General features: G+C 40.0%; 2 protein-coding genes across 21 annotated transcripts; one reads left to right on the forward strand and one right to left on the reverse strand.

The window, feature by feature from the left end:
* Positions 1-14,822: 14,822 nt before the first annotated feature.
* Positions 14,823-29,885, forward strand: Ttc14 (tetratricopeptide repeat domain 14). Of its 11 annotated transcripts, none has more exons than XM_006535524.3 (13): positions 15,041-15,461; positions 15,607-15,699; positions 15,981-16,105; positions 16,216-16,415; positions 17,884-17,968; positions 18,100-18,229; positions 18,475-18,630; positions 19,025-19,096; positions 19,446-19,565; positions 19,665-19,787; positions 21,841-21,958; positions 22,864-22,973; positions 23,711-25,179. In XM_006535524.3, the coding sequence occupies exons 1-13, from the start codon at positions 15,304-15,306 to the stop codon at positions 24,612-24,614; spliced, it is 2,394 nt and encodes a 797-aa protein (XP_006535587.1). In that variant the 5' UTR covers positions 15,041-15,303; the 3' UTR covers positions 24,615-25,179. The 11 variants fall into 11 exon arrangements, 9 of the variants coding, with proteins under 9 accessions (XP_006535587.1, NP_081895.2, NP_001277429.1 ...); XR_880651.3 differs by having other exon boundaries at positions 15,243-15,461; positions 22,881-22,973; positions 23,711-25,056; XR_003954371.1 differs by lacking the exon at positions 15,607-15,699 and having other exon boundaries at positions 14,823-15,461; positions 22,881-22,973; positions 23,711-25,056.
* Positions 25,782-59,350, reverse strand: Ccdc39 (coiled-coil domain containing 39). 10 transcript variants are annotated; one of them, XR_003954358.1, is made up of 21 exons: positions 59,130-59,349; positions 56,094-56,213; positions 54,103-54,249; positions 52,831-52,989; positions 51,965-52,057; positions 51,741-51,869; positions 47,553-47,744; positions 45,682-45,785; positions 45,050-45,182; positions 41,480-41,674; positions 40,416-40,580; positions 36,303-36,539; positions 34,833-35,041; positions 33,760-33,822; positions 31,853-31,976; positions 30,937-31,096; positions 30,437-30,543; positions 29,680-29,820; positions 29,378-29,554; positions 29,215-29,291; positions 28,093-28,225 (listed from the first exon to the last, which is right to left on the reverse strand). XR_003954358.1 is itself a non-coding variant. In NM_026222.2 (20 exons), the coding sequence occupies exons 1-20, from the start codon at positions 59,217-59,219 to the stop codon at positions 28,072-28,074; spliced, it is 2,814 nt and encodes a 937-aa protein (NP_080498.1). In that variant the 5' UTR covers positions 59,220-59,335; the 3' UTR covers positions 27,386-28,071. The 10 variants fall into 10 exon arrangements, 6 of the variants coding, with proteins under 6 accessions (XP_006535561.1, XP_006535562.1, XP_011247988.1 ...); XR_001783715.1 differs by lacking the exon at positions 33,760-33,822 and having other exon boundaries at positions 25,782-28,225; positions 36,380-36,539; NM_026222.2 differs by lacking the exon at positions 33,760-33,822 and having other exon boundaries at positions 27,386-28,225; positions 36,402-36,539; positions 59,130-59,335.
* Positions 59,351-72,089: the final 12,739 nt, after the last annotated feature.

A 72,089-nucleotide genomic window follows, 5' to 3' on the forward strand; every position in this document is an offset into this window, starting at 1 on the left:
CTGAGTGAGGTAACACATTCACAAAGGAACTCACACAATATGTACTCACTGATAAGTGGATATTAGCCCCAAACCTAGGATACCCAAGATATAAGATACAATTCGCTAAACACAAGAAACTCAAGAAGAATGAAGACTGAAGTGTGGACACTATGCCCCTCCTTAGAATTGGGAACAAAACACCCATGGAAGGAGTTACAGAGACAAACTTTGGATCTGAGATGAAAGGATGGACCATGTAGAGACTGCCATATCCAGGGATCCACCCCATAATCAGCATCCAAACGCTGACACCATTGCATACACTAGCAAGATTTTATCGAAAGGACCCAGATGTAGCTGTCTCTTGTGAGACTATACCGGGGCCTAGCAAACACAGAAGTGGATGCTCACAGTCAGCTAATGGAAGGATCACAGGGCTCCCAATGGAGGAGCTAGAGAAAGTACCCAAGGAGCTAAAGGGATCTGCAACCCTATAGGTGGAACAACATTATGAACTAACCAGTACCCCGGAGCTCTTGACTCTAGCTGCATATGTATCAAAAGATGGCCTAGTCGGCCATCACTGGAAAGAGAGGCCCATTGGACAAGCAAACTTTATATGCCCCAGTACAGGGGAACGCCAGGGCCAAATAGGGGGAGTGGGTGGGTAGGGGAGTGGGGGTGGGTGGGTATGGGGGACTTTTGGTATAGCATTAGAAATGTAAATGAGCTAAATACCTAATAAAAAATGGGAAAAAATGTGGTCACAGATGGGAATGAAATAGTTAACATCAAAACTGTAGGCTAACCCAAACAGGAGTGATGGTAGTGATGCTGGCAAGTTCACCAAACCAAGTTTGGAGTCAATATATACATAATGGGGATTATTCAACATGGGATGGCTTTTCAGAAAATATCATGAAAAATAAGGAATGTTCTTTAATTCCAGATCTTGAAAGAATCAATATAAAAGCATTAAAAACTTAGATATTTTGTTGATATGATTTTCAAATATGCTTAATGCAATTTTAGAACAAAAGTCTAAAACCTTACAATATTGCAATTCTGTTATAAGTTAGAAGGTGTGTGATTCTACACATGATATTGAGTATGGACAAGGGTGGCCCCCAGTAGACTGAATACAGCAGAAGTTCTAGCCAATTCCTCTTTCCTCAGACATTCTTCATACAGCATAGTCTTCAGGCATTTTAGCAGCATAAGGCACACAGCTTTGGGCAAACTCTGAACTAGAACACACATGGCACAGCTGCCACAGGGTCCACACAGGTGATCAACTACTCTGGATACTTCTGTGAGGGTGTTTTCAGACAAGATTAACATTAAACAGTGGGTTTTGAGAAAAGCAGATTTCCTTCCACAGTGTGTGTTGGCCTCATCTAGTCAGTTGAAGGCCAGAACATAATACAAAACCAACTTTCTAAACAGGAGGGAAATTCTTCCAGCAGGTCTAGAGTACAGCATACATCTTCATTGGTCTAGCCTGCCACCCACCTTAACTGTTTTGTCTTTAAAGTCTTTACACTCACAGTAGCAAATTCCTTCAGATAACCTTATAACTGTGCATGTATACATTCTCCTGGTTCTGTTCCTCTGATGGACCTCAACACAGCAAATATGCAGCTATCTGTCCTATCAGCTTATAGTAACTACGTAGACTCACATATACAATGACCTCAAAAATTCTTAAAACAAGATAAAAGTACAGAAACCAAATATAAAATCAGAAATAGGATATCTTATATCCTAGGTAGAATATAAGAGTAAAAGGCAGATGTTGCAGATGCTTTTATATTGTTCAAAATAACTGAGCTTAGTTGAACAGAATAAAATTCTTTAAAAATAAGTTTAAAAAACAAATCAAACTGCATGGCTCTGGAACTCCCAGTCACCACACTCCCTATGCCGACTTAAAAAGCACTTTTAATCCACCTATAATATAGACCACTTCCACAGAACAATGCCTTTCTGTTTATTAATTTCCGATTGGGACCCTTTGCTTGCCAAACTTCTTTTCAAACAAAGAGATGATACTACTGCCCAGAATAGTTTATTTTTAGGTCTCTGTCATTGAACCTGTTAACTGGGCCTTGCTCAGTCATATTAAGAACAACAAATATCCCTTTCTTTACTATAAATATAACATATACATGTGAATATTACACATATTCATTCAAGCATTTATTTCACACATGATATGTACCAGATATGCACTAAGCTAATTATTGAGTACAAAATCATGAACAGGACACAGGGAATTGCCATTTTAGTAGGGAGAACAGATAATTCACATGGGTATTATGATGGAAATAAATGGAGTGTTAAGAAAAAAGGGAGTATTTTTTTATGCTCAGGTGCAGAGACAAAAAGAAAATACAGTTAAATAGTGAAAGAGCATTTTGGAAAATATACCAACAATAGCTATGCAATACAAAAAACACAGAGCATTTAAAGTTGATAGGAAACCCATGTGACTGCATCTGGATAGTGAGTGAGAGCACCAAGAGTTAAGACAGACAGACAGACAGACTATAAGGGGCTTCATGATTGAACTTGGAAACAATATTGCCTTCTAAGGAAGTGAGGCTAGGCAAGATCAAAGCGTAATGAACAAGAATTACAATTTATAAGGGCGAATGAACACAGAACGGCATTTTCTGTGTGGCTAGTGTTCCTGTAATGTATAATTCCAGCATGACCGAAGGGCAGACAGAGAATGGTCAGCATATGATTGTAACTTACACTGAGACATAATCAATAACACAGAAGCCAGCCTGAAGAAATCATCTGTTAACAAGACAAAGGAGTTCCCTAAAGCTCATAAACCTCTCCAGCTACCACTCAAAGTACAGAAGGCCAGGGAAGAAAAAAAAATAAAGGGGTGTTACTGAGTTGAACTCTCAATTTTCTTCCCATCAGTGTGATTCAGCTAGGGCAGTTATGTTTACATCTGTTTTGTATTCTGGGCTTCCATTCTCGAGAAATTCTAAAATACTAAAAACTACCTTGGAAAGAAGGTTTTAAATATGCACATCACCAGTTATATACATATGCTATATAAAGAGTGTGTGTGTATGTGTGTGTGTGTGTGTGTGTGTGTGTGCTATATACATGGAGACAGAGTAAGCAGAGCATTTGATCGCCTTAGCAGGAATACTCACATAGAGGAAATGGATACATATATAACATTGAACTGGTGCAGGTTTTCATTATCATACCATGACAGATAGCATTTGCTTTTGCTTTTCTTTTTCCAGTTGCATTCATTCCTTTGTTTTTGCAGCAAACTTCTAAGGTTGTCTTTCCATGAGAGAATATATTGAAATTAAAAATTGTTTTTTGACAGTAATCATATGACTACATTAGTGTGTGCTATCTAGACTGGTGATCAGTCAGTTTGGTTAGTCTGTATCAAGTATGTATAAACTATTGGCCAAAACTTAATTCAATTTTATGCTGAGGATGTATAAAATTACGTGAATTTAAAACTAAGGATCTGGGCCCTAATGTGTATTATAGAACTGCCACATTAAGACTTCCTTACAGTAACTAGCCAATCTTCCCTGTAATTTCTGAGGCTTGTGTAATTTCTGAAACTACACCTAAAGAAACCAGAAAATCTCACACACTTGAAACCAGCCACAGTGGGAACCCATTTGCTAGTACTATAATACAGTAGAAAAATAGTTTTATAAGATTTCATAGAAAAAAGTACAGCACCTTAAAGAGAGAGGTAGGGTATTATGTAAGACTTGCAAGGTCCATTTCTTAATAGAGTACAGAATTTTAGGTTTAAACATCAACGTTCATCATATACAGCACTGTCTTAGTCAGGGTTTCTATTCCTGCACAAACATCATGACCAAGAAGCAGTTGCGGGGGGAAGGGTTTATTCGGCTTACACTTCCATACTGCTGTTCATCACCAAGGAAGTCAGGACTGGAACTCAAGCAGGTCAGAAAGCAGGAGCTGATGCAGAGGCCATGGAGGGATGTTCCTTACTGGCTTGCTTCCCCTAGCTTGCTCAGCCTGCTCTCTTATAGAACCCAAGACTACCAGCCCAGAGATGGTCCCACCCACAAGGGGCCTTTCCCCCTTGATCACTAACTGAGAAAATGCCTTACAGCTGGATCACATGGAGGCATCTCCCCAACTGATGCTCTTTCTCTGTGATAACTCCAGCTTGTGTCAAGTTGACACACAAAACCAGCCAGTACAAGCACCTTGGAGTTTGAGTGACAAGAGAAGCATGCGTAACTGTGATTTGCTCAAAACATAGCTAGGACTCCTAGGCTAAAGTTATTCCCATTGTGATAAGTATCTAGTTCATCGTAAAAATCTTTCAAACTCTTAAATATTTTGGAAACATTTAAATGCCATATTCTCATTTTTTATAATAGCATAAACTTTAAAGTTTTATTTCTTTATAAATAAGATATATTTACACTCCTATAGAATTTTTCCAGCTCTTATGAACAAGTAGGCAATTCCAGCCCAAATCTTTTTATAACAAAAGTCATTATGACTATCTGCTTAATATCTTAAGGTTACTCCAACCACTAACAGTGATAGTCACATTTGCATAGTGACCTACAAAACTCTACACCCTACTGTTCCTACCATACCTTATCCCTCCATTCCTCATGTGTATCAAATGCTTCTTCTTATTCTAGTTCCTCTGTCCTGGTGTTTCTTCTGCATTTTCCCTTAGGTAAAATGGATGACTAATGCCTCATCTCCTGTATGGCCTTGACTTGAATATCATCTCAATGAGACCTTCTATAATTCTCCTATTGAGATGACTACACCAGTCCTTCTGCACTTTCAACACTTTTGCCCTTGATTTAGTTAATTTGCTATAGGATGTATCACCAATATACTACATAATTTGCTTATATTTGTTGCTTATTATGTCTCCCTCAAGAATATAAGCTGCATGAAGGCAGGAATATTGATGAGTCTTTTTCATTATTATGTCATTAACATTTCAAATAGTACCTAATGCCAAACAAATATTTGCTGAATGAATAGACTGATGCAGTTCACAGTTTGAAACTGTGTCTACAGAAAATCAAAGGTCATATCTAAAGGAGTGTTAATCCTCTCCCTGTTTTTCTGGCTCTTTCAGTGGGTTCCATTGAAAATAGCAATATATAAAACAACTAGTGTATTTTTAATTCCTGACATTTTCTTTTGGTGCTTCCAACAATAAAATTCAAAAATTACTATTTGGTAACTAAAAGATGATCAATTATTCTGATTCTAGAGACATGTATAATTTGAATTTAAAATGCTCACCAAAGCAATCTAGAATGTCCTGACAACGAACTCTATTTATCATCTTACTATTCATGTCTCTTATTAAAAGCATCGCATGTTCCCTGTTATAGTATTCTAAAACACTGCCACAAAATATAAACATAAGAATCTACTATGTGGGAATTTATATGTGTGTATATGTTTATGAACAATCACACTCAAGTTTATTTTAAAAAGTACACTAACCTAACCTAATTCATATCAATAGTGAACATATCTTTCAACTTCTCTCAACAATTATGGTAGAGGTATTTTGAGGTACTTTCATTTTTTTCTAATCCTTTGTATAAACAAATAAAAACATGGAAGAGATACTGGCTGAGCCTGAAACTTTAGGTGGTCACTTCATACAGTCAAGTACTGTACATCTCCAAGAGTACCATAAATATCATACAAGGATTATGTTGTAAAAGGCTACAGAGAGTCACTTCATATGGCCAAGCACTGTACATCTTCAGAAATGCTGTACACTGTGCCTCTCCAGGAGTGTTATATATATTATCTATAAGTCATGATATAAATATTCCAATGTAATGACCCCTTTCCTTGAAGCTATGCATATTCTGGATCTGTTCAGAGTTATTTAGCCTTGATTAAAACAAAATTCAGTGAATATTACTATAGGGAAAAACAAAAACGAAAAAATGTCCCTAAAATTTCAAAAATCCCAAGGTAACCAATGATTGACAAAAGATCAATAGATTATGAACTTATTTTCATGAAAATAATATCTTCAAAATGTTTGCCACTCACTAGAAGATAGAGACAATGTTAAAGACAGTTGTCTTGAAATAAGTCATAGATCCCTACCACTGAATATAGACTTTGTTGCTGTGTGAGGTGATTTTGGACATGAACACAGTTTGATACTATAGTGATCTTATAGCACCCTCAAGTGGATTAAACTAACAAAATTTCCTTTCCTGAAACTGTTAGAATCCATTCAAAAGGACTGTTGGGATGAAGCTGTGTCAACCTTTTCTCATGGCTTATAGTTGGAGGTACTCTGCTAATAGTGGCAATAAGTGTTTGAGGCTGATAATGAACAAAGTGACTAAATAATTTTTTTTCCTTAGTATTTCTCACTCTTCCTTGAGTCACTCCAGGGTAACTTTGAATTGAGTGTCAGATACTACACAACAACCTATATGGCAGCAAACAAAACTCTCAACTCTTGTACCCTATTCTTGACAATGAAGTCAAATGACCCACTATTGGGAGAAAGATTCAGACATATCTTTGAACATTTACATATAATGAAGCAGGGAAACAGAATAAGATACACACACTTATTCATATATACTATATAAAATGAAGAACTGCCTCACATGATAAACAACTATGACAGGTTAAAGGGATTGAACAACCTATAATATGAAATCTACAAGCTCTAGACCCAGGAAAGCTAGTCAGAGTCCACAGGCTAGAGAATATGCAGTCATTGATTTAAATTCTACTCTGAGGGGAGAAGAAGATAAAATTAGATGTCCCAGTTCAAGCATTGAAGCAAGGAAAAACACAAATTCCTTTTTTCTCTGCCTTGTTTCCTTTTCAAGCTCTCAAAAGATTAGATGACACCATCATAGTAGCCTATGGGACAATTTCATTGCCCTTAAAAATATATATATATTCTATAGTTTGTCTATTCTTCCTTCCACAGAAGTCCTGATAACCAAAGAACTTTACTGTCTCTGTAGTTTTTCTTTTTTGAGATTAACATCAGTTGGGATAATTCAGTATGTAGCCTTTTCAAATTTGCTTCTTTCACTCCTTCATACGTATTTAAGTTTCCTCAGGTTGTTTTTATCATTTGGTTATTAATTTCTCCTTAATGCCGGTGGAACAGTAATAGCCCAGGGTTACAAAGGAAAGGCCAAGTAAGCTTCAACCCTCAGATACCTCAAATATGAGGAAAGCAGGATTTGGCTATCTCACCCTCCCAACCTAGCACCATAAAGCCAGCTCCCCCAGTATCAACCCTAGTAAGAATTTATTACCCTGACAGTTATCAGGCCTCATTCCTTGTTTGACCTTGTGCATGGGCGCACATGCACACACACACATACACACACACACACACACACACACACACACACACACACCCTACAGTCCCTCAGTATGTAGATGAAGCATCTTCCAACAGCCCTGCCATAGTCAATGATACACAGTTCACACAAATCTTACCCCAAAGACCCTGGTCACCTCCCTGGAAGCATAAATACCCTACCCACAATAAACCCAACTCAGTGTCATTGCCAACACACTCATAGCCTGCCAAGATCCTGTGCTGCATTCAAAAACACCCAGCTAAGCTTCCCTCCCTCCAGTCCAGCTTGGTGAACAACAGGCCTGGCTACCAAGAGTGAGAAGCAGACACAGGGCAGCAAATTCTGAATAATAAATATCCTATTGTCTGATGATACCATAGTTTACCCATCTACCCATGGAAAGACATCTTAGTTTCTAATTTTTGAAAAGTATGATTAAAACTTGTATATATCCATGTGTAAGGCTTTGTGTGTGAGTAGATTTTCAGCAACCAAGGTAAGCTGAATGTAGTCACTGGGTTTTATGATGATAATGTTTTGGGATTTGTGAAAGCACTACAACTTTCCTCAAGTGGCTGCACCATTTAGCATTCAAACCAACACGGGAAGAATTCTGTTGCTTCATATTATCACTTATTGCCAGTGTTCTGGAGTATGGTCTAGTAAGCTTCAGTGGTGTCTCATTGTAGTTGTAATTTGAATTTCCCTGATGCAATATGATGTAGCACAGGTTTTCATATGTGTATTTTTCATCTTTACCTGTAGAATACTGTCTTGATTATTATATTTTTATACTAAATCTGAAGTTCTCAGGTTATCCTTTTCATTTTTTTCCTAAAATAAAAAACTTATTGTTGTTTTCTCCCAACATACATAAGTTGATGTTTTGGAATTAAAGAATCCTTTTTCTTTTGTTTTATTTGAGATATGTCTTCCTGTGTAGTCCAGGCTAGTCTTGAGCCAGCATTCCTGTTGCCTTGGCTTCAAGTTCTGGGATTTTAGGTGTGAACCAACCACCACCATGCCTGGCTTGAAACTAAGGGTTGATTAATACCATTTATTAGTCTCTGTCTTTTCTTCTGCCATTTGAAAAATGAAGAGGTATGAAAAGGTTAATAAATGTTTAAGTCAAAATACTAACTTTAGAATTTGCATTATCTAAGTGTGTGTGTGTGTGTGTGTGTGTCAGCATTTTACCATTCTGTGCAATTCAGAGGGTTAGCTGAAACCACATTCTTTCCAGATTACTTTAAAAACATGAATGTAGGCATAATGTTTTTGTGCACTGTGTAAAGGTTATCTTTGTGTTATTCAAATGCTGATTTCTCTGCCCTCATAGCAGACTTGGCATTCAGTCCAGACATGCCATTGTAATGCTTAGGTCAAGAATCTCCTGTTCCAAGTTTATGTAAACAATTCTCACCATTCATTCTCTGCCTTGTTAATAAATTTGGATCACCCAGTGGCTGGGCAGAAGAGAGAATAAGGTGGAGCATCTACCAACCAGGGTTAGGTATGGGGGTTAGGAGGAGCAGTTTCAGATTGCCACAAGGTGGAGAGGGTCCAGGGAAGACACCATGAGAAAAAAATCTAAAGCCCAAAGAGCCAGATCAATAATAATAAGCAAGTATCATGGGATGGGATGGGAGGTAGCCAGATTCACATAGGTGTTACTATAAATCATTTAACTGCCCAGTATTGAGGTGCAGCTCGAAATAAATCTTGGTTTCTGTGTGGTTATCAGGGACTAGCAAAGGTAAAGGAACACAGCTACTAGGATAATTCACTGTTTACATTTACATTAAAATAATTCATTTTACACATGAATAAACATGTTATTATCAGTTTGACTATATTAATGAATATCCAAATTGATGACTAAATATTTCTCTGTGTGTCTATGAGAATATTTTCGGATGAAAGTGCTATTTTAAATGGACTTAAATTAGTAAAGGACACTACCTTCCCTAATGTAGAGAAACCCTGTCTCAGAAAAAAAATAATAAAAAGGAATATGTATTGTTCAGCATTAAGAAATTATTTACCAAGCTGGGCAGTGATGGCTTACTCCTTTAATCCCAACACTTGGGAGGCAGAGGCAGGCATATTTCTGAGTTCAAGGCCAGCCTGGTCTACAAAGTGAGTTCCAGGACAGCCAGGGCTACACAGAGAAACCCTATCTCAAAAAAAAAAAAAAAAAAAAAAAAAATCTAAGAAATTATTTACCAACTCACAAAAAGAAACTAAGGATGTGTGTGTGTGTGTGTGTGTGTGTGTGTGTGTGTGTGTGTGTGTGTGTGTGTGTGAAAGAACCAAATTTGAAAAGGCTACATATAGAAGTAGTCTAACTAATGATAATCTTGAAAAGGAAAAATTTTAGAGACAGTAAAGAGTTGTTTGTTGGGACTGGAGGGATGGCTCAGCGGTTAAGAGCATTGACTGCTCTTCCAAAGGTCCTGAGTTCAATTCCCACCAACCACATGGTTGCTCACAGCCATCTGTAATGTGATCTGATGCCCTCTTCTGGTGTGCCTGAAGACAGCTACAGTGTACTCATATCAATAAATTAAATAAATCTTTTTTTTTAAAGACTTTTTTTTTTAAAGAAAAAAAAGTTGTTTGTTTATCAGGACTTCTGGGAAGGGAAGAATACAAAATCCATAAAATATTTTTTTTCTTTTTAAGGTAGTAAAACTGCTCTGTAGGCTACTATGATGTGGAACATATATATATATATATATATATATATATATATATATATATATATATATATATATATATATTTGTCTATATCATGACATATGATTTCTTTGGTAAACCATGGAGTATGTGTGATGTTTCATGTCAATGTAGTTCAATAGCTGCAACCATGTCCTATTCTGATGGAGATTTTGATGAGGAAGGCTATGCATATGTACTACTAGGGAAATGTCTATTTCCTCTACTCACATTTGCTGTGAGCCTAAAATTACTTTAAAACAAATTGTCTTTTTTATTTGAAATTGTTTTCTCTAATGCAAAACATTTTGTAAACTATGTTGGTAGGTATTTCTATGCAGTCAAATGCTGATTTCTTCCTCTTTGGCTTCAGTGTGTTTCTGATATTCCTGTATCTTTCTTTGTCTGTGTGGGATCTGACAGCATTGGCCATCCACTGCCTTGGCTGCCAGGGCTATAGGTTGTTTCTCATTTCCCACAGCTAGTGCCCACTCTCTGTGATGGGCTTCCCCTCCCAGATCCTTTCTTCTTTGTTTTCTCTTCTCACTATCTAGAGCATTTCCTACTATGTAAGTGGACTGCATGGAGGTGCTGTTAGTAAATGTGTAACCAGTGCTAATGAATGTCACTGCTTCCTAAGTGGTGTCCTGTGGCCTCACATTTCTGAAAGCTTCTCCTCTGGCTGATCTTCCCACATCTCGAACTCATCACCACTGTGTTCAGAATACAACTGATCACAGAGTTCCTATTAGTAAGGTCGTCATCACAGAATAACAGTATTGCTATAAACAGAAACACTAAAAACACACACAAAAAAAAAAGAATGGTAACACACATGTAAGCGTGTCTGGTGTACATGTTTCTACTGATTCAGTATCAATTCTCTGAGTGTGAGTGTGTAACTCGGCTGTCAGAGCACTTGCTGGCATGCACAAAGCCATAATGTTCATACCCAGCACTGCAGAAACTGTGCATGGTGGCTGACACCTCTAATCCCACTCAGGAGGTGCAAACAGGAGGATCTAAGGTCAGAAAGTCACACCCAATATAATTCAGGGCTAGCCTGAACTACATGAGACTCAGGCTCAGAGAACCAAAACAAATATATAAATGAGTAATGTCTACTTTTGGAGGGGGTCAATCATAAAAAAGAAGTGGAAAATGAAAACAGAAAGTATTCTTTGGTGCCTCCCTTCCTCACATGGGAATGAGGCCTGCTGACAGTTTACAGTAGGATCAAGAACCAGAACCTGTCTACATACATGTATCTCATGAAGTAAAAACTTACTTGTGCATCCTTTGGAAATGATAACACAGAAACTGTACATGTTATTTTGGGAAATTTAAAAAAACTATATTAAGATACACTTCTGTTACTGTTCAGTGTGGCTGCCTTATTTCAACTACATTTGTGATATTGCTAAATAAATCATGAAGTTAATATGTTTCTCTTTTCCCGTTTTTCCTTCCTTCCTTACTTCCCTTTCTTTCTCTGCAACCCTCTGAAACAGTGTGTTTATATAATGAGAATGCCTGTTAGTGGAAATAGCCCTACCTTTTTAATTTCACATTGTGGTCTCCAGAACACATCTGACTTTTCACATTTTCCTGCCCCATGTGTAGAGCCCACTTACCTAACTGCTCATTTCCTAACTCCCCCAGCGACTCTACTACCCTCGGCCTAAAGATCTGAGGCCACATTTTTTTTTTATCCATTCCTCTATTGAGGGGCATCTGGGTTCTTTCCAGCTTCTGGCTATTATAAATAAGGCTGCTATGAACATAGTGGAGCATGTTTCTTTCTTACTAGTTGGAACGTCTTCTGGATATATGCCCAGGAGAGGTATTGCGGGAGCCTCAGGTAGTACCATGTCCAATTTTCTAAGGAACCGCCAGACTGATTTCCAGAGTGGTTGTACAAGCTTGCACTCCCACCAACAATGGAGGACTGTTCCTCTTTCTCCACATCCTCGCCAGCATCTGCTGTCACCTGAATTTTTGATCTTAGTCATTCTGACTGGTGTGAGGTGGAATCTCAGGGTTGTTTTGATTTGCATTTCCCTGATGATTAAGGATGCTGAACATTTTTTCAGGTGCTTCTCAGACATTCAGTATTCCTCAGATGAGAATTCTTTGTTTAGCTCTGAGCCCCATTTTTTAATTGGGGTTATTTGATTTTCTGGAGTCCACCTTCTTGAGTTCTTTATATATATTGGATATTAGTCCTCTATCTGATTTAGGATAGGTAAAGATCCTTTCCCAATCTATTGGTGTCCTTTTTGTCTTATTGACGGTGTCTTTTGCCTTACAGAAGCTTTGCAGTTTCATGAGGTCCCATTTGTCAATTCTCGATCTTAAAGCACAAGCCATTGCTGTTCTATTCAGGAATTTTTCCTCTGTGCCAATATCTTCGAGGCTTTTCCCCACTTTCTCCTCTATAAGTTTCAGTGTCTCTGGTTTTATGTGGAGCTCCTTGATCCACTTAGATTTGACCTTAATACAAGGAGATAGGAATGGATCAATTCGCATTCTTCTACATGATAACCACCAGTTGTGCCAGCACCATTTGTTGAAAATGCTGTCTTTTTTCCATTGGATGGTTTTAGCTCCCTTGTGGAAGATCAAGTGACCATAGGTGTGTGGGTTCATTTCTGGGTCTTCAATTCTATTCCATTGGTCTACTTTTCTGTCACTATACCAGTACCATGCAGTTTTTATCACAATTGCTCTGTAGTAAAGCTTTAGGTCAGGCATGGTGATTCCACCAGAGGTTCTTTTATCCTTGAGAAGAGTTTTTGCTATCCTAGGTTTTTTGTTATAATGGAGTACTACTCGGCTATTAAAAAGAATGAATTTATGAAATTCCTAGGCAAATGGTTGGACCTCGAGGGCATCATCCTGAGTGAGGTAACCCAATCACAAAAGAACTCACATGATATGTACTCAAAGATAAGTGGATATTAGCCCAGAAACTTAGAATACCCAAGATATAAGATACAATTTGCTAAACACATGAAACTCAAGAAGAACGAAGACCAAAGTGTGGATACTTTGCCCCTTCTTAAAATTGGGAACAAAACACCCATGGAAGGAGTTACAGAGACAAAGTTTGGAGCTGAGAAGAAAGGATGGACCATCTAGAGACTGCCCTATTCGGGGATCCATCCCATAATCAGCCTCCAAATGCTGACACCATTGCATACACTAGCAAGATTTTGCTAAAAGGACCCTGATATAGCTGTCTCTTGTGAGACTATGCTGGGGCCTAGCAAACACAGAAGGGATGATCTCAGTCAGCTATTGGATGGATCACAGGGCCCCCAATGGAGGAGCTAGAGAAAGTAGCCAAGGAGCTAAAGGGATCTGCAACCCTATAGGTGGAACAACAATATGAACTAACCAGTACCCCGGAGCTCTTGACTCTAGCTGCATATGTATCAAAAGATGGCCTAGTTGGCCATCACTGGAAAGAGAGGCCCATTGGACTTGCAAACTTTATATGCCCCAGTACAAGGGAACGCCAGAGCCAAAAAGGGGGAGTGGGGGGGAGGGGAGTGGGGGGGGAGGGTATGAGGGACTTTTGGGATAGCATTGGAAATGTAAATGAGGAAAATACCTAATTTAGAAAAAAAAAAGATCTGAGGCCACACCTTAGGTAGCCACATTAACCTTCAGTGTTATAGCTTTATGCCTTTATTCTTATCTGTCTTCCACAAACAAACAGAGTCACTCCGAGCCAGGGCGTATTTTCATCTTTAGAGTCTAGTGTTTGTTACAGGATATACATATGTGTTTACTATTTTTTGTTTGTTTTTTGGTTTTTGTTTGTTTGTTTGGTTGGTTGGTTGGTTTTTCGAGACAGGGTTTCTCCGTGTAGCCCTGGCTATCCTGGAACTCACTCTGTAGACCAGGCTGGCCTGGAACTCAGAAATCCACCTGCCTCTGCCTCCCAAGTGCTGGGATTAAAGGCGTGCACCACCACGCCCGGCTTATGTGTTTACTTTTAAGATGAAATTTGAAATCACAGTAAAAGTAGGGTTAGAAACCAAGCAGTGAAAATCTGTTTGGAATATTCTGCTTTCTTCATTTCCTTCACCATTTTCGTACCCTGTACCACCCCCTCCCAACAGTTCATTAAACTATTCATATTTCTTTAAAGTTTCTTGGAGAGTTTTTAAGTTAAAAAAAATGTAGGTGGGGTTGTAGCTCAGTGGTAGAGAGAATCCTTGGCTAGCATGCTGAAAACCCAAGCACTAACCAACTCCCTCACTTTCCATTGTACCCCCTCTGGTCTGGTCAACTATCCAGTGTCCTGTCCCTTTCAAAAATCACGTATTTGTCACGAAAGAAAATGAATTCGAAACCCCTGTAACTGGAAAACAAACAAACAAACAAAACAAACAAAAAAACAAACAAAAAACAAACAAACAAACAAAAGCCCTGATGGTATGGGTGTGGTGCCCAGGTGTAGAACAAAGTTGTGTGGGGTTATGGGTTACACTCGGTGTAGAGCTAGCACTGAAGTGTAGCCAGCAAACGCTGGCCAGTTTTAAGTAAGCCACCTAAAGCACTCGGTACCAGTGTGTACCAGGCAGCCCACAGATATCACCCTAGTAGTAGGCAGCTTATCCTAAAACTCCTACAAAGCCACGCCAGAACAGAGCATGCGCGCTGCGCTTTAAAGCTCTCCGGGCTGGTGACAGCCACATCCCTCTAAAAGGCAGCGAGAAACAAGGTGGACACGCCTCCAGCCGCCGCCAAGTCAACTGTAGGTCCTTGTCTGTCTGCCCCACGTCGGTCTAGCAGGCAGCTTTCCTGCGACCGCCACCTTGAGGCAATCCTGAGGGGACGCGGGCGCCGCCCCGGGCAGACAGGACTGAGGAAACTTCCTCCGCGGCCGCCCAGCCACCCTTGCACCGCTGAACTCGGCAGCACCCGGTGAAAAAGAGACCGGAGCTCTGGCCTTGGCGACCTAGGAACCACACAGCCCGACGTACGTGCTAAGCTCAGGCGTCCCCACACGTCACACCTCCAGCCTTACTCCGCCCTCGGCGCCAGACCCGCTTCGCGCTTCCTGCGGGTTCCCGTAGTCCCGCCAGGTCTCGCGAGACTGAGGCAGCTCGCCGCCGCGAGCGCTTCCGGGAGGTTAGCGCGTCCGGGCAGCTTCCCTCGGCTTGCGGGAGCGCGGGCTCGGACGCCGGAGCCTGGCGGGCTCGCCATGGACCGCGACTTGCTGCGGCAGTCGCTGGGCTGCCACGGCCCGGCCCTGCTGTCGCTGCTGCGGAGTGAACAGCAGGACAACCCGCACTTCCGGAGCCTGCTGGGCACGGCGGCCGAGCCAGCCCGCGGCGCGGCGCCTCCTCCGGGAGCCGGCAGGTATCGGGGCCGTGACCCGGGCCGGGGCGCGGGGCGGACAGGAGGGACCGAGCCCCGGGGTGTGTGACCAGGCACTGGCTCCGGGCTGAATGGCCGGGATGCGCCTTCCGAGCCGCCGCCAAAGCTTCCCTGCTCCCGTTTCCAGAGAGAACGGGCTTAAAACTTCTTCCGGAACTCAGTGGGTAAAGTCACTTTCCATCGAGCGGCCTGACCTGACCGATTCCCAGGCTTCGCAAGGGTAGGCGAGAACCAATCCCAGCCTTGTCCTATGATCCCCCAGTTGCACACGGTGGCACATGGACGCCACATCACAGCACTAAATAAATGCATACTGAAAAGCTAAAATAAATAAAACTTCCCCTGGAGACACTAAGCAGGGTTGGGTGATGAAAACTGCCGTACACGAGTTTGGATGTATGAGAGCGTGGATCAGTGAAAAAAAAAAAAAAAAATATATATATATATATATATATATATATATATATATATGTACATGTATATAGTCACCTTTCTTTTAAGGAAAGAGAAGAGAGTTGACAACATTGAAATACAAAAATTCATCTCTAAAAAAGCGGATCTGCTTTTTGCACTGTCTTGGAAATCAGACGCATCTCCACCCTCTGAAGTGCATGACGACAATGACAGTAAGTTTAGTCTGAGAAGCTTTTCAAGATTTACTGGTTAGTTTAAAGCATTTTATCAAAGGAGAAGGAAGTCAGAATGATCGTGGTGATTTGGTTTTATTTTATTCCAGATCTTTATGCGGTCATGCCACCCTTAGAGCAGTTCATGGAGATGCCAAGCATGGACCGGAGAGAGCTCTTCTTCCGAGATATTGAACGTGGTGATATAGTGATTGGAAGAATTAGCTCTATTCGGGAGTTTGGTTTTTTCATGGTGTTGATCTGTTTAGGAAGTGGCATCGTGAGAGATATTTCGCACTTAGAAATCACAGTAAGTCACTCTACACTCATCCCATGCAAAAATTATGTGCTTATCCAAGTCTGTTTACATTTACCTGGTAGGATATTGGGGGGGGAGGGTTAAAGATAAGCTGAAAAAAAAAAAAAAAAACAGTAGTTGTTCTTACCAAAAGCCTTAGAGAGCTGGACATTGACAGTACATGCCTTTAACCCTAGTTCTCAGGAGGCAGAGGTGGGCTGAACAGAGGTGGGTTCAAGGCCAGCCTGATCTCTATAGTGAATCCCTATCAAAAAAAAACAAGTACTAGAGTGTTACGTTTCCTCCATTGTGGGTGTTTCAAGGTTTGGAGAACTCTGTTTGCAGGTCAGTCTCCTTTTTGACATCATAGAGATTAGTGGTTGTGATGATGTTCATTGGTATTCTGAACAGATATCTTGTGGTTAAACATATGCTTAATAATTGCACATTAGATGTTCGTATGTAAGTAATCTAGCAAGTCCTTCCTATCATATTAAACATATAACATTCTCTCTCTCTCTCTCGCTGTAATAACGTGCTTGCCTCCGTTTGGAGTGCTTCACCCCAACACTGTTCATGTCGGCTCTCTGTCTCACCATGTGAAGAGAAGACATATACAACAGGAGGGTGCACACCTCATTTAAAATGCTAATAGCTTTTGTGTCTTGGTTTTTGGGTTTTTTTTGTTGTTGTTGTTGTTGGTTTGGTTTTGGTTTTTTGGGGTTTTGTTTGTTTGTTTGGTTTTGGTTTTTTGAGACAGGGTTTCTCTGTGTAGCCCTGGCTGTCCTGGAACTCAGAAATCCGCCTGCCTCTGCCTCCCGAGTGCTGGGATTAAAGGAGTGTGCCACCACTGTATCTTGGTTCTTAAAGCTAAAAAACAAGTTTTATTGTGGTTGGACACAAAATGTAACAAAAAAAAATTCTTAAATTTAAGTCACTGACATGTCTGTTAACAGTTGTTTAAAGCCATCAAAAAGAATGAAAGTATGCTGGATGGCCTGAAAGACCCTGTCTCTGATGAAATAAGGCAAACACAGAAAGACAGATATCACATGTTCACATTGTGAATACTGAAAAAGACAGTAGACTAGAGTGGCCAGAGTCAGAAAAGGGGGAGAGGACTGAAGGAAAGTAGGTAACTGCAGCTGGATTAGGATGAGGTGTTCTGGAGCACAGGAGGGTGGCTAGTCTATGACCAGAAAAGAATCTGAAGACTAAACCCAAAGAAATGGTATCTGTCTATTACTAATTATACCAATAGGATAATGGTATATGTGTATTGATTTGCTACCCTGTAAACACTATATAATTGTACCCTGTAAATATGTATAATTATGGATTCTTAAAAAGGAAATAGTGTTAGACTTAGACTTATCATTGTTAATGTGCAGTATTACCATTCATAATGAATAACTAAGATACGAGATACTGTTCTTGCCAGAGTCAAATGTGTGGTGTTTTCAAATACTTCTCCTTGCAGGCTCTTTGTCCCTTAAGAGATGTGCCTTCTCACAGTAACCATGGAGATCCTTTATCATATTATCAAACTGGTGACATAATTCGAGGTGATCAACTTCAACATACTAATTAAAATTTTCAAATTAATGTTGAAAATGTAGTTTAATAGAGGTAGGGTTTGAAAAGTTTATTTTTGTTTTCACTTTTTTATTGTTTGTTCCTTTTTTCTTCTTCAAAGCTGGAATCAAGGATATTGACAGATACCATGAAAAGCTTGCAGTATCTCTGTATAGCTCATCTCTTCCTCCACACATGGCTGGCATTAAACTAGGTGTGATCACTTCTGAAGAGCTTCCTTTGTACTACAGGTATTTATCTTTTATCTATTTCTAACAAATTACAACTGGAATTGCATTTTATAGCCTGTAAATTACTTTAAGCTTGGTAGACAGTTATAGCATAATAGTGCCTGTCTTTTGTGTACAAAAGTGGCATTAGTGTTTAACCCTCCTAGAGTCACATTTCTAGTAAAGTCGGGTGTGCTCCTTACTGTTTGTGTTTCTGATTTTTTTCTTTTTCTTTTTTTTTTCCTTTTTTTTTTTATTTTACAAAGGAGGAGTGTTGAACTAAATAGTAATTCTTTGGAGTCCTATGAAAATATCATGCAGAGTTCTCTGGGATTTGTTAATCCAGGAGTAGTTGAATTCCTTCTAGAGAAACTAGGAATAGATGAATCTCATCCACCGTCTTTAATGAGAGGCCTACAAAGGTAAAAGTAGATCTGCATTCTCTTAGCTGATAAAGGTGGTGAGGGGTGTGGATTAGCTCAGAGGCTACATAGCTGAAGAACACGTTGACCGTAGCAATAGGAATATACTGAAGGTTGAGTGAAGTGAGCCTATCTCCTCCTGGTCTGGATGCTAAGCAATGCTAGGAATATGCCATTTGACCCAAGTAGAGGAGGAAACAGAAAAGTTCATATATATGCTTAAGACTAACATTTAACAGTAATATTCACATTTGACAATTTAAAAGGACTTGGCTGTATAGATGTAATACGAATTTCCTGCTTGAAATTCACCATTTCACTGTTGTATCTACCAGAGACAGAATGAAGTGTACTTCTAAAGTATTTACATTTTTGACTCTCATTTTCTTTATAGCAAAAATTTCTCTGAAGATGATTTTGCTTCAGCATTAAGAAAGAAGCAGTCAGCATCTTGGGCTTTAAAATGGTATGGAGATTGTTCTGTTTAACAATGGCAGTTATCTAGTATGTAACTTAGACACGAATTCTCTCAGCATCAGTAAGACTAGAATGTGTTTACAAGTGAATGACATTCATAAAGGTCTTACATTAGAATCTTAGTAGACAAATTTTGTTCAGAATTGTTTTCCAGAAAGAATTAGTGTCTTAATATTTGAATATCTGTAAAAGCAGAGGTGCTTTTTAAACACTGAGAGTAATTTAAAAACTAAATATTTGTCCAATTTAAATGCTTCTTAATTTAGTAATGATTTATACTAACATTTTATTTAGATACTTAGTAAAATATTTGTGATGTTTCACAAATGTGTTTTCAGTGTGAAGATTGGAGTCGATTATTTTAAGGTGGGGCGACATGTGGATGCTATGAACGAATACAATAAAGCTCTGGAAATAGACAAACAAAATGTGGAGGCTTTGGTAGCGCGAGGAGCATTGTAAGTGAATTGTGGACTTTAAGGAGATGTTTTGAAGAATGAAAAATGTGTAAAGGAGTCACAAGATTAAAATTTCCTACTTTTGTTTAATGTCTCTAGATATGCAACAAAAGGAAGTCTAAACAAAGCAATAGAAGATTTTGAGCTCGCATTAGAAAACTGCCCAACTCATAGGAATGCAAGGAAATATCTCTGCCAGACACTTGTAGAAAGGGGAGGGCAGTAAGTATGGGGTTTCATTTCATAGTAAACGTCTGATGCGCAGCCGGTTCCTGGGATACCCTGAGGCTTTGGTACAAAAGTAGCTTCTTACCATATGCAATTTCAGAGCACTCTTTCAGTTTTGGGTGGCAGGGTTTTGTCCCTTATTCTTGGCTTATTACTGAACGCACACACATGTGTGCACATGTATGCCTGTGTCTTTGTAACTGGAGATGCTTCAGTCTCGGGATCAGTTGCTCAGAGTGCATATTTTAGTTATATAGAAATTAGATAAAGTGCAGTAGAATCAGTTACATGTTCTGTTTCAGAGCACATATCACAAGGTCTGGCTCTAGTAAAGCATTTAATTTTTAAATCATTTTACTGTAATTTATATAATCTAAATATGAATTGAGTGATTTCTAGTAAATTATGATTTAAGATTCTGCTGGTATATTCAGCTTATAGCTCTATTCTGTCTGGTAAATCCCACAAATTCAGATTAAATGTTGGAGTTAAACATATTTACAGTGTTGTTGCTCTAGTTGGCAGCATAAAAGTGAGAGAGTGGAGCCTAAAAATGAGGTGGACTAAAGTCTCGTACAGTAGCCAACTTTATTCAGAGCATCAGACTGTTCCGAGGCTATTCTGAGAGGTAGGCAGGGTCATATGAGTTCAGGCCATATACAATCACAAGGGCAACCTGAGCTTGGTAACATTTTTGAACAACAGAAGTAAGCACAGTGTGTGATCTGAAGCAAACCCACTCCTGTTTACGACACCTGGGAGGGGCATGAAAGCCATGTTAGGTAGAAACAGAGGCTACAAAACTCTTATTTACTTGCAGTTTCTTACAAGCTCTCAGCAATCTCAGGAGTTGTCCCTCATGGACCATGTCCTGACATGCAGGAATCAGTTTTGATAACTAAAAGCCACTTATGACAGTAACATCATTATGCTGTTTCTCTTTCCTTTTTGCAGTACTGGGAATGGAACCCAGATTCCAACCCAGTTGGTATCTCAAACATGCCAGGCAAGTGCTCTGCAAATGAGCTACATCCCTAGTCCTCGCTCTACTATTATTGAAGAAAGATTGACCTCTTCTGTGTCGTAGATCTTCCTGGCCATTCTTGCTTGGATGAGCATTATACCTAAGCATTTGTGGGATGAAAATGCCCACAAATTACTAATTAGTGAAATTTTAATTAGTGACTGGAGAAGCTTTTTGATTGTTAGCAAGTAAATAACTAGTGCCACTGACTGAAGTGAGCTCGTCCTATTGCTGGTGTATTGGTATCTTTTAACTGAGAGGGTGCGACATTAACCAGTTATCTAACCACAAGTATTGGGAATGAATTTATTTGTCCCTTGGCTCCCTACATCCAGTCTACTAACACAAAAGTAATCCCATTTGTTTTGCAGTAGTAATTTCTTCCTTCGGTTAACTAGAAGTACTTGGTAAAGTCCTTTGATTGTTCTCCACCCAAACTTCCTTTCTCTACGTAGCTCTGGCTTGCCTGGAACTTATTATTTAGACCACATTCCCTACAATCATAGTAGCTTTCTCTTCCTTTGCCTCCCAAGTGCTGGGATAGTAGATGTATGCCACCACACCCACCCAAACATTGTAATTTTGATTTTTCACAGTTTACACTTATAGATTATATGATAAGAGTGATTGTAGGTTATAACACAACTATGTGTATATGTGTTTTAATATTTCCAAAGAATTTTAATAGATTTACAGTGGAAATTTTTCCATAGAAAACTTAACAAACTACCTTTAAAGAGCAACTTTATGTAACTAGTTTAATGACAAATATCATACTAAATTTTCAGACAGCAGATTATATGTATTTTCCTTTATTTCTAAGGAAGAGTACCAGTACTATTTAGGTGCTAGTAATGGGTTTTCATTTAAGTGGGCTTTTCACTAAGTAAATGTGAATAGGTAACTAGAAAATAATTTGCTAAGCATTACTTGCCTCTAATAAGTTCTGTCAAATGTCTGATGATTCCTCTTATGTATTTGGATACATTTGTTTTTACAAAATGCTTAATCTTCCTAACTAAGGTTAGAAGAAGAAGAAAAGTTTCTAAATGCTGAAAGTTACTATAAGAAAGCTCTGACTTTGGATGAGACTTTTAAAGATGCAGAGGATGCTTTGCAGAAACTTCATAAATATATGCAGGTGATTCTTTATTTCCTCTTTGAAATTTGATGGTATTTAAAATTAAATATCGTTTTCTTTTAGGGAAAAACTAGGTAACCTAGGTGAAGTATTATGAAAATGAATAGCTTGTCCTAATTAGGTTTGCATAGCATTATAGTACCACTGCTTTTTTATTTATTCAGAAGTAAAAAATAGCCACGTAAGAAAATGCCTGTGCCTAAAGTCAGTATGTGATGTTGATTGTTGTCCTTTGTGGAGAGCTTACTTCCCTGGTGGTTATAAGATTGAGAATTGCTGGTGTGACTGAGCTAATTATGCAGACCTTTGTAGACGTTGTTTCCTTGTCCTTTCCTGTAATACTGATGATGATGTTTTCTCATGCATTTTCTTCTGAATTGGACCATTGCTGCTGTGTCTGTGACATCTGGTGCTGCTCATCCCCATCCACAAACTGGAAAATGATTTCTTATGTAATCATGCATCCAACTGGGCTGTGCTATTTTTAAAATGGTTTGTATTTGAACATGGTGATTTTCCCCTCAATTCACCTCTGTGGAATGTCCTTACTTAAATTTAATTTGTAAAAATTGTGTCCTGTTTACATTTTCCAATTTTTAAAAATAATTTTCATCTCTTTTGAACTCTTACTTGCATTCTGGGTCACTGGTACTACTGCAATGGCTTCCCTGTTTTTCTTGGGATACCAACTGCAATATGGTCCTCAATATTGTTCTGGTCATTCAAATGATTAATACCAATTTTTTTATTTGGAAAAATATAACTTGTTTAATCCTGGCTCTCTGGTGATTCGGTTATCCTAAACTGGGTTTCTGCTTGGGGGTGGTTTTTAAATACTGGTTTTTGCATATTCTGCTATTTTTATTTTTAACGTGTGGTTTTTTCCGATATCTGGGTTCTAAAAGAAATCTTTGGAATTAAGAGAAAAACAAGCTGAAAAGGAAGAAAAGCAGAAAACAAAGAAAATAGAAACAAGTGCAGAAAAGTTGCGTAAGCTCTTAAAAGAGGAGAAAAGGTAAACTATAATATTCACTATTTTTTTTAAAAACTTAAAAGCAACAGAGTTGAACCCAAAGTGCCATATGGAGGTAAAGTAAGTAAAAAAAAAAAATGTATCTCAAGTGATAATTCTTAGCAAGCATAGTTCCACGTGTTAGGAAATTAAGCAAAGTAAAACCTAAGGCTACAATTCTTTTTAAAAATTATATTAAAGTATAGAATAAGTTCTTTTTACTTTCTGGGAGATGGGCATTTAGAAGAGGACCTATGGTTCTTAGATACTGGTGGTTTTGCTGTATGCTTACTGTTAGCTGTGGAATGTGTAGAGGACATAGGATCCTTTGTGTCAACATCCTACAGTGCACAAGACAGTCTACTCTTAACTTCACTAAAGAACTTTTTGGCCCCGAAATGTTCATAATGCTGAAGGGGAACATAAAGAATCTAGGGATAGGAAGGTAGAAAACCCAGGCTGCTGCTTAACATGTTCAGGTAGGCATAAACAATGCCAGAAAGGCTACTGCATCTTTCACAAGTACTGCATTTGCTTATAATGACACCTTTCTTCATAGGTGTTCTCAAAAACCATGCTTCATAGTAAAACTTGATGAAGTAATTGAGACTGTTATTATGTCTGAATGATAGCTTATTTACAACATCTTCAAGTGATACAAACTAGGGTAAAAACTTGAGGAATATTTGACTAATGTTTTTATACTTAACGTGTCTGATGAGCCAACTAATTTTTTTAAGGCTAAAGAAGAAAAGAAGAAAATCATCTTCCTCTTCAAGTGTTTCTTCTGCTGATGAATCCGTCTCTTCCTCCTCCTCTTCTTCCTCTTCTAGCCACAAACGGCATAAGAAAAGTAAGAGGAATCGTTCAGAGTCTTCTCGAAGTTCAAAGAGGCACTGGTCTAGGCCATCTTCAGGCCACACAGATCAAAGTAGGAAAGATGATTGCTACCCAGTTCCAACTAATACCTCAGCATCTTTCCTTAATCAAAAGCAAGAAGTGGAGAAGCTGCTGGAAAAGCAGGATAGGTTACAGTGTCCAAATGCACAGGTAAAAGAGAAAGAGAGGGGCCTTCTCACATCTTCAGGTGAAGTACCAGATGATTTGGGAGGTAGGTCAGATTTTTACAATAGCTATAAAACCCAGGCAGGTAGTAGCAAAACCGAAAAGCCATATAAATCAGAAAGACATTTCTCCAGGAGAAATTCCTCAGATTCCTTCTCTAGAAATTCAGAGGACAAGATGAAAGCATCTAGTTACCGAAGATTTGAAAAGGACACAGAGGGAAGAAAAGATCACTCTAGGAGGTGGGAGCCAAGTTCTGTGAAGTACTCTACTTCACCAGCAAGTTCAGACTACTCTTGGAAATCACTTGAAAAACAAAAAAAATATACATACTCTGGATCGCGGGATGTCAGTAAACATGAGCAAAGATACCAGTTAAATACAAACCAGGGAGAGCGTGTGTATGAAAAGGAGGACAGTTGTGGGGAGGGTAATAGAAACGAGGCTCCAGAAGAGATGCTAAATAGCAAAGAGCAGCCAGACAGCAGAGTTAAGAAAAATTTACCTCAAAATTTACTCAATATATTTAATCAGATAGCTGAATTTGAGAAAGAAAAAGGGAACAAGCCAAAAAAATGATCTGCTAAGGAAATTTTAATTTCCAGAAGTTTGGGGATTCTTTAGCCCTAACAAATAGTTCTAAGTCTAAACTTATTTGTAACAGATCACAAAAGGCTGTTTTGTTTTCATTATCAGCCCCTTTGTCAGTGTTGTGGGTATATGTGGATACAACTTTTAACTAACAGTTCAGACTTTTTCACCTAAAGATAGTTTCTGAGTACTTTGTTTCTTCACTATAATATGGTTTGTGAGACTCCTTCCTTGGGTCCATCTTATTTCACTGTTAGAGAAAACTATGTTTGCATTGAACAGTTGAATTGTTTTATCAAAAGAAACTTTATTCTGTTTTTTTGTTAAAAGCCCTCAGCCTTTGGGGGTGGGGTAGAATATATGGTTGAATATTTCTTTGATATTATTTTCAATCATTTGTTTTCAGTATTAAAAATTTTGCACCATTTCATTTTTAAGTGATAAATTATGACTTAATGTCTAAGGCTTGATGCAGATGGTTTGTGAACACTTGTTTTCTTCCCAGCTTAACAAAATACCTTAAGAATAAGACTATGAAAGTTGGTTAATCAGAGCCTGTTTTATTTCTCCAATATTATTTTTATTTAATGGTTATCGTCATAAAATCTTTAATTCTAAACATTGACCTAACCCTTTGAGAATTTTGTATCAAACTAGATGAGAATAGAAAATAACTATTAGGAAAAAATAGCAGCAGAGAAGATTTCTTATCTGTCGCTTTCCTCTATTGATGCCCCTTACTGAATCCTAGTGGATAACCAACCCAGAGTCAATCCCAGGCCTCTAAGGGGGCTCAGTAGGTAGAAGTACCAGCCATGCCTGAGAACCTGACTCCAATCCCAAGAGCCCATGGTGTAGGGAGAGAACTAGCTCCCAAAGCTAGTCTTCCAACACACACACAGTGCCATGTGTGGACAGCTAAGGAAGAAATTATACTCAACTTTCAAAGAACCTCTCTGAATTACTAGAAATTGAATAGTAGACTCTTGGCAGTATTAGTAAGTTGTCATAGCTATTACATTTCTGATGCTCTTAAATTAGGATTCTAGAAAGTACAAATAGCAATAAGCTTTTAATCTCTTACTGGTCATTGGATGGGATCCACCCTCAAACATGCATGAGGGAGTGGCAGAAATAAAAGAGACTCGTTGCATGTGTGTTTCTACCAGTAAAATGCTTTAATACTGATACATAGTATTTGTACCAAATTACAGTGATGGAAAACTACTGTAAAATATAACAGTTATTTTACAGTACAATACAGAAAAGAAACCTTGATTAAGAACAATAAATAATGGCAGCAGAAATTTCATAATCACTTCAACATTTGTTTTTTACACCAAGGAAATCATCATCATCATCATGGGGGCTGGGGTAAGGATGATGAGCGTATGTGGACTTTGGGGGACAACTTGAAGGAATTTTTTCCACCTTACGGGTCCCAGGAATGAATCTTGGCTCATTGGGCTTGACAGCAAGTACCTCTATCCACTGGGCCATTTTGCTAGCCCAGCACCAAGGAACTCTTAAGAGTATTCTATGTCTCACTAGTTCCAGACTTACTCCTACATAGCTAGGGTTTGTTGTTGTTATGTGAAAACCACCTCTATGCACACCCCTTGATCTTTGAGAATCCCTAGTACACCTTGTAATCTTACACATACCATGTTACTTAACCCTTAGGATAGTGCCTTGTAGGGAAGGCTATCAGACTTTGAAAATTACATCTTTCCTAGTAGGACATTCTAAGTTAAGCAGACTACACTGAGCATCTAGTTCCATGGAATATTTGAGGAGTCGTCACAGAAAAAAATTATTGAGAATTTAAATTGATTCTCAGTTCTGTCATCATTAGTTTCTTTTACATTAATATGTCCATAGTTTGCATGTTCCCTGGACAGCTTTGTCTTAATTTCCATGAGTAGAACTGTGACTTCTGGATGTTAAGATATTCCAGATCTGAAAACAGGATTCATCCTTTGTCCTCCCATTTAACATGACTACATGCAGTTAGTATAGTGGTTAAATGTAAACTTGGATGCTGGCCATTCCAGAGTAGGATCTAGTAGTGATTCCATAGGTAGAAGCTAACTACTTACTATGCAGTTAACCCTGTTTTAGTGCCAGTGTATTTTGCTTATATGTTCCTTTAATAAACCTGTGATAGTTAATTATCTCTAGATTACGAAAAGAAAAGGCTTAGAAAAGTAATCTCCCTAGGAACAAAACCTCTGCCTTTGTAGGACACAAAGTTTATGTTTTAAGTTCTAAGTAACTTACAAACTAAAACATAACTGAGAATCACAACATTGATAAACAAAATGATGGGATTAATCAGTTTTAGATCCTAAACATGTTGTGAATTTAATTTAAGCAGTGTTTGAACCAAAAAGTGCCCAGAGTTTTCTTAGCCTTTTTACTTATTAGACTTAACTATGTTTCTAAATTTAAAATGATCATTAGTAGAAACAGATTTCCTACCAGTGCTGCGTTTCCAGAAGTAACTGAGTTCTAAGACAATCACTGCTGTAATGACGATTTTCCCAAAGGTTTAAAGGAGATGCTGATTTATATACCTGAATGGTAATGTATTTGAAATCTAGCTTTATAGTATTATTTCATATGCTATCCCAAAAAGGTCAAAGTGCTGGAAATAAAGTATTAGCTGGAAAAAAAATTTTAAATATAGTATGCAATATCTACCTCCAGTGTAAATTTAATATGTTCAGTTCTTTCATGGTCAGAGAAGAAACATTCTTAACAGCTTAGGTTTCACTTTATTTGTGCACATATAGAGACAAATGCATATGTACATATACATAAACAGTGTCTTTCTTACTAAACTTTTTCCTGAGGGAGTGGGAATGATGCTGTGTTTTGGTTACACATTATAAACAGTACAAATAAACAAAAGATGGTCTTTCCCAAGCTCCTCCCTCATGTTAACCCCCTTAAAAACATCTGAAGAATACAGTTGTTCGCTTATTTTTTATTTTAAAAGGTAGTTTGGTGATCTAGAGTAAATGAAAACTTCATTATTGAGAGATAGAATAAATCTTTAGAAGTGTATTAGTGAAAGAATCTTATAAATGTGTTACTTCATAAAACATCTAACACTGTAGACATGTTCTAGTAAAAAAAAAAAAAACCTGCTTATTTCCCTCTGCTTTGTCACATGTGGCTTGGCTAAGGTTCTGCAGTTTTCCTTCTCTATAAATAAAACAGTAGGAAAAAAACAAACACAAAACTCCCTTTGTTCTTTTCTCAGACAGCTCTTATAGCCACTGTACAGAACTTTTGTCTGCTCTGTACTTTTGGTAGTATTTTAGTAAGCCTGCATCATTAATAAATGAAGCCCCAGAAAAAGAGAGAGACTTAACTATTAATAAGATTTTCATTTGTGTTCTAAATGTATAAAAAGATTTTTTTTTAAAAAAAAGCATGTTCATTTGCTGAGCTTTTTTTCTTTAGGAATGTTGGAATTACTGCCACTACTAGCTGACCTAGAACTGTCATTTGTTGCTGGAGGAGGCTCTGGGAATCTGAGCTGTATCACTTTAGCTGTGGGGGGAGACTGGAGAGTTACATCCTCGAGCGACCTGGAACAAGAAAGGATTTTCTGTAAACTCAGTGCAAAATGTACTTCAAAAAGACCTTTCTATTGGCAAAAAGAATTATTTTTTTAATTCCATAAGTAATTAAATAACTAGGAAACCTATTAGTGTTAATAAAATTTAAAAATATGACCAATTCTTTCAAAAACAGAAGTGAACATAGTTTAAATTGTTAATTGTTTCTGTGAGAAAAATATATTTTCAAGTGTAATGAGTTTCATATAATTGGAAGTAATAGTTTGTAAGGTAGAAACAAAAGAATGGATGGGTGCTTGGTAGAGTGATCAAAAGGATAGTTTAAGGGCATGCTGAAAAGGAGAGGGGTTGGCAGGAAAGATGGTGAGATTGTTTGCAAAATAGCCATTTGCTTCTGAAATGATAAGTTTTATTAAAAATACAGAAAATTTTAATATATAATAAACATTGAGTAGTTTGATATATTTATGTAGAAAAGAGGTTTTTAGTTTTTAAGCTTAAAACGCTGTCTTTGGGCATCTCTTTTTTTTAACTGTGAAACAGTTACACAGACTAATAAAAACTAGTACATAACTCTAAACAGTAGAAGTCTTAAAATCGGGTTTATTAATAATAAACCTGTCAACAAAGACATAATGTCCATGACTTAGTCCTCCTCCTGGTACATTTTGGTTCGCATTAAGCTAAGTAAGATATGGTAAATAAACATCTATAATTAGAAAATTCATTGTCTCTGCCTCTAACTTACTCTTTACAGTTTGAAAAGATTTAAATTTTTCCAGTTAGAGTTCACCCAAAGTGTTTGTTCTATCACCCCAATTCTCACCCAACCTTGTTCCCTAAAATCACTTGCTAGTTACAGTAAATGTGTCATAATAGAAATATTGGCAGCTGCAGGCGGCTTGCTGTAGTGTGTGTCCTGGAGTGAGGTTGCTGAGGGTGAGTGACGTGGGTGGCAGCAGCATCGGTGAGGGTCAGGACCCGCTTCCCCTCCTTACCTGAATGATGAAAGGGAGGAAGACTGGGAAGAAGATCTCGAGCTCGGGCCTCTTGCTGTAGGTAGTTCTAACCCGTTCTGAAAGAATATTTCAGTCATCAGTCCTACACAGTTTACAAGAAAGTTAATTAGATACACAGACTTACTATATTATACTCTGTTACCTGCTCAAAATATGTTTTAAAGATGGCATGAATTTCTGCATTTTCCATGGCATTAACTAACATTTGGTCAATGTCCTTGTGAAACTGTATGATCTCACGGAGCTGAATGTCCTGTTCTTCTAGAGTTTCATTATCTGTTTGTTTCAAAATGCGGATTTCTCTTCTGAGTCTTCCACACTGTTAATAAATAAGTCAGGTATTACATAAAACTACTTTCCATGAGGTAAGGAAAGCGGGGTCTGAGTCTGTTTGGTACTTCAGAGATGTGAGGATTAGGGTCAGCTTTAAGAGGTCGTCAGCACCTGCTTAGTTATTCGCTGCAATTTCGGCTTCTGCTCCTCAGTCTCCTTACGAAGTTGAAATGCAAGTGTTTGTTTCTCTGTTAATTTCTCTTTGGCATTATTTGCTAAGTGTCCTATAACTTCAAAAGTATTTTCCATGCTCTGTAGAAAATAAAGTGTCAACATATTCATGGTCAGAATAAAAAAAGAAGACTTATTGCTTGCCATTTGCCAGCTGTTCCCTCAATTTGAATTTTTTGTCGTCTTATTTATGTGCTCTATTTACTGTATTGGTGGATAAGGAATACAGTGGTCCTGTGAATTAGTTTTGAATATTACTCTCCTGGGAACTTTACAAACAATACTTGAAATTATCCATTTTTCAAAGACTAATAGTTTGTGTTGAGTTGGTTCACTTAGCTAGGCCCTACGTGCCAAAGCACATCCCTCTGCCCTTCACTGGTTTGCTTTAGTGGCTACTGTCACTAGATTCTTTGTTTTAAACTTTGTTTAAAAATTGAATGTGCTCTTTGAGGAATTCCGTGAGATCACTGAGTGATGGTGAGTGGATGAGTCGGGATTGCCTAGCTGTGGTTGATAACTAATACAGTTATTGCCTCTCAGCCATAGAATTGTAACTGATTGCCTTGATATTTTTCTCTGCTTGTTTGTGTTTCTCATGGCCTTCTCTAACAATGCTCTTTGTACAGGATTAAGTAGTGATAGTGGTGGTTGACCTTTATTTAGGGCTCAGTACTAAAAAGTCTGTAGAAGCCACCTGGATATCTTCTTGAAGTTCTCTGATCTGCCTTTGTTTGCATCTGTATCTCTCATCTGCAGTTCTTTTTTGTTCTTCTAGTTGAATTTTTAATGCATACTCATCACCTACAAGAGAATTTTAATTTCCAATGTAATACGTGCAAAGCTACCTTAAAGTAATAACAAGTAAACCTCTGACTTTAAATGAAAGGTTACACATCTTAGATCCCCATGAAAAACACAGTATAGACATGTAGTAGCCATTTCTTAGTTAGTATATAGCACCAGTATATTTTCCATATTCAAAACGAATTCCCTAAAGAGATATACCATAGTCAAATAAAACTAATAATGTAAATAACACCTCATACTTATTAAAACAAAGAGGGAGGAACATAATATGATTCCTTTTTTTAGGCTCAATCATAGCACACTTTTATTCTCCAAGAATCATAATGTTCCTTCTCTACATTTATTTAACTAGTCGTCATCATATTTGTTGTAATGGCTGCTACCTACTTGACGGAGTCACTTTTTTGAAAGATTGCTTATAATTGCTGTTGCAGCTGTTAAGTACTTGCAAGGTGTTTTGCAAAGCATAGATTTCTTTTTCAGCTTTGTTGATCTTAGCATCCAAGCTATCACCTTCCCTTTGAAGTTCTTCTTTTTCTTGAGCAGCCTATAAGATACAGAATGGTTAATTTATCATAGGGGATATTGCCTAAAACAGAGCATAAGTAATTCACAGCAATCCCTGCTCACCTTAGGGCCTTCACATACTTGCCAGACAGTTACTTCCCACATGACCAAACAAATTCTTAGGCTTTAAAATACAGCATGTATATAGAATATGAAACCATGGTGGAAGTGTAACCAACATAAAACACCAAGAGGAAAGGGCGCGTTATACTTTTATTGGACAGTATCACTCAAATTTGGTCAGAACAAGGCTGTTGGCTTATAAAGACTTAGTTTCTTGGGAATGAAATGTGAAGAATGCTAGCTAGTTCTTTGGTATGTTATTCCAGTTTTGCTTTTAAGCAGAATCAGACACTAAAGGTCAAACATGGCAAACACCCTGGTATGTTCAACATGTAGGCCGAAGGCTATTGCAGGGCCAACACCAGGAGCTACTGTGGCCATTAAAGAGATGTGCTGAGGTCCTAACATCTAGGAATGTGACTCCATTCAGAAGTTAGGCCTTTGCAGATGTCAAGATGTGGCCCTCGGTGCATCTTTATTAAAAAAAAAAAAAAAAGAATCTGTTTTCCACTTCTAGCCATGGATAATTTCTGTTAAAAGCTAGACTTAGTTACAGAGAAATAACTTGGTTTGCATATTTGAGATGTGAAGTATGAATAAATATTTTAATATATATTGAATGAATAAATATATGTCATACAATCATAGATTTATAGCAGGTAGATGTTATTACCTTTATTACATAATAGGACTGTGTTTTCTCCTCTTCTCCTTCAGGAGGCAGCATGACAACAGTAAGAATTTCATATCTATTCTTAAGCTTATCAATTTTACTTAGCCGCTCATGAAATTCAGAACTAATAAAAGAAGAAATTAAAAATTAGTATTGTTCATTGGGAGGAGAGACCCTTGGTCTTGCAAAGATTATATGCCCCAGTACAGGGCAATGCCAGGGCCAGAAAGCTGGAGTGGGTGGGTTGGGGAGCAGGGCACGGGGTGGGGGTGGGCGGATAAGGGAGTTTCGGGATACCATTTGAATTGTAAATGAAGAAAATATCTAATAAAAATTGTTTAAAAAATTAGTATTGTTTTTATTGAAGACCTTTGGACTTGTATTATTACTGTACTCAAGCAGGTTAAAGTGCTCTCCTGTTTTAATGATCCTGTGTATAGATCTCAGCGTTTACCCTGCTTAAACAAGCTAGCTTGTCATAGTTGACAGATTCTAACAGAAGACATGAGAGACTGTTATAACAGAGATGAAGGATGTTTCCATTTGTGACACAGAAGAAGATACAAGCTTCCTGTCTGCATGGCTTGCTCCACATCGCAGCAAGGGGCTCAGGTAGATAATTCACCAACAGTAGGTTTATGTTACAATTAACTCTAAATATTTTCAAGTGGGAAATAAGCAGACACACCTAACTTTCGCTCTAGAGGGAACTATGACCTCTGCCTTGCTATTGAAACAGTACAGTGGGAGTTAGTACATCTCTTTACAAGGCATTAAACAAATTCATGGGGGATTTACCAGCATTTGGTGTCAGGTTCTTAAATGTTACTTTCTCCTTTTGTTTCAGTAAACTTTCATGAGCTATTTTCAGGAGTTATAATAGTAGTGATGGTAACGTCTGCATGCCAGAACAGAAATGGACTCACTTCTTGCTAAAACCTTATGAAAGTAAACCACTTGATCATATCAAAAAGAAGTCTTCAACCTACTGTCTTTCTTCTAGAAAACGCTGGTAGTAAAAGACATTTAGAACTGGAAGTTGGCATTTTAGAATTTTTTACTGTATTTGATCAGAATGTATTCAGTCTTAAGTGATCATAACTTACATGTTCAGCAGCTAAAGGTGGAAGACTAAGCAGAAGAAATTCATCTTTTCACCTTTCTAAACAAGAGAAGAAGCCAGGTGTGGTGGCAGACACCTTTAATCCTGGTTCTTGGGAAGCTGATGGAGGACTTTTGAGGCCAAGGACAGTCCGAGCTACCTATCAATACCCAGTCTCAAAAACAAATAATAAAATACAATTTCTAAAAGGAAGAAGTGGGAAAGACAGGAAATATGCTTTGGGAACAAGAAAAAAATTTTTTCATGAGTTCATGAAAAAGTGGAAGGCAGGGTTCAACAACAAAAATAGATTTACTCGTGGAACATTACTGCAGCACCAAATGCTGCTTTCTGATAAGAAGATAGACATTTTTGAAACAAGTCAATTGAACATTCCCTATCAAAAAAATAACCCCCCAGTGGTTTCATCAATGAGGTCTTTGAAAATTATAAAGAAAAAATTACTCTTGAAAACTTAATTAGAATAGAGAAATCTAAGAAATACAGATCATTTTATGAGGGTATACACAATGAAAACCTGGTGATGGGAGCAAGGGGAACCAAGGATCATTTGCATACAGGTTAAAAGATGTAAGATACTATCAAAATCAAAAGACACTAAAAATATAAGGTTGGCTTAAGTTTGATAAACTGGTCAATGTAATTACAATAACAGCATTGAAAATACATGATGTCAATAAATGCAGAAAAAGTATATAAGAAAAGTTTCCAGTTTTATAAAATTGAAGCAAATTTTCAGCAAAACAAAAACAGGTGTGCCTTTTTTTCATATGGTGAAGGGTACCTCAGAAGAAGGCTGAGGCATGTAGTTCATCTTGTCCAGCATACATGAAGCCCTTGTTTTAATCTGCAGCACCACAAAAGGTAAACAAGTTAATAAGGCTGCAAAAATCCCTTGTAGTTAATTTTAAAAAAAAACAAGGAAACCCTCCCTTTGAGATCAGGCAAGAGACAAAGGTATCTAATTACTGTTAATACTGAACTAGAGATTCAGTCAATATAATGTAAGTACAGCCAAGAAAAAAACTTATAGGGTGGAGAGAAGCAAAACGTATTCAAAACTTATACAAGTGGAGTGCCCAGAAAATTAAAGTCTACATTCATAAATGTTAAAACTACAACTCCAATGAGAATATGCGGTACTTAGAAATTAACTATGATATTCCTATATGCCAACGACCAATCAAAAATTACATCCTTTAAAAGGAATTAACATTAACCAAAGAACGTGGCTTGGATAATCTCAGAAGTGATACTAAAACATTCTGCAAGCAAGTTGCTTCAGTAAGCTTAACTATTAGAGCTAGATAAGGGAACACCTTACTGGACCTTTTTTTGTTTTTATTTAAGATCACATAAAATATCAATTCCAAGGACCAGGATTTGGTGAAGTGCTTGTCTTCCAAGCATAAGGACCCAAATTTGACCCCAGAGTCCATATAAAAACACCGGGTACAGTAGCTGGAACCTATAATCCCAGCAATGTGGATGTATCCCTGGGACTCTGGCCAGCCAGCCCAGCCTCAGCTCTCAGCTATGAGAGACCCTGTCTCATGGGATAACATTCCTGATGACACCTAAGAGTGTCCTCTGGCATACACATGCACCTCATATACATACACATGAATACACATGCACTAAAAAAGTGAAGATGATTACTGATCTTGTATAGGGATATGTCTCATGGATACAGGATTAGCCAAACAGAAGCAACTAGACTTCTCTAACCTCATTCTAATGAGTCAGAGAAAGATGAGCATGAGGGTGGTGTCAGGAAACAGGGAGCTCTCCTCACACCACCCCAACACTTTTGCAAAGTGATTTAGCAGAAGAGACAAAAGAAAATATGATAATTACCTCATAGTTTTTCGCTGCTGTTCAACACATCTGATCTGTGAGGTAAGCATGGCTTTGTGCACTTTAATTTCTTCAGCTCTCTCTTCCATGTCTTTGCCCAGCTGCTGTTTCCTTTTCTCTAGAGAAAGGACTTCCTCTGCCTTGCTGTAAAGCAATTCTCGAGCACGTTTAACTTGAAGCTTTAAAAGATTGTCCTCGATCATCATATCCTACCAACATAATAAAATTTTCATGTATTGAGATAATTATTTCTATACAACAATCATAGTATTTTTCTTTTCTATTGCAACAAAAGTCAAACATGAAAACCCATTTTTTCAATTAGACCACTATGTGACATCTGCTAGGATAAAAGTTAAGAGTGGGGAGCTAGGGCTGATCCAAATCATCTTTAATAATTCAAATTAAGTTCAAGCTTTACTAGTCATACAAAATACTGTAGAAAGACATCTGTAGTATAAAGCCATCTTGTCATGTGTAGAGTATTGCATGGAAATCATTAATCAATTGACTTTGCAAGGAAACAACATAGAAGAAACAGCCTGGAGTGTAAAGTTAGCCACTTCCCAAGTACGGCTTTTGGGTAGCAAGAGATGAGATCCCTACATCTCACATCACAGAAAGGTACTGCTGAGGAGTAAGAAAACCTAATGCAACAGACAAAATCAATACAACCAACAGAGCAATTACCCTTTGTCTGATTTTAGCACAAGTTTCTAAGCATAAACAGTATAGAGTAAATGCCTTTGATTCTTAATGTTAAATTTTATGTTAAAAAATGAAATTATAAAGTCAAATTGAGAAAATATTGGCAATATTTAAAAATTATATAACATTTTTAAACAATTAAAAATATAAACCCCTTAATGGAAAAAAAAAACAAACCAAGGATATATAAACTGAATAGTCAAAAAAAATGAAACATAATGAAATGTTTTAGATATAAATTTAGTTTTGAACTTTAAAGAAGTTTTCCAAGTAAAAAGTACAAACTAAAACAATGAGATTTCCATATTTCTCCATCAAGATGGAAACACAATCTAACCCCACTGATGGTAAACTAAGAATTGTTATACTGGCTGGTAGAAAAGTAGTAATGGAACCATCTAGAGAACAATTTGGCCTAACTATAGTTTCAAGTCCCTAAAATACTCATGTTTAGCTTAATTACACAGATAGGAATTATTCCAAACACCTGAGCAACTGTACAATACACTGTGGACCACAACACTTGCATATGGTATCAGAACATCAGAAATAACAATGCCAGACCAAAAGATACTTAAGTAGATTATGCTAAACTCATAACTGCCCCTATAGGAAATGCTGAAGAATTAATTTTAAAGAAGAATTTATGATGTAGAAAATGTATGATAAACATTTGAAAATACAAGATAGAATAATTTTCTTTTTTATAACTAAGAAATAATATGCCTATTAGCACTTAATCTTGAATACAGTGGTTATTACAGGTGATTTTCTCCTTAATTGCTTCCTTGTTTTCTATTTTCCTGTGGTTCCCATTCCTGTGGAAGCATGGGGCTTACTATGTATCCAGATTCATCACACCTCTTTCACAGCTTTGGCTTTGCTCAGTTCCTTCTCAGATCTGTCAATAAAAAGGTTCAGTTCACTTATTTTATTCATGAGAGACTCTTTCTCATCATTGTTTTTACCATTTGATTTCTTAATGAAGTAGAGGTCATTCTGTAAAAAGAAGGGATGGTACGTATGCTTTAAACAATGAAATGAAGAGCAGACAGCAATATCTATGTCATGCATTAGGAGTTCCAACCTCTCACATCACTTCAAATTATTCAAAATTTCACATAAATTCAAAAGTATTAACACAGAAACGTTGTAATTTCCACCATTGATGTTTTGGGGTTACCCTGAGAGCAACAATTCTAAGAAGTGTTATGTATGGTTCCAATTCAGTCTGGTGTTGAAGGTGCTCACCACTCAGGAGGGGAAAGTGCTATATCTTCTCCAGTAGTGACTTGCTTGACAGGTTTAGAAACCTGGCCGCAGTCCTGAGGCGAAGAGTTTCATGGAAACAGTCTCCTGGAACTGTGGCATCCCATAGCACTCATGCTCCAATTTTGTCCTTGTGAATGGATCTGTGTGCTTCCTTTCAGTATTGTTTTATTATAGGTGCCTCCAAGCAATGACTTGCCAAGTACCTAAGCAAAGTCGAACTTTGCTTCCTGGCCTTCACCAATGCCCTAGGTAGTCCTTGAGCCGACCCCGGGCTTTGAATTCAGTAAGAATGTTACCTATTCAGAGACTTTCAGAATTGCCTCTAGTATTGTAAGAGAAATAGTGAAAGAAATCAGGCATTACTATCTACTGCAGAGATCTGATTGCAGAGATCGGCATGCCTGCCTCATGGGATTAAAGGTTTGTACCACCATGCCTGGTTCTAAATTCAGCTGGGTAGGGTCTTGCCCCAAGGTCCCACTCCCTTAATCTGTTATTTCCTAAAACACAGGATTTTGCTCCATTTCACTTCCTGGTATGCCTTTAATACTCGAACCATATATTTTATATTTTGCCTTTCTAAGCTTGCTATGCTTGTTCAACCTTCTCTTTGTGAGACTTAACCAGAGAACAAAGTCTCTGCTGGGCTTTTTTTGAAACTTCCTTTGTCAATGCAATTAATGCAATTAATCCAATTCTCTTTACCTTAGCCTCAGGCAGACTTGTCAGACAAGGGTAAAAAGTAGCCACATTCTTCACCAAAATACCACAAAAACAGTCTTTATGCCACATACTGAAATTCTTCTCCTTTGAAATCTCTTGGGCCAGGTCAACACAGTTCAAATAGTAGAGTTAGGGCAAGCTTAGCAAAGTAAGTCTAGAATTCTTATAGTTATGTATGGCAGACTACATTACTTATTAGTAGAAAGTCCCCCCACACTATCACTTAGAATAAAAGCCAGGTTGCTCCCATATACAGGAATTTACAATGGTTTAGGAAGTAGATCGGGCTGTGGTTTTAGAGTATTGCATTATTCATGAGAAGGTTAGCTAGAGCGGAACTCCCTAATTAGAACCACAACTTGGGCATGAAAGCCCTTGCCCTAGGAGTGTAAAGACCTCACACCTGACTTCTAAGACTATAGGTGACCTTAGATAGAGCTGACTTTGTCTCAGTTGTTTTATTGCCCAGTTCCTGCCAGTCTTTGTGTTTGCATTCCTCTGTTTTGTGTAAGAGTCATTAAGGATCCGGCAACCTCATTGTACCTTGCCAATGTGTCACCTAACTTCCCTATTTTCTTCTGTATAAAAAGTTTGATGCTCAATTTGACATTACATTCAGATTCAGCACACTCCCTCGTGTCCTGTCTGTCACCCCATTCTTGCCGACTCTATGCCCATCTGTCCGAGACTCTGATTCCCATGGATTGAGGGGGGCCGATTGAGCCCGGTCCGTGGCAGGAAAGGATCCTTTTGCTAGCTCATTACAGGGCACCGAGTGCTGGGTGATAAAAACACTGCTGGTCTCCAGAGCACTGATCCCTTGCCTAACAGTATGGCTCTGGGCTCAGGTGGCCTTAATTGCACATCTGTTTCCTCATCTCTGAAATAGAAATGGGAGCAACTCTTGGTCCAGGATTATTGTGAAATTAGGGATGTTACTGGGACAGCGCTCACAGGCAGTGTACTAAACACAGAGGTGCATGTGATCACATCTGCCTGGCAGGAAAAAAAAATGTTTGATAAGGTTCAACCTCACCAGACACACAGACAGGTCTTACATGCCAGGTACCACCTTTTTAGTTTTAAGAACTGACATTCCCCTTCCCACACATGATCCACCTTTGTTTTGTTAGTCTCCACTTGGTTCCTGAGTCAAAATTTCTAGTTATTATTCTAAGATTTAAAATTCTAAGATATTCATATTCTTCACACACACACCCATCCTCTCGACTCTTCTCTGCTTTTCTTATTGTTTATATTTCTCTGAAGTATTAAGACTTAAGATCTCAGCCAAATCATAAATGGAGGGAAAGTTTTGGCATAAATGGTGATTTCATAAAATTATATTTAGGACAAAATAATTAACTTAATGTTATTTGTGGGGCATTTAGGTGACTCAAAGGGGAAAAATGCTTGCTATCTAAAGATACAAGCCAAGAAGATGGATTCCCAGACCCTACATAAAAGTGGACAGAGAAATGACTCTGCAAGACTGTCCTCTGACCTCCACAAATGCACAGTGGCACACATGCCCACACATACACATCATAAATAAAATAACAAAATAAAGTAAACAGTCGTGTTAACATCATTTGAGCCTGAGGTTGGTTTCCCTTCTGGATAGTAAGCTCTGGAGAAGAGTGAGACCTCACTCACTCGAAGAAGCCCTCAGCCTTGACCCCTGCTGAGAACACATCTCCATGGTTTACCCAGCTTCAACTTGGAATTCACTTGCATTTCTGTGAGTTTGTGTGTGAAACAATAGGCATAGGTGTGCCGGGGTGGTTAGGAACCTGAAGACACTGAGGCTCCCCACACAGTGCAACTCAGAAGCCCACTCCTCATGATCTTTACAGTCCGGTTCTACTCTAAATTGTCAAACAGGACCATGTTTGGAGAGTACCTAGCATGCATTGTTTCTGCTTCCCGCCCCCCGCTCCCCGCCCTTTCTTGTTAGTTAATGAGAAAACACTCGGAGCATTAAAATAGCAGTACCACATAACCTTGACATTCAAATGTGTGCCTGATCCCAAAGCCTGTGCTATTTTCAAAAAAAAAAACAAGGTACCACTTGAAAGATGTCATAAAAATCTATGTCATAAAGCTACAAAGACTATGTCATCAAGCTACAAACCATGAACTTAAATTAAAAGCTGTCATGTTAAAATTAAATGTCTTGCTCTTAAGTAAATCAAGACAATTCTACTTATGACCACTAGAGGCCACTCATCACCAGCCTTTCCAACAGTGCTGAGGGCTGAGCTCATCCCTAGCCCTACACCCCAACCTCCAGCTCCAACCTGTCCTTTCCTTCGCCCTTTCTCACAATTTAAACTTTAACTGATGTTTACCTTACAACAAACATAATCAAATCCCTAAAAGTGAAGACTTTTCCCTTCTAACTGTCGTTGTTTCAAGCATAACTGTGAGGTTAAATGGGAACAAGGTCATTTAAAAAAGAAAAAGAAAAAAAGCTTCTTGATAGCATTTCAAAAATAAGAACTAATTCAGTTACTGTGGCAGAAATCAGACTTTCCCAACATTCTACACACTATGCTGTGTAAGAATTCTTTGAAGTCAAATGGAGTTTAAACCCTACCTCTCTGAACTCACTGTGCACCCCTGAACAAGTGTCTTAGCCTATAATAAGTATAATCATCTTCTTTACAAGGCATTTATAACAGTTAGGCAAAACAACATGGCAGAGACTTGTGATACAACAGTTATACGAATTAAATGCTCAAGTGAAGAGCATGGCATAGAAAGTATAGAAAGGCAAGCGTTCGTTGTGTGTGCGGGTAGCTGGGAATCACTCTGACCACATAGGGACCGTGTGGAACCCGCATCAGGAGATGGAAACACCACAAGAAAGGGAATTACATGGAGCTTCTTGATCTGGGATTCCAAAAGGGAAAGTGTGGATTTTTTCTCATCCATTGTCTTCTTAAGTTCAAGGATTTTTGCTTCAAGGGCTTGCTTTTCCTCTGAATTAATTTCTCCTTTTAATCGTGACATTCTGCGTTCTACTTGCTGAATGTAAAAATCCTGTTAATAGTTTTAAAAGAGAAGTTAGTGAGTGTATGCAAACACCAAGAGCCTCTCAGTTTAAATGTTGACGCAGCATCTGACATGTGCTCTTAACTTTGGTCTGGCATTATTAATTATTAAAGTAAAGTTGGTCCTCCAGCAAATCAGGATAAAATTCTTCCTAGCCTAAGGGGAGCAACAACACTGCTCAACAGTCAGCATGCAGGACAGCAACACAAACTTCATCAGAGAACAATTGCGGTGCCATCAGGGACCTTAGGAGATCACAGGATCTGAATAAATGAGGATTCCTGGTGGACATTTTTCAAAGGATAAAAAAAATAAGATAAAAAGAATAAAAAATTTTTAAAACTTAAAAAAAAAAACCCTGTCATGATAACCATGGAAACTCAACATATAATGAGTTGGTTTTTTCACTATATTTTAACATCTTTGATATTGTGTTATTGTGAAACTAAGAATTTTTTCAGATTAAGAAATTAAGATGTATGGGGAGGTGTTAGAAAATAAACATGAACATGAAGTAGGTATGTAGGCAAAACTAAGGGGCAAGCATTCCACTGTATTGTGCAGATAAAGTGGGTGGAAGACGCTCATGTTTGCAGACTTTAGTTTACTAAGGGACCCACTGCTCCAGGTCCTTTAACACACAGTCCTTTCTCCCTCCCCAGAGTGTTGGTCCCCTTGCCTTTTTTTCTTTTTAGATTAAAAATTACAGTAGTAGCTTTTAAGACCCTCTCAAGCCTCTATTATCCTAACATGGGAGCCAGCTGCCACCAGCTGAGTGTTTATCTAGGCTATCTTAGAACTCTTCATTTTCATGGGGCACTAGGATAACTCAACTACCAGAGGCACTAAAGTCCTTACAGGAGATACTCACAGAGAGGAGCACCTACCTGACTGTACATAATTTCCTGCTGCTTCAGGGTTTCAAAATCCAGTTTGTGTAACTGTTTGTTAAGATGTTTCAGGGAGGAACGGGTTCCTTCAATTTCTGATACCAGGGCTTTCTCTTTCGCTATCTCGTTCTGTAACTCTTGGACTTTCTTAAATAACACGTCTTTTACTATGCCCAATTGAACCTCCACTTCCTGAAAAGAAATTGTAGGAGTTACAACAGTTAGTTAAATTATAATAGTTTAAAATCTGTATTTACATGATCATTCAAATTTAGGAGCTCAAAAGTTCCCGTCAACATTTAGCCCTTGAAAATACAAGGTCTTCCCAAAGCTTGGCCAATCCCCCCACTCTCTTATCTCCAGTGCTGGTAGACAAGGTTGGCAGTTTTCTATCCTTGTGTCATTTGACCTACCATCCTAACTCCATCCAATATTGCCCTGGCCTGAGAACTAGACACCCTGTGAGTTCAGAGTTCACTGAACAGTCTTGAGGATATAAAAACGGAAAAGAAATCATACTGTTCAATTTGAAGCTTTTTAGGGCCACATTTAGCCATCAGCTCTCTCCGGTGGATGGGGACTAAGGATGACTACTCCTTCTGCGGTGTAAGCACACCGGTGCACAGTGGGAAATTTCAAACTACTGGTATAGTTGCACCACTACAGAGATGACATACAGAAGCAACGTATAGATGGCAAGTGTAAGAGATGTCATTTTAACCTCAAGTCCACAGCTAGTCACAGAGTATAATTTATAAATGATGAATGCTATGTTACTTCTGACTTGAATATAATGTGTATACGCATTTACATAAAATTTAGGTTTTAATAGTTGCTAGTTTTAGTAATGAACTTAACAAAAAAAAAATGCTGAAAATTTTACTACTGGCTCTTGAGAATGTGTAGAAGTCAGTGCCAGGCAAAGCCTGGTCCAGCCCTTCACTAAGCCTTTGCATTGCTTGATTTTTCTTCTGTGCTGGCCTCAAGGACAGAAAAGGAAGTTTCTGGTCCTGACACTCCTCAAGGACCTACCCTGACCTGAAAGCTTCATGACCAACACATTCTGAGTTTCCCTGTGACCTGCCAACCACCAGGCCAACTACAAGTTAACACTTTTAAATACTGAAACAGTTCTCCCTCATAACCACATTCCCACTCCGTAGCCAATGAACCTCGATGTGAAACAAAACAAGCCCATGACTAATGTGTGCAAATTTTCACAAACCAAAAGATAACCAATAACTGATAATGGTATTTCTCATGTAATTGTCACTTCTCGCTGAACTCAGGACCTTCTCAAAGACTGCTCAGTAGAATTTGAAAGCCTGGTGCCTAAGTCCATTGAGCTTTTCCTGAAACAAACAAACACTGAGGCAAGCACAATAGAAGTGTGGGTTTTCCTCCCATCCCCAAGCTCCTAGAATAACAACTCTGAGACTCATATTTACAAATTCCTTGGCCATAAGTTTTGGTTATTCCCCAATTAGACCATAACTTACTATCCCTTTTATTCTAAGTTCTGCTGATGGGCCGTGGTGGCGCACGCCTTTAATCCCAGCACTTGGGAGACAGAGGCAGGCGGATCTCTGAGTTCGAGGCCAGCCTGGTCTACAGAGTGAGTTCCAGGACAGCCAGGGCTACACAGAGAAACCCTGTCTCGAAAAACCAAAAAAAAAAAAAAAAAAAAGACTAAGTTCTGCTGAGTGGCTGGTTACTGCTGCTCAGTGCCCATGCTTCGGACTTCCTCCATGTTCCTGGATGGAAACCTCCACACCTTGTTCTGTCCCAGAATCCTTGCTTCCTCTTGGAATGCCCCCCTTCTGTTTCCTGCCTCAGTTACAGTTAGAGCAGCTTGATTTGACAGATGGAATTTCCAAACAGGAGATCCCTTCTACAGAGCACAGCCCTCTCACAAAGCATTGGTACATCTGTATCAGTGCTCATATTTTCAAGTTCATCTATCTTCCTTCGTTAAATGTGAGGGATTTTTAATGTATTTTCTGTAATGCAATTTCCAATCCTCTTTCTGCCTTTATGGAGGCCTGGGTCATCTACCTACTATCATTTCCTTCTATTAAGAACTTCACTTAGCATTGCTCTGCTAGCAATATATTCTAATCCCTACCATGTGTCTTCAAATGGTTTTATTTATTTCTATTTTCATTGCCAGTTTCATACATTTGTATACTGAACTGTAGTCGTTTCACCTTGATTTCTCATCCTGTAGTCCCCTCCCTCCATCACCAGTACCTTTCTTCTTGAAGAGTCTACCTCCTTCTTTCATGACTTCTTGTTTGCTTGCTTGCTAGTTTGCTTGTTTTGAGACGGGGTCTTATTATCTAACTTTGGCAGTCCTGTAACTTTGTAGACCAGGCTGGTCTCAAATTCACAGAGATCCACCTGCCTCTGCCTCTTGAGTGCTGGGATTAAAAGTGTGTGCCACTATACCTGGCCTCCTATGACTTCTTTGGGTGTGAGGTCCACTGAGTTTAGAGTTACTTGCCTGATCATGGGTGGGAAGTTACCCTCTGAGCATGGGTGGGTCATGGGCAACTTCTGTGTGGCTGTACCACCAGAGAGAGTGACAGCCTCAGCAACAAGCATTAACTGCTAGTCATCTTTCTGGGAGAAGTGGGCCTCGTGCTCTCTCTCTCCATTCATGATGAAATGTTGATGGGCCTAATTTGTGTTAAGTCTTGTACAGATAACATCTATAGTGAGCTCAATTCACCTGATTTGTTTTTAAATGTCATAACTTTTATTATCCTCTGTGACCTACCTAGTTCATATACTCAGCCTTTCAAGGATTTTTTTTTCAGCTCTTATGTTTGTACCATAGGAAAACATGTTCTTAAGGCCAGGTGAAACAAAAGGGCATGATTTGGACTTAACTACCACTGCATGTGGCGTTGTTACTTGGGAATTCAGAGCACACTGAGGAACCAGGCATCTTCAGGTGCAAGCAGAGTCATATTTTATACCATTTAGTCAAGTGCTCAGAGATGACTCCATCTTCATTATCCCTTCGCCTCCTTCATCAACAAAAGACAGGAAAATCAGGAGGCAGGGCTGCCCTGCCACAAACCTAGTGCCCTTTCCAAAATTCCAAAGAGAAGGTGGCAAAGAAACCTCCTCTGGTTTCTTAAAAGTTGGATTTACTGTCACTAGCACACTCTAGACTGGTGGAAGAAGAGGCCCATCTAATTAGTGAAATGGTGCATTTCACAGGCCTCTTGCCAAAAATGACCCCGGGCTGTAAGAGGTTAAAACGCTGATGGAATACCCACAGCGGGCCAGAGTATGAGAAGGTTTGATCATGAATGCACACAACAGAATGAGGAGGAGGCAGGATGCTATCAAACAAGGACACTTGCCACACACTGACCAGACGGGCAGGGGAAACATGGAAGAATAGGCAGCAGAAGGGAATGGGCTACAGGGCACAGTGTGGGGCTGCCTTCAGAACCAGGGCCCTTTGAAGCTTCACAGTGCTCTAATTCCTAGCACAAAGTACTTCATTCTTTGGGAATTTGCTGTGCTTCTGTAAAAATCCAAAAGAAGGTTTACCTTCAGGCCTTTCTCCTCCTCCTTCAGCATGTCTTCCATGTTGGTAGCTTTCTCTTCAATAGATAGGGTCTTCTCAGTTATCATCTTTAATTTATGTTTTACAACCTCATTGTGATGTTTAAGTTTTTGTAATCTAAATAATGTTTGTAAGGAAATTTAGAAAACAAGCTTAAAAGAGTACTTGACACAGATACACAAGATTAGTTGCTTCTGCTGCAAACATTGTCATTACCATCATGTATCTGGTAGGCTATAAAACTATTTCTCTGAGCCTCTCTGATGAAAAACAAAATAAAACAAGAAGATCTGGAGCTTGATAATGGAGCAAATAAGTTGCGTGGAGCTCAGTGGGCAGGGGTGGAGCTCAGTGGGCAGGGGTGGGGTTCAGTGGGCAGGGGTGGGGTTCAGTGAGCTAAGGCAGAGCTCAGTGAGCTGGGGTACCACTGGGTGGTAAATGTTTACCTACCACATTCAAGACCTTAGGTTTCATACCTAGCACCAGCAAAAAAAGGAACGTTAACAGTTATAATCTTGCATATATTTACAAAAATAATTTTAAGCACTAATATATTTCTAAATATAGACCAGAAATATATTTAATATTTACATATCTTTATATGGGTTTTTCTTACCTTAATGTTTCGTCAAAGATGTCCTTCTTTACTTTGGAAATGTTTTTCCTCAGAGCTTGTAAGTCACTGGATGTTCTGTTGAGAGTGGTTTTTAAAGTATCCAGCTAGTTATCATTAGACAGGAAAAAAAGTTACATGTTCACATTCAATAAGGTTTTTTTTTCTGAGAAATGCTATTGTTCCTACTTTAAGTTCTAACCTTAAAATAACACCTATATAGATAGCAACTTTGTGTAATTAATACCTATCTGTAGCTCTCCTTGATCCCCACATCAAAGTTTAGATGACTTTTTGTTTCATAACATGAAAAACATGATAAATATCACCATATATAAAGTTGAAAGTGCATGTAAAAACAGGTAGTCACTATTCCTGCTCAGGGGTAATATGACTTTGGATCAGTGGCTCTCAACCTTTCTAATGCTGTGACCCTTTAATACAGTTCTTTATGTTGTAGCGACCAACAATGATTTCCAGTGCTACTTCAGAGCTATAATTTAGCTACTCTTATGAATCATAATGTAAATATCTGGTATACAGGATATCTGATGTGTGACCCCTTTGAAAGGGTCATTTGGTGCTTCCAAGGGGATCACATCCCACAGGTTGAGAACCATTGCTGTAGATACCCTGATGTGAATAGATAACCTGTCAGGATAGCCTGACAAATGCAGCTGGATATGGAAAACCTCAAAATTCAACCCAGCCAACTCCCTGCATCCATCCCCCATGACATACACCTCACACCCATCCTCCATGACGCACACCTCACACACATCCTACAGTGACACACACCTCATACACAGCCTACAGTGACATTTCACACCTTCCTCCACACATTTGACTGTTAATCTAAATCTAAGATATAGCCAGGAGAGCCACTACTACCCCATATGCAACAGTAGTTCAATAACTAGTTTTCTAAGGAACTCCGTGTTGACTTCCATTGTGGTAATATAAGTTTGCTTTCTCACCACTGGTGAATAAGAATTCCTCCATCACAGAAAAAGATAAAACAACCCTAAAATGCATAAGGGGCTATAAAATGAGTATGTAAACAACCTAGAGCAAATTGAACAAGAAAAATGAAGCTTGGATAATTATACTTCCTACTTTCCAGCCACAGCAATCAGAGCAGTATGGTACTAGTCCCCAGACAGACCCCTGGACCAACGGGACAGAACAGAAGGCAGGATCAAATCCATGTGCTTGTATACATCAGCAGACTTCCTAAAAACCCTTAACAGGGAAAGGCAGCGCCTTCCAGAAATGGCTCTGGGAAAACCAGAGACCCACAGTGCGAGGTAATAACATGTATTACTTAATATAAATAATAAATATAAATAATAACATGTTATTTCTCTTGTACTGTATATGGAATCAACTCAGCGTGGACTAAAACCTCGAGGTGAGATCTACTACTTTCTAACTGTTCAAAAAAGGACAAAAGTACAAGGAAGCAGGGCTCGCTCTCCTCTGCCCAGCTTAGGACACCAACATACTGCATAAGGCCACCTGCAGAACACTTCCAAACCACAGATCTGATAAAGTGTCCACATCCAAAACACACAAGCAATGCATGCTGCCCACTGCGAGTAAAAGCATAAGGACTGTAAACGAGCAAAGGTTTGGCCCTGGCAGTTTTCTGAAGAGAGCATCAATAGGTAACAGTCAGCAGTACCGAGTCTCAGGAAACACGACCCAGTGTCAGCATATCAAGTCAGAGCTGATGCTGTGAGCTGCATTTGCCACACAAAGGCAGTGTCAGTCAACACACACACACACTCAAAGATTTCAGGGAAAGAGCCAGCAGGCCTCTCCAGTGCCACTGAGCTTCTGTGTGACCGCAGGCCAGTGCTCGGGTGACACACCTCATCCTTCAGCTGACTTCTGTTGCCTTCGTGACGCTGGTAGTCCATCCTGCACTTGGACACTTTCCGCTCAGCAACAGAAATTTTTCTCTCGTATTCTATGTTGTTCTCAACCTCATTTTCCAGAAACTTGATCTTCTCTTTCACCACGCCTTCTTTTTCTCTTGCTTCCTGCTTTATTCGTGATAATGCCTAAAGATAGAGACAAATGCATACGCTCAAGTATTTCCTAAGTTCCAACTAAAACAAAAGGGAGTTAAGTTTTTATTTTTTAATATTCAACACTTACTTTTTATTTTAAAAAGTCTTTAAAAATGTTTGCTGTTGTGGGGAGTGTGTTGTTGCTGTTGTTTGGAGACAGGGTCTCACTGAGGCCCTGGGTAGCCTGGAAGTCTCTGTGAAGGCCAGGCTCATCTTAACCACACAAAGATTTGCCTGGGGTTAAAGTGTACGCCATCACCCCTAGCTAAATAGGATGTGGTTGTCAATATGCTGTGCTTGAATATCTCTGAATTCACATCATTAAATGTTATTATATTTTCTGCATCTATCTGGAAGAGCTGACAAGCAAGGAAATGAATAGGCCTTTACACAGAAAGGGAAAGTTCTCCCAAAAGAAACAAAACCAGAAATAGTACTGAGTAGTTTGCAAAGAGAATCTTAGGCATCAGTGAAATTTTCTAAATACTGTCAAGACCCCCAATTTTTCATCTTTTAAAAGTAACATTTCGCCAGATATGGTGCACATGGCTCGCAGGAGGCTGAGAGGAGTAGTTCAGGTTTGAAACAGCCTTGAGTTCATGGTTCGAGGCCAGTCTAGACTATACAAAGAGACCCCGTAGCAACAAAACAAGACAAAACAAAAATACATCATTTGTTATTGGCTTCAATGAAAATGTCCTCACTTAGGCTGTTTGGCGGTCTTGAAATTACAATAATAAAAATAACCCTCGGAGTTCTGTATCTTATGTAAAAGGAGGAAAAGAAGATAATAACTCCTCCCCGGCAGGAGCCACTGACTACATCATCAACAGGCAGTGCTCCTCCACCCTGAGAGCTAGTGGTACTAAGAGGTGCCATGCAAGCTTCCAAAGGAAGGAGTCAACCACCAGTCATCCACTTAGGAGGCTAAGAAGCACGGCAACGAGCAGCATGGCACAACAGCCTAAGGGTGCAATGGTGGCACTCAGACCTTGGAAGTAACCAGCAACTCTCTGATTGGATATAGGGCCAAGTTACGTGGAAAATCATTCCTGATACTAGAAACGTAGCCAACTCCCCAGGGTTGGTGAGGTCATGGATCTTGGAGGAGAAGCTACACTTTATTAAACCAGCGTAATCTCTAACGACATTCCAAGCATTTGTCCTTAAATCCATAGGCAAGTGTAGACTTCATCCTTCACCAAAGAAACTTCTTTGTGATCGTTGAGACCATTCCCAAGAACCATAGCCGGTCAAAACGCACAGTGTAGAGCCCAGTCCACTCCCACACCTAAGGCTAAGGGAACATTGAGAAGGAGAGAGTGGAAAATTATACAAGCCAGAGTCTGGGCATTTACTGTGAGATGATGTCTCCTAGTAACATCGAAAACTACAATGGGAAAGTCTCACCAACGTGATTACCTAAACCTGAGCTAAACAAGGATGGTAACAATAGACATTGTAAAGTGAATAGGGAAAAGATGACGATGAGGAGGAGGAGGCCCCAGCCTTATAGAAAGAACTATAGGCAACTAAGGAATGCTGAGAGTGAGAGGCATGGTCTTCCCCAGGGAAGAGCAAACTTACTGGCTGTCTGATACCAAATGGTCAGCCTGAAAACATGCATACAAGTATCATCATACAGCTTGAGCAGGCTACAGTTATATACATGTGTATGCATATAATATAAACATATATTCATTATATTACATTCAATATATTTATAGTATATAGTCAATATTGTGTGTGTGTGTGTGTGTGTGTGTGCACGCGCGTGTGTGTGCACGCGCGTGCGTGTGTTTGTGTAACAACAATTAATGAAAAAAGAGGCCATGAATTTGAAAGAAAGCAAAGAGGGGTACACATCAGAGTTTGGAAGTAGGAAAGGGAAAGAATTAATACTGTAATTATATCATAATCTCAAAAATAAAGGAAATAATTAAAAACAAATATGGATAGATTTTAAGCATTTATTGTGGTTGAAACATAAAGTGGGAAGGGTGGTATGGGAAGGGGTCATAACAAAATGGTTGAAATGTGACCCAAAAGAAAAGGCAGAAAAAAATAGGCTAGCAAAGTAGGGCTTCTAGGGTCAGATGGAGAAGAAAAGCAAATGCCAAGTTGAAAAGGGCCAGCTCTTAGTGCACAACAGGAAGGCTGGCAGAGCCGGGAAGCAGAGCAACAGGGTTCTTATCAGTTACTCGGGACAGCAGAACCGATGAATTAAAAGGAAAACTTGTCTTAAAGTATATTTAAGTTTCAACAAAGGTGATTCTATCAAATAACTAATTTTTAAGGTAGTGTTCTTATATGTCCTCCTTATCAATTGACATTCTTAATGTAGTGTTCTATATCACTATTGTGCTGGTACAGCCAGAGGACTGTCAGACTCTTCTAAGCTTACACGTTTCAAATGCTCACTTGAAAGCCGTCATCACATTAGCTTTTCTGCCACTCAGGCAGATAAGTTAATACTAACAGCAGCAGTCAAGTTTCTTAACAATGCTGCTGGTGACTAAGTAGTTCCCTGGGTTTGACACAAATGTGTCTTGGTAGCAAGACACAAGCTGGAGAAAGGGAGAAGGATTGGAAGAAACACCTAACTGAAGAGTCGTGGGCTACATGCAAACCGCTGGCTGGAAACCTGTGATCCTGGGCCTGCTTGAGGCACATTACGGAACAGGGCTTGGGGTTTGAAAGTAACAGGATGTCCAGAAGTAGACACCGATGTCAGCCTCAAGAGTTCAGAATGAACACGGTGTGGTATTTAACTGCAGTCATTCTGCAGAAACAACATTTAATTTCAATACATCCTCAGAGAAGACACTGGCTCCAACCTTCAAGGACTGTTGCTGTCAAAACCAGAATGGCTCTGTTGTTCTTTCCAGGGAGGCACGGCTCTTCTGTCAATACAACAAACAAGCATCCCAGCCTTTTCTCAGAAGTCCAAACTGCCGGCACCTCTGCTCTTTGCCTTTTCATTCAGTAGAGGAAGAGTGGCCTTAACACCTCTCCCTGCCGCTTGCTTTCTCCCTCAATTTCTTCTTTCCAAGATCATCCCTCCTGATCTTCTAACTGTGTCTACCAACATCCCATTTCTTTTTGTTTTTTTGTTTTTGGTTTTTGGTTTTTTGGTTTTTTGAGACAGGGTTTCTCTGTATAGCCCTGGCTGTCCTGGAACTCACTTTGTACCAGGCTGGCTTGGAACTCAGAAATCTGCCTGCCTCTGCCTCCTGAGTGCTGGGATTAAAGGCGTGCATCACCATGCCCTGGCAACATCCCATTTCTTAATGATTTCGTCCAAACTTTCTCCTAAATCCCCATGAATTACTCCCACACCATCCCTGCCTCATTTCAGCTATCACTCATCATTGGTGCCATGACTTCAATAATGGACCACGCTGGCAGCCAGGACTTCTGTATCTCTTTCCTTGTCTGAATTGTCTACCACAGCCATTCCTACATACCTAGAACTTGGGGCCAAAGAGCAACCTGTGAAACCCGAGTTACAACAGATAACCATGGGCTGGAATGCTGGAAGGAAATCTCAGTTCTCAAGGATAATAATACTATAAATAAATAAATAAATAAATAAATAAATAAATAAATAAATAATGTCCATTGAGGCCCATTGCTAAATGCTTGACTTGGCTTGGAGAAACATTTGCCGGGACCATTATATCTTGCTGAAACGTGACTTTCAAACAGCAGCATGCTATTTTGTTATGGTGGTGGTTAGTTGGTTGAGTTTGGTTTGGTTTGGTTTGGTTTGGATTGGTTTGGTTCAGTTTAGTTTGGTATGTAGCCCTGGCTGTCCTGGAACTAAATAGACCAGGGGCCTCAAACTCACAGAGATCTGCCGCCCTTTGCTGCCCAAGTGTTGCGATTAAAAGTATGCACCACCACCCCAGGCTATGATGTATATTTTAAATTGATGCGGTAAGCGGGAGACAGTAGCACGGCATCGCAAGGTTGCAGCTCGCTCACCAGGGCACAGTTGTCTATCTCCTGATCCCGCCTCTGCATCTGCTCAATGGTGTTCTCCCACTGCTGAATGAGCTCCTGCCGTTCTAAGTGAATCTTCCGGAAATCCTGTGCAGCTTTATCTAATTCTAACTGCAGAACAAACAGAAGATGACACTTCCATTAATCTAAATGCTTTTGCAAATATCGCCTTGGAAGTTAAGAAGTAAATATCTCTGGAGACCAACCTGCGCACTTAGCGTCTCTGTCAGTTCACTGTCTAGAAGCTTCCTCTTCTCGTTATACTCCATGGTCAGCTTTTCTAACTGCAGAGTCAGGGCCTATGATGTGATTACATGGAAAATAGTTATGATTATCATGTATTAAAGTTGGCATATAGCATATCTAGCATTCTGTATCATTACATCTTATGTAAACACTATCTAAACAATATAAAATAATATATATTTTCTTATGGTCTAGCTCCCAAAGCATTAATGTACTGTTTGCATATATCCCCATGGAAATGTACCTGTTTCTAAGATGGCTTATAACACAAGTTAGGAGAAAAATACAAACATAACCTGCCATTTAAAAATATTTAAAATAGCACATTTGGTATTTAATCTGCTAGAATGGAGCTGTACGACAGTAGCTTCACTATCACAGTAGATGAGCTACTAAGTGGATTTTACACAATGTAAATTTGCACAGTATAAATTACAAAAAATAACTTATCAACTGCAATAGTATCTCAAATCAGTAGAACTTATATGGAATATTCAAATCAAATGTCAAAGTATCCAAAATTAATTAATAGTTTTAGGATGACTAAAACTTTCTCTCCTGAAATGCTTTGAAATGTCCTTTGAAGTCATAACTCAGGTTCCTGGGTGGGGGGGGGGGGGTCATATGGCTTCAGAGGCAGCAACATGCTGGAGGATTTGACTGCACTCGTTCTTCTTGAGAAATGACACTTCATCCCAAAAGGTTCTCAAAGAAGAGCCTGGCCCCAAACCTTCAAGGACAGTTGCCTCCAAAATCAGTGACTATGACTTCATGTTTTAAAGGTGGACTTAGAGAAAAGCGGTTCTAGCAATGCCTAACGTCTCACCCTGATTTTGTTATCGTCTTGCTGAGAGTACTTCTGAAGGGTCAGAGAGTCACTGTCTTTGTGAGCCGATTCTTCCAGCCAGGCCTCCAAGGCTTGCTGGTCCCAGTTCATCTGACATTTCAAGTCATCCAGCTTTTGAGTAGTTTTAAATATATTGTTCTACTTTCCAAGGAACAGGAGAGAACAGGCAATAACAAAACATTATTTATTATGCAAACATCACAACACATACTTTATACTACCAACCAAACAAATGGAGAAAGCCAAGCTCTGCCTTCCACATGTTTGTGGTATAGTATGTTCAATTCTATTACTACCATGCTTGTATTTTAATTCTTCAGTTATAAAACAGAGGTAATCAGACAAGGTCAAAAACAGTTGGTTAAGTCAAGGTTCTTGCGAAAAAGCTTTAGGGCAGTTCTCTCATAGAGAACCCATTAGATCCCAAACCAAAGCCACCCCAAATATGTGAGTGTGGGGGTCAGTTAAAATAGCTTGCTTGACGTGCTTGCTTAAACAGATGACAAAGTCAGCCCATTTCCAGTCACGTCTGCTACTCTAACGAGGTCTCTTACAGAAAGATTTGGAAGTAGTTCCAATTGAAGTAAATACAATACAGGGTATAAATTATTTCTGTAAATGTTGTCACTTAATGAATCTATAACCAGAAAAGAAAACGTGCATTAAATCAGTAAACGTTATTTATATTGGCTCTATAAACATTACTTTACATAATTAGAATACGCATGTGAATGAATATTCTTTTCATTCACTAGTTACTGGTACAGAAGGGGCCAGCACACCTTAAGTTGTGTTCCTGGGAGATAAAAGAAAAGTAGCTGATGTGAGTCTGCAAGGAAGCCAGCACGGAGCACTCCTCCATGGCTCCTGCTTCTGCTCTTGCTCGGGTTCCTGTCCTGACTTCTAAACCAAACAAGCCCTCTTTCCCAAGCTGCTTGTGGTCAGTGTTTTCTCACAGCAGCAGAGACGCTAACCAAGGTAGGTCCCCACGTTGACAGAAGAATATAAAAGGTAAAACTTTGAGGTGAAATTTAAAACCGAAAGTTATCTGTCTGCTAACAGTGTGGCCTGCACCTATAAGTAAGTCTTATTAATAGCAGAAATGCAATGTTTGATCATTTCTTTCAAGCCACAACGCTGTCTTTTCATGGGGGCGGGAGGGAGGAACCATGTAAATAAATCTCAGAGAAAAGGTAGGTTCTCCCTGGAGAGAGCTGGTTCAGAAGCAGGACCGCAGCAAGCCACACCCACTTCCATTTGGCTCTTGCGCTCCCGGATGATCGCCATCTCCTTCTCCAGCAGTTGGGTCTCATTCTTGACTCGGCCCAGCTCTCTTTCAGCAATGGCCTTAAAATGTTCTTCGCTCTCGATCTCACTCTCCCTTGCTTTGTAAAGAGACTGAAAAATAATTACACAACATAGAAGCACTTCGATATATGTTTCTATAGTATGAAATATATCACTGCACGACGCAGCCCCAGCCCAAGTGCTCAGATTGAACAGTTAACTCCACCAGGGTAGGATCTGACCCACTGCAGCATGTGGCTCCTCTGCGGCTGTCTCTCAGCGCTGAGCCGTGAGGAGCTTAGCCACGGACTTCCCAGAGGACTGCTGTCAGGAGTTCAGGAGTTATATGGCAGAAACTAAAGAAAAGAACCTGGGAAGGTGAAAACTAGAAGCTATAATTCATCCTTACCAAAAAGGGAGAAATATTGGTTATAAATAATTGAGAAAATGGGGTTTATATTGAATTAATCACCTAGTTCTACTTAACAGAGACGAGTCTGATAACTATTTACATGCGGAGGAGTAAACATCTCTTAGAATGTATTAGTACAGAGTTATGTCTTTGTATTTGGCTCTGTTTCTTAAAAGACTATTTTCTGGTTAGAGAGCCCTTCAAGGGTGAGTTCTGAGTGTTTATTTTACAGTGTCAAAGCTGCTAGCCCTGGGGGAAGACTACTGACTTTGGTCTCATAATCCAGGTTCCATGGTAGTAAGGTGTTCCCACAGAGCCCCTCTTTTCCTCCAATCCTGACTCAAGAGTGTAGTGAGGAGCTGAGAAGACATAATAGTTTATCAATTACTCATCAAATCTGGAGGAATCCTAAGTATTGTTTAGAAAAATTAATTAAATGTGAAACGTTTATTAGGATTTATAATAAAATCCAGTAAGGTTAGTAATTACCTTCATTGCATATAAAGTATTTATAAAACATGGTTTTGTCCATTTTAATGTAACTATTTCTCAAAAGGATATACTTATTAATTTTTTGAGGTGAGGTGGAAATTGTAATGTTCCCAGTGCTGATGTGTGCTCCTGATGTCTGGGCTCCTTGTAGTGATTACATAGTCACCCCATTTTAACTGAAGTAGATTTGTACTAATATTGCTTTTTATGATTTATTTTTGTATTTTATTTATGTGGCTATTATGTATTTTATTTATTATGCACATGGCACATGGCTCATGGAGGCCTGAAGAACTGGAGTTACAAGTGGTTGTAAACCTTTCAACATGGGTGCTGGGAACTGAACTCAGATCCTCTGGGAGCTCAGCAAACATTCTTAACAGCTGAGCCAAACCCTCTTAGCCCTAGTGTTAGAATGTGTAAAATGAATTTTGCCTGCCCCTCTTATCTGAAAAGTCTTCTAAAACATAAAAACATCACTATTAGCGTTAAGATTTCAATTCCTAGAACCAGGTGTGATGGCACACATTTGTAATCCCAGCACCTGGGAATCTAATGTACAAAGATCATATGTTTGAGACCAGCTCTATAGCAAGATGGTGTCATTTAAAAAAATAAAATTCTAATCTTGACCTATACTAAAATACCATGACACTGCAGAGATTTCAGGAGGGTGAAGACAGACCTGTACCCAAAGTGAGCCCAGAGGTCCATGTTGGACAACTAAACTGGAGGCCAAAGCTCTGCCAGCCACACAGCCAGCTTTGTCTACCTTCAGTCACTCTGCACTACCCCACGGCCCCCTCCTTGTGCTGGACTGCCAGTTAACACTCTGTGAGAGCTTGATAGTGAGTTCTTCTTCAAGGAGTCTGCTAGCAACTGAGAACAGTACTTAAGTTTCTCAAAACATTCTTTCTGTCTCCTTCAGGTTCAAAACTATGTTCATAATCATGTGGTTAGGATGAGGTTTCCTGTTATAGCTCTAACGTAAAATCATCAGAGCAAATGTGGCACGTAATACCCAATGACAACACACAACATGTTCCTGTACCTGTGTAAATAAAAATTCCTGATTCACATTTTTAAGGTGAGAAGTCATAGAATTAATTCGTTCTTCATAGTCATGAAGCTGATCTTGCAAGTTTGATTTTTCCTCTCGGAGCTTTGCCAACTGTTAAGTAACAAATGCCATGATTAAAAAGCAAACCAAATCTTCATTTACTTTGCATTATAGTCAGTTTGACATGCTATAACAGAAATATCAGAGACTTGATGCCTAAAGCAACGGAAATGTATCTGTCACAATTACACAGGCTAAGAATTGCAAGATTCTTAGTGAGCCCTTTCTTCTTACTTTGCAAACAAATGTCTTCTTTCTGTATCTAAATGTGACAGAGAAAGTATCTCTCTCTTTCCTCTTTTTATACGGGCACTGATTCATTTATGAGAGCTCCACCTTTGGGGTAATTTGAATGAGAATGGCCCCATAGACTCATGTTTGAATGCTTGGTCCCTAGTTAGTAGAACTGTTTAGGAAGGATCGGGAGGTGTGGCTTTGGAGGAGGTGTGTCACTGTGGGTGGGCTTGAGGTTTTAAAAACTCATACCATTTCTAGTATGCTCTCTGCCTCCTGCTTACATTTTGAGAATAAGATTTCAGCTACTCCTGCAGTCATTGACTGTGACCTTTACAAAACTACTAACCCTCAAAGCCCAATTAAATGCCTTGATTAATAAGTTTCCTTGATCATGAAGTTTTATTACAGCAACAGAAAAGCAGCTAGTATAAACATCCCTCCAGAGATCCTATCTCCCAAACACCATCACACTGAAAATTTGAGTTTTGGAAGGACACAGATATCTAGTCCATGCCATCTTTATTTTTAAAATTTCCACAGGAACTTCTTAAAATTCTACCAATCTTTTAAATGTAAATAATGTTGCCATCTAGAGACTATTTTGGGAGATTAATACTATAGTTCATGTAGCATGTACTTCTCATACAGCAGGGTTAGGGAAATCCTATTACATACATCTCTAACTTGTGGGCTGTCTTATGATCTTAGGTTTCTATCTCTATGACAAACACCATGACCAAAAGTAACAGTTTATGTCATCTTACACTTCCAGACAACCATGCACCACTGAGGAAATTGGAACAGGAACTGAAGTAGGGAAAGTAACTTGGAAGTAGGAACTGAAGCACAGGCCGTGGAGGAATGCTATTTACTGCCTTGCTCTTCATAGGCTGCTTAGCCTGCTTTCTTAGACAACCTAGGGCCATGGCTGACGCTACCTACAGCAGGTGTGCCCCCCCCCCCCAATGAACCATTAGTTAAAAAAAAAAAAAGCCCCACAGGCTTGACTGACTACAGGACCAAGTTTATGGAGATATTTTCTCAGTTGAAGTTCCCTCCTCTCAGATGATTCCAGCTTGTGTTGACAAAAAGGAGGGGGGAGGAAGAGAAAGGGAGGAAGAGAGGAGGAAAGAGGGGGAGGGAAGGAACTACATTTCTCTGCAAACATCCACGGAAAAAAAGCCAGCCATGTGACATGTTCTTGTAACGCCAGCATAAAGGAAACAGAGCTGGGAGGACTTCACTAGTCTGCCATCTTAGCCTAATCTGGTAGCCCCAGATCCCAGTAAGATTGACCCTGCCTCAAAAAGTAAGGTAGAAGTAGAGCCTGGGGGATGGCGCTTAGGCTTGATCTCTGGCCTCTGCACACATGCGCACACATGTACACTATTTAGTCACATCCACCACCATACATCACAAACACATACCCCGAAAAGAAAGAAGGGTAACGTAATGAAAGGAGGAGCATAAAAACTACAGGACAAGAACCTTAAATTCAAATGCTAACTGTAGAGCCAGCAGGATCGCTCTCCTAAATACCTCTTATACAATGTAATAATATATTAATTATACAGTGTCTCCTGCCCATCTCATCTCTAGTTCAACAAGACACCCATCAGGTTGGTGGGCTGGCTCCAAACCTTCAATTGGCGGCTATGACTCGGGCACCAGCAGTGATCTTTTATCTGTCCTAATATTGATGGTCCTTAAGGGGAAATGCCCAATCCTAACCAGAGGGGAGAGCAGAGCAAAGCAGAGCAGAGTAGAGTAGAGCAGAGCAGAGCAGAGCAGAGCAGAGCAGAGCAGAGCAGAGCAGAGCAGAGCAGAGCATTCCAAACGTTCCAGTCTTCTCAGAAGATTTACCCAAAAGTCTTTTATGCTCACTTTCAGAGGGCAGAAAATATTCTCTTCTACCTTGTCAATTTGCACAAATCTTCAATTCTTGGTTCCCTCTTCCCCACACCCTAGTACCATTTCGTGGGACTTTGGGTGACTGCTAAAGATGCATTAACTTTGTGGAGCCGGTTGCAATTAAAAAAACAAAAAACAAACAAACAAAAAAACGACTTAAACTGCATGTATTTTAGTTGGTGCAGGTTTGTCCTAACAATGTGAAATATTTCACCATCTTGTGACACCTCGATTCTCACTCTGAAACTCTATATTGCATACTTCACTAAAATGTTTTCCTTGAAAGCACCTCAAGCGATTTTAAACATCACAGAAACACAAATGCTGGCAAGAATGTGTCTTGTGTGTGCACATGTGTAAATGGTGGTTACTAGGAAACACCAAAAATGCATTTGTGATCCTTAATTGGATGGGAAAGGCCTGCTAGCTGGCACCTGAAACAGCTGGAAGAGTGAGACTCGGGTTTTATGGCCCTGAATAGAAATTGTTGCTTCGATAAAACTTTCAAATGTGTAGTAACTGATAGGAGCAGGAGAGAAAGTGGGGAGGCCGGAGTATCAGATCTAAGTGATGAAGTCAGGCCACAAGAGGTGCAAATGAGCAGCGCGGCACCTGTACGTGGGACTTGGTCTTCCCTGGCCCTCCCCCGGATTCCCACTGGATACCCACCTAGCCCAGCATCCTCTATTTACACTCCTTACCTAGTCTTTACCTGGTCATCCATTGGCAGTCCTGGCGGCGTTCAACCAGCCCTTTTACCATTCCTCAGCTGTTCCCCTCTGGTCGTCTCTCCCCTAAATCCCACCCGGTCCTCCTCACCTGATCCTCCAGGATCTTGTTCTCCTGATTGGCCACGGGGATGGCGAACCCATCTTCCCAGTGCAGCTCTGACAAGAACTCACTGCACATGGCGTACGAGGCTCAAAGGAATCACAGACAAGCCACCCAAAACCGTTCCCTGGAGCTCGCAGCCAAGCCTAACCGTCTGTATTCCGCGGCCCTAGCAACAGCCAGGCGCCCTTAGTTACCAAACAGGAAGCACTCAGGCTGGAAGGCGGAACTTCCTTTGAGAATTCCCTTGTCCTTTTTGCAGCCGGTAGAATTTGCTTGCCTGTGTCTGTGAGGCACAGCTCTCTTTGCACGGATAGATACACTCCCAGGACTTCCAAAACGTGCAAATCTGGAAGCTCGGGTGCTCCAGAGGACCACAAAGTTCGGGGATGGAAGGCATAGGCTCCTGGGGTGCCAGGATGGTGGACTACAGGATAGCAGGATGGACGACCACCAGATTGAGGGATAGTATAATACCCAAAAGTGGCTTCAGATTTGTTCTTAAGTCATATATAAGGGACCATGATCTGGGAACACAGATCCAGGCTGCCCCAAATAGCATGTTCTCGCATGGAAACTTGCTTCACTACGTTTTTGTAATTGCAGAAGAAAAGGAAGCAATAAATCAAGGCATTTTTCCAATGCATTGATGAAAACATCACCAAAGACTGTTAGTATTGGGTTTGAGATGGAAGCTGAGAAAACTCACTTTAGAGATGGAAATTTAAAAATTAAGGCTTTATTTTCTGAGTGCTCAGGGAGGCAGCCAGTTTGGGATCTGAACCACGTACGGGGTGGGAGATTATACAGCATTGTTATAGGATGGTAACACAATTCAAAGTGGGGAGCTGGTGGGAACTGCAGCGTTATCCAATTGTATTTTGACATTATGTGTTAAACATGGGAGTACCTGTTGGGAGACTGAGCCTGTACAGAGCACCTGGCTTCAAGGTCCTTAATTCATTCTCCAAGACATTAGGTCCAGAGCTAAGAGTGATAAGGGGACAAAGACGCTGGCAGGAGCATATGAACTTGTTTAACCCTGCCAGCAAGACAGAGAAGTTGTGCCTGAGATGTCTAGACTCAACCGTTTACAACAGAAGATGTTCAGCTATGGGGAAGCCCCTGGCTTCCCTGGGATCTGGGACCTTGAATTTACTTTATCCCTATGATTAAATGGAGTCTGAAAACGAAATGGTACTGCCTGGAGTAAGTTTCCTTTGCTTCTTCCCAACAACAGCATAGTTGGGAAGTCAGTGCTATCCATAGGTTTCAAATACTATCTGGTGACATTCATAGCTTTGGGGTTGGTGAAAGCTAGTGGTTTGCTAAGTTAGTACAGCCCAACAAGCATTACCTGGTCAAATGGGCAATGAACGGCTGGCTATTAAGGAGACTAAAGATAGCTCAAGATAATTTGGCTCTGGGTTTCCAACTCTACACCATCGAAGTTCTGATCAAGTCAGTCAGCTTTAACATAAGAGCAGAACGGCATCCACAGCAAGATGCTCACAGCACAACACTCCTACCTACGGCCCATCCAAAAGGTGAGCTGACAAACATAATATCCCAACTGCCTTCCCAGTGCCAGTTGCTGAGTTGTGTGTGTTCCACACACTAAGCCAGGGAGAATAGTATGCACTGGTATTTGAAAAGTTAATTCACTTCTTAAATTCTTTCTGATTGCTATGAATCTTTGCCAGGTTCAACCCAAGCCCAATTGTGGCAGGCCAGGCACCCAACCAGCACAGCAGTACAGCTCCAACAGCTGGCTCTTGCCATTGCCCTATGGCCTCTCTAGAGGCATCCCCTACAGGACTTCTGGTGTCAGGGGCTAAAGGCAGTAATTGTAGCATCTCAATTATCTACAGCAAGAGTCAGGGACAAGAAGGAGATGATGCAGGGTATCATGGCTAGCTCTGTGGGCCAGCTGTTATAATGTGTACCCTGTTCCCCCAAAAGGAAGCATAGCTAAAGGCAGCTCTAGGACACCTCACATGATTAACCCTACAACCTTCTAGTTCTGCAGAGGTGGCAGCTTAAAGACCAGCATCCAAAGCTAGTATAGAGAAAATATACACCAGAAATTCTCCAACTTCCTCCCTCCTCCCCACAATCTCTCCTAACACAGATTGATACACAATAAACAACCTGTGTGCAGGACACAATAAACAACCGTGAAGTTTGTTTAGCTGAGATAAAGAGCACAGAATGGTTTGTTCCTGGTGATTAGCATGACCTAACAGGACTGAGCTGTGTTAGGCAGTGCTCCACTGCTGGACCTCCTTTGCTACCCCCTGGGATGGGAGCCTTCAGGCAGGTACCTCCTCCTGGCTCTGCACACCCACAGAGCAGTCACTGCAGTCACTTGCTCCTGGGGCACTTGTCAACCACTGTCTCTTTGGTCTTGTTAACTGGATTTTCTTTTCTCCTGTCACAAGTGAAGACATATCTCAGGGGTTTTCTCTTTTAGATTCTTGAAGAGTCAGGTTTCACAGCATACCAGAGCTGAAAGAGGCCTTCAAATACAACCCAGCCAAGTACTTTATATATCTGCAATGCGGGAAGGTCATTTGATTCTTTCCTTCTTTAGAAAGAACAGTTGACTTCTTTCTCTTTTTTTATCTATAGTAAACTCTACATGTGTCTATTTGGATAGGTGGTGTATATGCAAATATTTGTTATATTTAGACTATCGACAATTATCAGTAACAGACGTGTAGCCCAGCGATGTAACAGCTGACTGACTGTGCAGTTCTTTTTTCCGTTGAACTCTTGCAGGGCCTGTAAGTATTTCTCTGACTCGTTGGTGTGATGGCAGCCCAGTGTCAAAACCTGGCCCACTCCAGTCTTTACTGTACAGTCTTGACCATGTGCTGCTGTTCTGGTCCTCAGCAACTTTCTGCCAGTCCCATGTTGGGATCTGTAGACAAAAGCTAACACACTGCTTTGTTCATTTTACCAGCTTTACAAAGGAAAAACCAAAAAATCAAACAACAATAACTTACCAGACATTAGACTATTTATACATAGTTAGTATTGAGTTTTATTTATATCCATGTTTAAATTGTGAATGTCTGTACCTGCACACATGCTTTCCACAGATAAATGGTATAGGGAAAAGAACACTGGCTTTTGAAAAGGTTTCTGAGCAGGGGACATACCCAATGCTTCTCACGGGTTAGATATTCCTCTACTCCCATGCTACGTACCCACCAGAATGTTGCTTTTGATGATAGATAATACCACAGTGAATTCTAACTTAGCTAATCCTACTGTTACCTTGCTGAATTTAGTTTTATAGTTTCTTCCTTATATTAATTTTTTAGAATTCTATACAATATATTTTGTTCCTATTCATCCACAATGCTATTTCTTCTTATTGTTATTTAAGATGTAAACTCACTATGGCATGAACTCACGGTGATCCTGTCTCAGCCTCCAAGTGATGGAATTACAGATGTGCACTACTCTGCCTAGCCAGTGCTATGACTTTTAACCTTTAATTAATTTGTATGAACTGCACTTATTTCTTCTGGATAATGTGTTTGCTGTGTTGGTGAACATGATTAAGGAGACCGTGCTCTGGAAGCCTCCAGAGTTGACCTCATAGCCACCTGGGAGGCCCGTTTCCCAGGCGCCATGTCTTCAAGTGCTTCTTCATTCACCTCGTTAAGTCTGTACTTTTTTTGAGATGGACTTCTTTGAGATGTGGCAGCCAGGGACTTGAGTACAGTGCATGGTGTGAGCTCCATCTTCTTTATTTTGCATCTTGGTAAGTGTGGACATGGTAACCTAGCCAACATGAATCCTGATTATGCCCAGGCTTCATACAAAACACCCTGCACATGTCTAGACTCCATACTGGAGACAGCATACTGTCAGAATCATGACCATCCCTTGGAAATCTCTAAGATCCCTAAGGGCAGCTCATGAAGAAAGAGGTCCTGTGCACCACTAAGGTTGCTGCTGCTTCCTGCAGCCACAGTACACCAGGCCTCAGGGAAAAGGAGCTCGGTTACAAGGCCTGGCAAATGGAGGCACCTGCTTAATTGGCTGTAGGTTGAACGAGTAAGCTCATTTATGAGTGAGTCTCATTACCTTAAAATACAGTATTTTTTCACACAGATTCAACCCACTACTAAATTTGCCAACTTTATCTTCAAAATATGTCCGTCACATTTGATCAGCCGCTGCTGTTCTAGAATCAGAAAGTGCTTTGCGTCAGCGTTCACTTATTTAAAGTCTCTCCCTTTATCTAAGCACCATGTTGACCTTGGTCAAAGTTATTCAGTTTCCAATAACAGTAACAAAGTACCTGAGATAATCAACTTAAGGAGAGGGAAGGGTTATTTTGGGGTAATAGTAAGAAATTTCACCCCACATTAGATTAGTCCTGTAACTTTGGGGCCTGTGGAAGGCAGTGCCCCACTGGGATTGCCTGTGGAAGCAGCTGTTCCCTTCATTACATCAAGGAAGTATAAGAAAGAGAGCTAAGAGTGGCCAGGACCCAGTGAGTAAGGCAAGCGTAGGGTGTAGCTTAGCAACCCGACTCCACTTGGCTTAGACACTGTGCATCTTGTCAGTGTTCTGACAAGTCACTGGGAAACCCAGGACCCTCATTTGCATGTGCTATGTTCACACGCTCTTTCCTGAACAATGCACATAGCCACCTGTTAGAACCCAGGATGTTCATCTGCATTGATGTGTGTACACCCTCTTGTCTAAGAATAAGTTCTATCCATAATAGCCATCAAATTTAGATGGTTTCCATTCTGACAGATTTCTAATGCATATGAGGATAGGAGGGCTGGCTTGGCATAAACTGGTTTGGAGTGCATGTACAGTAGGGCAAACCGTGTCCTCGAGGTGAGATTTTTTAGGGAGAATCTCTGGTCTACTGTCTATGGCTATGCATAACTGGTCATGGGAAGGAGCGTGAACACTGAGCAAGGGCTTCCATCATCCAAGGCAAACACCCCAACTATGCCCCTAGACACTGACTTTCTCTTGAACCCCAAAATAGCCAAAAGCAATAATCAGGCCCTGAGTACCCCCATCTATGTAGCCCAATGTCAGTCTTGACAGTGCATCTAAACTAAACTGTCACCTTGCTTTGAAGTCACCTGGCTAAAATTCTGTGCCTTGATATCAACCCTTTGAATAAGAGACCAAAAACCTGGACACAGCTGGCCCAGGCCTGTCAATTGACAACATGTTTGGGAAGCCAGCCAGGAGGGGAGGAAACACACTCCTTCCTGTCTTATTGACCATTTCTCACTGCATTTTTTTTTCATTTTGATGTCTGTGGTGACAGTTGGCCTAACTAGCCAGCTTTGTCAGAGAGCTGTCAGTCCACTTAGGTGTGCCACATCAGTTCATGGGCATTGTGCTATCTTTATGTTTTGTTTTGTGCCCTGGGAAGAAACTTTGTGACAAAATCTGTGGCCCTTCCATTAATGTCCTCAGAATAAATTACGTGCTATTCTTGACATATGTAATTGTAAGCTGCGTGTATGTGTGTAATGTGTGTGTCTGTGAGTTGCTAACTGCACATAGGGTGTGGCGTGCATGCGGAGGGCAGAGAACAACTTTCAGGATTCAGGTCTCACTTTCCACTGTGGGACCTAGGGAACAACCTCCCGTTGTATAGTTTGCACAGCAGGTACTCTTACTCACTGTGCTGAATTGCCAGTGTGGAAATTATTTAAAAAAAAAATGTTTGTTTGATTGTTTGTTGAGCCAAGGTTTCTCTATTATGATCTTCTGGGACTTGTGTAGACTAGAGTGGTCTCCGGCTCACAGGAGACCTGCCTCTGCTGGGATTAAAGGTGTTCACCCCCACATCCCTGCGTGTATGTGTGTGTGTGTGTGTACGTTTGTATGTCACGGACAGAGGTCAAAGACAACTTTGAGAAGTTGGTTCTTTCCTCCCACAAGGTGGGTCCTAGGGATGGACCTCAGGTCATCAGGCTTAGCAGCTGTCTTCCTAAAACACTGGGATATCTTGGCCAGGACCCGGCTCATCTGTGGTGATTTGAATAAGGACAGCCTCCCTAGGCTCAGATACTTGAATGCTTAGTCCAGAGGAAGTGGAACTCTTTGATAGGATTAGGGGACCAGGGGTGGCCTTCTGAAGGAAATGTGTCACTGGGAGTGTTTGTTTGTTTGTTTGTTTGTTTGTTTGTTTGTTTTTCGAGACAGGGTTTCTCTGTGTAGCCCTGGCTGTCCTGGAACTCACTCTGTAGACCAGGCTGGCCTCCAACTCAGAAATCCGCCTGCCTCTGCCTCCCAAGTGCTGGGATTAAAGGCGTGCGCCACCATGCCCCAGCTCATTGGGAGTTTTTAAAAGCTTTGAAAAAAACTTTTTCAAAAACTTTGAAGTTTTCAAAAGCCCACACCCAGCCCAGAGTTTTCCTCTTTCTCCCTCTCAGCCTGTGGTCAAGATGTAGCTCTCAGCTGCTGCTCTAGTAGCATGTGTGCCACCATGCTCCCTCCATGGCGATAAGGGATCAGGCCCCTGAAACTGTGAGCCAGCTCCCAATTAAATGAGTTCTTTTATAGGAGTTTCCTTGGTCGTGGTGTCTCTTGACAGCAATAGAACACTGACTGAGACATTGTCATTAAATGGGGCTGTCCCAAGGACTTTCACTGAAATTATGTTGGATGTGGAGGAGACTTTAAGAGCTTATTAAGTTGTCTCACCACACAGAAATGTACATATCTCCATTTATTGAGATCTTCTTTTATATAGTTCTTCATATAGTTGTACCTGAGTAAACTGAGAATCAATCCACAGCAGAATTAGAAAAACACTCTAAGATTGTCTGAGTGCAAGGTGTGTACAGAATTACACATTAGCTGGTGTGTGAGGCTGTGCAGCCTGTCGCAGGGTGGAAGATGAAGTACATGCCCGTAGGAGACTGTCATAAAGCCAATGACTTCTGTGTTGCATGTGTTTGGTGGCTCTTGTCCAGTGACTAGCACTCTGTGAAATATGTCCTTCACACAAGCCATATCCATGTTTTTTTTCTGGGCGCATTAGTGTGGGTTCCAAGCTCTTATCACAGAGCATTAACCTCAATGTAGAGAAGCTGCAGGATCTCCGATGGCAATGGAATTGTTCCAGTCATAGTTTCCGGTTCCTGTTAACATCTTAATCATTGCTGAGCTAGTGAACGGGGTGACCTAAATATATTCTTTTCTCATAAAAATTGGCTATAGTTCTATTTAAAGAAAACATTTTTTGATGAAGAAAAACAATAAAAAGACTTCTCTAATGACTGATTTTTTTTTCCAGGACATAGGACCAAACCCAGGGCACTGCACATGGAGGATACGTGCTCTGTCACCTAACTCCATCCAGGCTCTAATCACATACTTCCTGATATCTTTTCTGAACTACATAGTCACAGGATTTCTTTTTCCAGTGTCAGCCACTGCTCTGCAGAAGTACTAAGTACCTGAGTGCAGTCCGTGTATGTTTATGTTCAATGATGAAATTAGGTAACAGTGAGCTGTGTGTGTATCACAGTGTTGTGTGTACATGTGAAGGTAGGTATGTAGGTATGCATGAATATGTGTGTGCATTGGGTATGGGTGTATGCACACATGCCAAGGACTAGCCTCAGCTTGGAAAGGGGTTCTGAGAGAAGGGGTGTCTGGGAGTGTTGAAAACAAACAACTTAAAGTCAAATTATGGGTTCAAGCTGAAGGCATATGTCCCCCTCAAGACAGCTTGCTGGATTTGCCCTCTCTATGTTCTGCTTTCTCTGGAGATCTCCAGACAGCTCTCTGCTTAAGACAGCTTTTCAGACTTTTCTGTATTCTTTTCTACTCTAGACAGCTTTTTTTTTTCTGTACTAAAAATTCTCTGGATAGCTCATCTCTTGCACATCAAAAGCCCAGTTATTGATTTCGATATCAATTCAGTCTTTACCCCAGTTCCCTTTTGATTACCCCATGAGCCAGCATCCCATTACCACAGCCCTTGATTCTTAGAAGACAGCAAGCACTTTTAAAAAAAAATTGCGAAAGAATTCAGAGATCTGCCTACCTCTACTAACCACAGACAATAAGCTAGCTGGGTAGGACCCTGCTCTAAAATTTCTACAATGCCTGGGCCTAACCTTGCTCTGTCCCAGGCTAACCCTGAACTCAGAAATCTTCTTGCTCTTGTAAGCATAAACAAAAACCTTAACTGGGTGGGATATCCTTCAATCATCACTTCCTAAATCTCTTCATCTCCTTCCTAAGTATCTTTCTGACAGGTTGGCACACAGCACCCTGCTTTTGTTCCTTTAGATTTGTGAAGTCCCTCATATAATTCACATTGCATCATTATTTTTGCATAGTTGAAAAATTATATATTTTTGGATTCAAGTTTTTTGAGCTCTTTTCCACAGCCTTAAGGACTGTCCTGAAGGTCCCAGTGTTTACCATTTTGCTGGGAAATTAGTCACACCTTACCTTCCAGATTCATACTGTCTGATTATCATGGAGTCATTAACATTAACAGGGAGGACATTCCCTGAAGGAGAGATGTGAAAATTTTCTGTACATTATTATTCAAACAAACCATATTCCCACAACAGCCATTGACACTCCTGAAAGGCCATGCCTGCTGGCACAGAACCCAGGGACAGAAACTATGTCATTTCACCTTTACCAAGGTCATGCCCAACTCAGCATACAGATATATATGTGTGTGTACATGTGTGTCTGTCAGTATGTATGTATATAAACTTCTGTGCATATTTGTGTATGTGCATGAATCTGTGTATATACAAATGTGTATGTGTGTATGAGTGTATATGTGTACTGTGTACATGTGTGTATACCTATATCTATGCATGTATATATGTGTGTGTGCATGTATGTATGTATATGTTTGCATGTGTATCTATATATATATGTGTGTGTTTGTATAGTCAGCTATGTAGATGTATGACTATAAACAATATCTAACAATGTCCTCTGACTTTTTCCTAAAACCAGGGATAGAAGAGTTGTTTATATTAAAGTCTTCCCAACATTCATAAACTAGAGTCTGAGGTGTGAGTAAGCCAGTCCTCTGTGAGTCTGGCCTACTCAGCAGTTCACTGCTGGTGGAAATGTGTGTTCTGCTGGTCTCACTTTGCTGGAATCCAGCAGATGGTGCTACATATCTGTATATGTAAGGCACCACAGATGCCTTTTCCCCTTTTATCTTTTTCTTGGTGTTGTCCGCTCCAAAGTTTCATGAAAGTCTGCTAGTACAATGAAGACCATTAGTCCCAACATCTGGGCCAACACATCTGGATGCAACATTGGAGATGAACTTGAAAAGTCCCTCCCCCAAATAACTGTGGATCAAATAGTAACCCAGCAGCCTGCTATCATCTTCTCTTTGACTCCACATTACAAATACCTGAGTGCAGGAAGCATAGTCCAATCCCTCTTACTTTTCCAAATGTCACAGCTGACATTGCCATAAAGCAGCCACAGTCAAGGTAATAATTATAAACAAAATGTAAGCTTAATAACACAACATGTAAATCAACTTATAAATCAATCTTCTACAGAGATTACATATATTTCAACTTTGCAACCATATAAAATTTTGTAAACACAAACCAGTGATTAAACTAACCACATCTAAAAATGTTCATTATGAATTCTCAAAGACCAAATGCTTTAGAGAAGTAATGGCAGTGTGCAGAAATAGAAATCACAGATAACCCTTATCACCTAGGAATCCATAATTAATTAATTGATGTTACTTACTGACTCTAAACAGGACTAGGAAATGAAACATATAATTTGAACCAGAAGTTATGCATGTTGCCTTCTGTTATCTGGAGGGTTTGTAGCATGCAATTATTCAACACTGTCAAGAGGTTGTGAGAATATCATCCTACTGTAAATTAAGAATAAGGTGGCGTCAACTGATTATTTCCCTACTGCCACTATTTTGATTTGCTTCTCTGTGATATGATTTCATAAAGTGAGCTCTTTGAAAATTCTTTCACTCTTTTTCAGTGTATCAAAAGAGAAAGCAAGCAGTAGCTAGTATGAGTGCCAGTCACGAGGCAGGTATTCAGTCTACTCACCAGAGGCTTAATGAAATGAGTTCACTCAGTAGACTAGACTCCTTTATGGATTCTGTTTTTATACAGACACAGTGACTTGGGAGCAACAATTCCTGTGACCACATGTCTTCTGTGTTCCTCTTTACCCATCTCTTCATTTAAGTTTTTTTTTTTTTTTTTTTTTTTTTTTTTTTACCAGCTAGTGAACAAGCTCAGACAGGCTTGCACAGGTGAGGAGTTGGGTGTTGCAGGAGACAGACAGACAGATACAGAGAGAATATTACCTGACCTGTGTTAGAATCAGCCTTTCTTATCCCCCCCCCACACACACACACTCTCTGTCTCTCTGACTCTGTTTCTCTGTCTCTCTCTCCCTATCTCTGTCTCTGTCTCTTTGTCTCAGAGGCAGCATTTCACTATGTAGCTCTGGCCTGGAACTTGCTGCCTAAGGATAAAAGGCATGAACCCAGACCTAGCTATCCTCACTTTTTGAGGTTCTTCAACATTAACACAATCTTCCTTCTTGTCTTAACTAGGGTTTCTACTGCTTTGATGAAACATCATGACCATCAAAACAACTTGAGAAGGAAAGGGTTGACTTGGCTTATACTTGCTTATCATTGTTCAACAAAGGAAGTCAGGACAGGAACTCAAGCAGGGCAGGCACCTGGAAGCAGGAGCTGTTGCAGAGGCCATGGAGGCATTCTGTTTACTGGCTTGCTCCCCATGGCTTCTTTAGCCTGCTTTAACACAGAACCACCTGCCAGAAATGGCCCCACCTACAATGGTCTGGGTCCTTCCACATCAGTCACTAGATAAGAACATAACCTACTGGCTTGCCTACAGCCTGATCTTATTGAGATATTTTCTCAATTGAGGCTCCCTCTTCCCCAATGACTCTAGCTTATGTCGAGTTGACATAAAGTAGCCAGCACACTGCTCCAAGGCCATCAACTAGAGAACTGACCATGGGAGTGGCCCCTGGCCAGTCTCAAACCTTCCATAGAAGACCTCTGATGCCATCTTCATATCTCAGCCATGATGGGTTTCTTTAATCCTCACACCTCATGCCACCTGCTCCCCAGGGCTTCTAAGCTTGGTTTGACCCTTATGGACTGGGTCCTACCTGATCCCAGCTTTGCCTTTCATTCTCTCCAGCTCTTTCTTTGTAGCCCAGATCAGTTTGTTTGTTTGTTTGTTTGTTTCTGTTCAAGCTCTACTTCACATTAGCCTTGGTACATGTGTTCATCCAGCTCAGCTCCTGCCAGGCTGCTCTGTCCTGAGTTTGCTTCACCAGCATCACTGTACTTATTAAACTCCTGTTCTCAGGGTCCTCTGCTCCATGGCTAAGAGTTCAGGTCAGGGAGGACTGGCTTATCTAGGTGTGGCTTCTCAGCACTGTCAACATTCATTCATTCCTTGTGATGAAGATCACTGATCACCAACAATATGTCAGGTACATTGTCTGATGTCAGTGACACACATCTGTGAGCAAAATAGACTAGAAGCTGCCTCCACAACCCAGGAACATTTTCACCCAGGCACTAGAGCTGTGTAAGGAGAGCCTGACTGTACTAAACCTTGTAACCGTAAGCAGCCTCCACAACCCACCCCAGCTACAGTGGTAGACTTTCTCAGAACTGTTCCCACAAACAAGGCAGCATTTTCAATATGAGCCTATGAAATGCTGCTGACCCTCAGGCCTCACCTGAGTCTTCATGAGATGCTTTGTGGACAACCAGGATCTAGGATCCTGTGTTTTGATCCATTCCCTGATGTGCTAGTGACATGCCTGGCCCAACCCAGATCACTGTGCTAGAGGAATCGAGAAGACCTGAGTTCCCCTGAGTCAGTGGGAAACAAGTTACTGTTGCTGCAGAGGTGGATTTGAACTGCTTCCAGAACCTTTGTTAAGCACTCACAGAGTGCTCACCAAGCAGGGTGGGGCTTTGTCTTGATGGGGGAAGAAATGAGGGCCAAGGAGCAACCTAGGAAGAAAGGTTCTTGCCCAAAACCTGGGTTTATAGTAAAAGTCCCTGCAGTGGAAAGGGGATCGAGAGGGGCTACAAAATAATCCAATTCTGCAGCTAGAGAAAATACCCAAGGAGCTAAAGGAATCTGCAACCCTGTAGGTGGAACAACATTATGAACTAACCAGTACCCTGGAGCTCTTGACTCTAGCTGCATATGTATCAAAAGATGGCCTAGTTGGCCATCACTGGAAAGAGAGACCCATTGGACTTGCAAACTTTATATGCCCCAGTACAGAGGAATGCCAGGGCCAAAAAGTGGGAGTGGGTGGGTAGGGGGGTAGGGGAGGTATGGGGGACTTTTGGGATAGCAATGGAAATGTAAATGAGGAAAATACCTAATTTTAAAAAAAGAAAAAAAATGATAACAGGAAAAACAAATCCAATCCTGCTAGGCACAGGGAGGCATTTGCACCAGAGAGGCTCATGATAAGACAGGAAAGGTTGAAAGGTACCAGATCACACTTTTTCCCCCTTACAAGCAGGAAAATTGAGTAGTGTTAAATTGGGGGAAAATGGGAAAGAGGTCACATGATAATGATCTAAGCTCAGAGAAGGAAAAGGGGAAGAGGTCCTATTCTGTGGGTGTTTGAAAGTAAGACAAAGCAAGATAATGATCTTCCAGCCCTATGGAAAGTCTCCAGTTTCCAGTCCCAAATCTTCCAGCCAAATGCATGATGAATAGCACGGTGCTTACAACCTCCCAAGGATTACTTTGCAAGAGTGTTTTTGCCTCACGTTTTAGATGCTCATATGTCTTCTGGTCATCAGAATTATGTTACCACCAACAGGCACCTGGAAGTATTCATGTACATCATCAGTGGTACCTCCAGGCTTCAGCATGGAGA

This window comes from Mus musculus, chromosome 3 (assembly GCF_000001635.26).
Source record: "Mus musculus strain C57BL/6J chromosome 3, GRCm38.p6 C57BL/6J".
In the NCBI taxonomy this organism is placed as follows: domain Eukaryota; kingdom Metazoa; phylum Chordata; class Mammalia; order Rodentia; family Muridae; genus Mus; species Mus musculus.

Coding starts and splice junctions, on each gene's coding strand:
- Ccdc39 (NM_026222.2), bottom strand. CDS start 59,219: ATGTGCAGTGAGTTCTTGTCAGAGCTGCACTGGGAAGATGGGTTCGCC. Junction 36,540..40,415: donor CCCAGATCAAGAAGCTCCAT/GTAATTCCCTTT, acceptor TTCTTTTTACAG/AATGACCTCTACTTCATTAA. Junction 31,097..31,852: donor AGTCCTATTATGTAATAAAG/GTAATAACATCT, acceptor TGTATCTTATAG/GCTGCTCAAGAAAAAGAAGA.
- Ttc14 (XM_006535524.3), top strand. CDS start 15,304: ATGGACCGCGACTTGCTGCGGCAGTCGCTGGGCTGCCACGGCCCGGCC. Junction 18,631..19,024: donor TTAATGAGAGGCCTACAAAG/GTAAAAGTAGAT, acceptor TTTTCTTTATAG/CAAAAATTTCTCTGAAGATG. Junction 21,959..22,863: donor AACTTCATAAATATATGCAG/GTGATTCTTTAT, acceptor GGGTTCTAAAAG/AAATCTTTGGAATTAAGAGA.